The 72,089-nt window shown below is 33.9% G+C and overlaps 5 protein-coding genes across 5 annotated transcripts; 4 read left to right on the forward strand and 1 right to left on the reverse strand.

Moving 5' to 3' along the window:
- Nucleotides 1-5,141: 5,141 nt before the first annotated feature.
- Nucleotides 5,142-13,713, forward strand: LOC126883368 (pyrimidodiazepine synthase-like). Its single transcript, XM_050648850.1, has 4 exons — nucleotides 5,142-5,449; nucleotides 5,506-5,676; nucleotides 9,686-9,990; nucleotides 13,315-13,713. Exons 1-4 carry the CDS (start codon nucleotides 5,425-5,427, stop codon nucleotides 13,537-13,539), a joined length of 726 nt encoding a protein of 241 aa, XP_050504807.1. The 5' UTR covers nucleotides 5,142-5,424; the 3' UTR covers nucleotides 13,540-13,713.
- Nucleotides 13,714-24,469: 10,756 nt separating this feature from the next.
- LOC126883371 (pyrimidodiazepine synthase-like) lies at nucleotides 24,470-38,446 on the forward strand. The gene is made up of 4 exons (XM_050648855.1): nucleotides 24,470-24,752; nucleotides 24,812-24,982; nucleotides 37,547-37,851; nucleotides 37,940-38,446. The coding sequence occupies exons 1-4, from the start codon at nucleotides 24,728-24,730 to the stop codon at nucleotides 38,162-38,164; spliced, it is 726 nt and encodes a 241-aa protein (XP_050504812.1). The 5' UTR covers nucleotides 24,470-24,727; the 3' UTR covers nucleotides 38,165-38,446.
- Nucleotides 38,447-43,608: 5,162 nt separating this feature from the next.
- On the forward strand, nucleotides 43,609-53,605 carry LOC126883367 (pyrimidodiazepine synthase-like). The gene is made up of 4 exons (XM_050648844.1): nucleotides 43,609-43,820; nucleotides 43,882-44,052; nucleotides 52,918-53,222; nucleotides 53,298-53,605. The coding sequence occupies exons 1-4, from the start codon at nucleotides 43,796-43,798 to the stop codon at nucleotides 53,520-53,522; spliced, it is 726 nt and encodes a 241-aa protein (XP_050504801.1). The 5' UTR covers nucleotides 43,609-43,795; the 3' UTR covers nucleotides 53,523-53,605.
- Nucleotides 53,606-58,707: 5,102 nt separating this feature from the next.
- LOC126893322 (zinc finger MYM-type protein 5-like) lies at nucleotides 58,708-59,961 on the reverse strand. The gene is made up of 2 exons (XM_050663372.1): nucleotides 59,790-59,961; nucleotides 58,708-59,476 (listed from the first exon to the last, which is right to left on the reverse strand). The coding sequence occupies exons 1-2, from the start codon at nucleotides 59,959-59,961 to the stop codon at nucleotides 58,944-58,946; spliced, it is 705 nt and encodes a 234-aa protein (XP_050519329.1). The 3' UTR covers nucleotides 58,708-58,943.
- Nucleotides 59,962-64,328: 4,367 nt separating this feature from the next.
- LOC126883364 (glutathione S-transferase omega-1-like) lies at nucleotides 64,329-66,399 on the forward strand. The gene is made up of 4 exons (XM_050648838.1): nucleotides 64,329-64,581; nucleotides 64,643-64,813; nucleotides 65,616-65,920; nucleotides 65,996-66,399. The coding sequence occupies exons 1-4, from the start codon at nucleotides 64,557-64,559 to the stop codon at nucleotides 66,218-66,220; spliced, it is 726 nt and encodes a 241-aa protein (XP_050504795.1). The 5' UTR covers nucleotides 64,329-64,556; the 3' UTR covers nucleotides 66,221-66,399.
- The last annotated feature ends 5,690 nt before the right edge of the window (nucleotides 66,400-72,089 follow it).

The raw sequence follows: 72,089 nt of genomic DNA on the forward strand, positions 1-72,089 counted from the left end.
GTGAAAAGAATATATTAGTGTTTTTAGTAAATATATTTATTATAATTTTTGTGTCTTTGGATTTGTCTTCCTCAGGAGTAAGATGAGTATTATTAAAACATTTTATTGTATATTTATTCACATTGTCTGTTTGTTACCGTGAATTGTCATTAGGTACGTCCGAACCGATATAGACACAGTCCTCGTAGCGTATTTGGTATTGGGACCGTGCAAGTTCGGCAAAGCGACCCCTATTTCTACGCTCTATACTAAAATTCGCACTTTTAATTATATTGGCCAATTATATTAGTCCTGGTTACTGGATAATTGTCAAGGCCATAGTCCAAAAAAATAATAAGAAGAAAAAATAAGATTCAGGTTATGTTATGAAAACGTCAACAATTGTATGTAGTAAATAAAATTAGTTATTAAAATGCAGTACTGCAAGCAAAATAAAATTAATTAAATTTACCTTTATATAATAATTGCATATCATATCAATATTGTGGAGCAATATATAATTTTTCTGCTTCATTGACAGAAGGTGTGAAATATACGTCAATTTGACAATTTCAATTGACAATATGAATTATTTAAGATAGTTGTAATATTTCTCCGCGACTCGCGCAGGGTCGTTTCTCGTTTCCCCTTCCAAGTACTTGCACACCGCGAATAGCATGCGGCCAGAGATCGAGATGTCTTGAGTTCGAATCCAGTGCAATCCTATACTTTTTTTTTATTTTTTTGAAAGCGGTAAGCACAAAATTAGTTTGGTGTTTAAAAAAAATTAAAACAAACTGTTTAAAGTATATTTATTTTTAAGAAATCATATAATAAAAGTAAAACTTCTTACGTGCGTACAAAGTACACACACATTCTTTTTTTTTTTTCAAAACACTAAGAGTCAGTCTTTTCAGGTTCCGATCTCTTTGTTTATCCATCGCTTCCGCTTCTTTAAATTGTTTTGGTTTTACTTGACATTTAGTATTTTCATATGTCCATCCCGTTTTTCTTTCCCTTATTACGGGGGTCATGAAACAACTCATAAAGGGCGTTGGAAGTCCTGCTGAATCTCCTGCCACTATCTACACAGGATGAAGCCATATCAGAGAGGCACAGATTAGTATATAGTCCAGCTTTCTTTGGTGGAAATAAACCTGGAATGGTAAGTGTGGATAATTTAATCATAACTACTGATTTACTCTTTTTCCAAATTTAGCTGATTCATGTGCTTATAGATTTTTATAGATCTGATTACATGATTTGGCCATTTGCAGAAAGAGCAGGATCTATAAGAATTAAATTGCAACAGAAGCTACCTTTGAAAGACTCCAGACATTCCACTTTTAAGAAAATGGAGAAAAGATATGATGAATGAACCAGTTTGCAAGGAGTTATATTAGTGGTGAGAGGTTTTGGAAGATTACAAAAGCAAAATTGGCTGGAGAGGAACCAGCTAATGATGACATATGAAATGGATACTTGATACTTGAATCAATAGAAGTCATATTAACATGTAAAATTTGTCAGATACTATGATAGAACCTGTACTAAACATGAAGACAATAAATATAATAGGTATTACAGCTTTTTGACTTGTTTTGTGAATTTGTAATCATAATCATCGATTATTATCATAGTGTAACAAGAATTATACTTGGCAACCCTGCCGACCAAGTGACGTAGGTTCTCCCAACGGCTGAAAGCTGACATGGCGGAGACTGCTCCAGGAGTTCCTGTCTTGTCTTACGCTCCATGCAGTAGGAGCCATTGAACTATTACAGTTTTAATAATGTAGTTTGTTTCTATTTCTTTCGGTGGTTATACCGCTCACAGTAAAGTTTGTGCTTATTATTATTCAACCCCGATGTGTAAGGTGCTTCCCATTATTTGCAGCTGAAGTTCGAGTACGAGCAAAACCCCTATATATATCCTGACTCTCACACCCTAAACCCTCATCCCCTTATAATAGGAAGCGCCATAAATTTACAAATTAAATTATATTTTTTAATAATTTCCATTAGGTATGGTACCATGAGGTTTAGGTTCCTTCAATTCAGTGCCGGATTTACCATGAGACCGACTAGGCCGCGGTCTAGGGCCGCAAGCAAAAGGGGGCAAAAAAAAACGTTTTTGATAAAAAAAATTTGGTAAATTTTTTATTCTCCAACATTAATTAATAATTACCTCTACTTAAATCGAGTACATTACTTTTGTATATAAACAATACAATCTAATTAAAATAACCAACGTTCATATTAAAAATAAATATTAACGCTTGCCAGCGTATAGGAGGCTACAGATTGCAGTGGCTGTATTTTTAATAAGTTTGTATTAAAATTAATTTGATACGACCCTGTAGTAAAATTAAAATAAACCTTATGTATTAATATGAAATGTACTTTATGCTTTAATTACATAATCGTGAAGTTATCGGGGGCCGCTCGGGGTAATTTGGCCTAGGGCCGCAAGTACCCTAAATCCGGCACTGCTTCAATTAAAACGAATTATGGCGTATACACTATAATTTTGAGCTTTACCGCCTTTATAGTGCCTAGTATTGATAGATATATCAAAATAAACAGGCTGCGGTGGCTAGGCCACTTAGAGAGAATGAATGAGGTGGAGCCTTCGAAACACAGTTATAGCCAGAGACCGGATGAAGTGCGGAGAAGAGGCAGGCAGACCAGGTGGAAGACGACTTGCGAGTGTTAGGAGTGTGAAATTGTAAAACCAGGCAAAGGTTGGGAAGGAATGGAAGCTGATTCTGGAACAGGCCAAGACCCACCATGGGTTGTAGAGCCAATGATGATGATAAGTAGGTTTTAATGTGCCATTTCGCTAGTTTAAATGTTATGTTATTTGATTTAGCTTCCTTTGAATTTTATGCATTTGTTTAAGGAAATATTGAAACGAGAAGGACTGAAATATGTAACTGGGTATATATGTTGTCTACATTTGGCGCAACTCGAAGATATAAACTGTAATTAGCCAGAACATACTCTAGAATCTAGAATATATTAGGCTTCAAAACTATTTTCTTATCTTGTATTTTAAAGCAGTAAATGTATGAAGGCACGGGCGCCCATACCCATGGGCAGGGGGGCCGTGGCCCCCCTAAATTTTCGTACAAAGTATACAACAAAGTATATAACAAAGTATACAAAATATAATGTGCAAAATCTTCACGTCTGCCCCCCCCCCTGAAAATTTTTATATGGGCGCCCGTGTATGAAGGTACTTATATGCAACCAAAATTATTTAAAGTAATCATAACGCTGTGTCTAGGTACACGCTAACGTGTACGCAAATAAGAAAGTTAGGTGCACGCTTAAACGTCATCAAGTCAGTGACGTCATTATTTAACGTGTACTATGACTGGGTTTTTTGGTACACGCTAATTTGAGCCGCGCGTATGCTGTGGTATTATTAAGTATCTGTAAGTATCGCGAGTGTCAGAGTGTGGTTAGAATTTGTCTAATCGCGTTATGTTTACACTTTAATATTGATTTGTAAAGAGTTTCCTTATTTTTACTTGTTTAGTGTTTTTTTTTTAATTAACTATGGAGTGTGGACAATTATTTAGTTCTTTTAATGAGTTAAACAACATTCTAAAACAGTATGAAAAAGATAAGAGAAAAAAATTCGTGATTATAAGGGTAGCAGAAGTAATAAGATAAAATATACGGGGCGATTGATTAGTGTGATAAAAGCTTAGTAGATCCGCTATAGTAATAGATAGCAATAAAAGTTAGTAACAAAAAAGTTAGCAAATTTTGAACTTTATATTACAAAATTACTAAAATTAGTTAGAATGTTACAGGGCGTTCGATAATATAGTGGCAGACCAAACTTATGTTTTTTAAATGGAACACCCTATATTTTATTTTATGTTCGAAATCTTCTTAACTTCCATATCACAAAAATATAAAGGTTTATTATGTTATACAGGGTATTTATAAAGTTATAACCAATTTTCTATGAAAATCGTAACACGTTCAACTCCCTGTATAAATATATTGTTATATACATATTGTTTTATTACAATTAAGTTTGAAACGTATGAATAGTTTTGCTTCCCTTCCCCTTCCCTTAATAAAAATATTTTCTATCAAACAAACAACAAACCATAGAGGTATATATTAACATAGAGGGAGCCTACTTTTCACGCTTCCTGACGACAAGATCTCATGGACTGGTTTGCTGCATCTCTTTCTAACACATTGTACCGAAAATCTATGATGACATTCAGTGTGAATATAGGCACGGAAGAGGAGGAAAACTGTAGCAGCTTTACTATGCGTAAAAGTGAAACAGCACTAATCCAAATAATAAAGATGGTGTCGTCACTTCGCTCTGAATGACACTCTCTCTATGCTAATATATAACTCTATGCAACAAACACTAAATGTCAAAATAGCGTGTACCAAAATATAAAGTCACTGCCCACGCTAAATAATGACGTCACTGGCTTGATTAAGTTTAATTCGCGTGTACCTAACTTTTTTATTTGCGTACACGTTAGCGTGTACCTAGACACAGCGTAATCCCCTATGTTATTAAAAGAAAAATAAATCTTTTTTTATGTTTTGAAACTAGACTCTTTAACAATTCATCATTTTTTATTAAAACAATTCAAAATAACACAGTTTATTGTGTGCTTTATAGATTCTACTATTAGTGACGTAACGAATATTTGTATTCGCATTGGTTAATATTTGCATATATATTTGCACATTCGCATTCGCGTTTGCATTCGCGAAATTTGTGGGGATGTTTTGCGAATATGAATATCAAAATATATTCGCTTTCTCATCTTTTTTTATTAAGAAAAGGTAACTTAACCTCGTATAATCAGATTATCAGCCTTCACGTTGTTTTATTATTTGGTACAATGTAATAAAGCTTAGATTCAGATTGATTTACGCTAAATATCAATTAACTTCTCATTAAATTTAGAAAACATTACAAAAATAGAAAAAAATTTAAAAATAAACTGAATATTCGCATATTCGTATTCGCGCTATGAGATCAATGAGATACAGTTTCTTGAATTTTTTACTTAACGACCGTCTTAGCAGTATACACTACAACACACTACAAGTAAACACCTGTCATAAATCAGCTCTGTGATCTGCGAGTGACAAACGTCAAACGTGACAAAGTCAAGGACATACATTTTTTATAACATAACAAAAATAATCGAAAAAGGAAAGTGGAAACTACACATATTTATTGACTGAAGTGTATAAAAAATTAATAGCATATCTTATCCACAGTTATCATCTTAATGAATATTGCGCAAACGGAAAACGGACCACTCACAGACGTTGAAATATACTTACACTTAGTTTGTGGTTAAATTAATCTATAAAGATATCTGTCCACTTCCAATTTTACTTCAGAAATACAAAGATATTTCGATATATCTATAAATTATTTAATATGTCTACAAAACATTTAACAGTTGGTAAGTAATATCGAATTAAAGAAACTATAACTTTACAAAATATTTGACTTTTTTAGGTTCTGTAGAGCCTCCAAGAACAGAGGGCCTTCTCAGGTTCTATTCCATGAAATTCTGTCCTTTTGCCCAACGAGCTGCATTAGTCCTGAAAGCGAAAAACATTCCTCATGATGTTGTATATATTAATTTATTCAAAAAACCAGAGTGGTACAGCAAAATCAATGAAAAAAGTAAGTTTGGAAAGTATTAAATAATTTGTATGTAATATTATACAGAGTTTTTACCTATCCTAAGTGTAGTCTACCTCGTGTAAGACTGGTATGGGAGGAGGTCCCTACAGGCAAAAGATCACTCGGACGTCCCAGAATGCGATGGAGAGATGACATCCAAGTAGATCTCCGGAAAATGAACATACCACTTGACCCTAGGTTGATGTAATACCGAACAAAGTTGTACAGTCAGCTGAGACCCACAACCCAGCCAAGGGTTGTAGCGCTACGTGATGATGATGTAGTTTCTACCTATGATGTTTCTTGATGCATCACATTTACACGGTTGTTCCTGCTGTGCACCTTAGTTTTTTTCTGGAGGATTTCTGGCTCACATTGATTTATACACTAAGTTTCAAGTTATTCTAGATATTTTATCTTTTCTAGTTTCTAGATCTTAAGTGAGTAATAGCAATAGTATATTTTTTGACACCTCACTTATACTGTAGTATACTAAGGTTTTTACCTCCGAATTCCATCAACATGCATTGATTTTCTTGAAATTCTAAGAGTAATATCCAGCTCAACTGGGACTTTGAGATATTGATATTGAAAATAACCTCAAGAATCAATAAAAATATATATTCTAGGCAAAAAAATGGTCTTTGTCTATAGAGTTTCTTTGAAAAATCAATACTTATGGGCTTATCTGTGATTGAAAATTTCAATTTTTCTGATGTTTTCAATTGATTTTTTACTGATATTTCAAAACTGATCAAATGAAGCTTACAAAAACTCAAAGAGATTGCTTTTTTTATTTTTTGCTTTAAGCCTAATACCAACTGAGTTATAACTCATTAAAGGTGACAATTTTGAATTTAAAGAAAAGTTTTAATAATTCAACATACATAGCAACATTCAACATTCATAGCAAAACAAACATTTGTAGCGGAAAAATGTATGATATATTTTTTAAAACAAGCTTTAAAATAAGATATCGTAGAAATCGCTTGTATATCAACTATGATGTAATAAAATTGATTTCCATTTTTTTTGTGAGAAAAACAACCATACCAGCCTTGCTATTTCTACCCTAATCAAATGTCAAATGTTATCCATTTTAAAGTCACTTTATTTAAGCTTTATTTAGTACTTAATGGGATCAAAAAATTCGAACAATTTAAATCAAATCATTTTTAAAAATCCTATGGTTGCTTGAATTCTAAGAATATTTTGGCCCAACCAAATCACAAACTCAGACTTATGGAAAAAACGAAGCAAGAACCAGCTAGCAAGAAGAAGAAGCAAGAAACATAAAGAAATAAGAAAGAGAAGATGGAAATGGGTAAGCCATACTCTGCAGAAACCAGACACAGACATAACAAAACAAAACAAGCATTGGAATTCCAACCTCCAGGAAAACGGAAACAGAGGAGACAGATAAATACATGGCAGAAAACAATAATTATTATAGAAGCAGAAAATGTGGGCCTAACCTGGAAAGAAGTCAGAGAAAAAGCATAAGATCTGCAAAAATGGAGAGTAACAGTAGATGCCCTATGTTCCAGTGGGAACGAAGAGGATAAGTAAGTAATGGTTGCATGAAAAAAATATCTTTGACATTTTCAAAAATACCATTTTTTTTTTAGTAGGTACAAAACTATCGAAGATAAGTAAAATTTGTTTATAAGTATGCATTTTCTGAGAAAAACTGAACTTTTTGTTTTATAGCAAATTTTATTTATTGTTGATAGTTTTGTACTTATTTAAAAAAAATGGTACTTATATTTCAAAATGTCAAAATATTTTCGTAACAACCATAATTTTTTTCAAAATTAATCATTTTAAGATCGCATTACTGATGCCTAAATACAGTGCATTTTAAGTGGATAACATTTAATAATTGTAATTAGGGTAGAAATAGCAACAGAGGCCACTGGACCGCCACGGTCCGAGGGGCCTCGCGCCATGGCGATTTATGTATTACTTAAACCTAAGCCATGAACGCGCCGAAAAAAGTGCTCGCGAAAGAAGCAGAGGGCCTCGTAAAATGTATCTGGGCCACATAAAATTATAATCTTGCGCCGCCACTGAATAGCAAGGGTAGTATTGTTAACTATTCTAAATGGGAAATAAGCCACAATTTAACTTAAAAATGTATATTTATGATTAACAAAAAATGATTTATACGTTTATGATTAACATAAAATCAAATCAAATTGTGGCTTATTTGCCATTTAGAATAGTTGATTACAAAAATGCCACAAGGAAATAGCTTCAGAACAACATTAAGAAACGGGTAGTATTGTTGTTTTTTTCTCATGAAATCAATAGGAATCGATCTTATTTTAAATAACACCCTTAATTTAGATGCCAGAGTCGCTAGAGAGTTCTACAAAATCTCATTTTTTAAGGCCATCGGTACATAATTCGCAAATATTTTACGACTATCCCTACTTTGTCTGTCTTTACACGGCAAATTACGTGTAGTAAAATTTACACTGGTATGGATATGTAAACATTATTACTAGAATGTCATTCTACTTGAAAATGTCATCATTAACTTAAAGAGATGGCTTTTAAATGTTCTTGGATAACTGTTATTTGTATAATTGCCAATTATAAATTCAGTTAATAAATGTGATATTTTTTTCACTAACTATGTATTCAGTGATTGTAATAATTTATATGTACAACAAAAACTAATACTCAATCGAGAAAACAGGAAAAGTGTTCAAGTGATTTTTTAATAATATATTGTTACTATGGAACGCTTACAATTTTGAACTATCTTTAACAACAAAATACTTGGATCACAAATAATACACAATAAATAACTTTTTATTAAGTTCACGTCTTAAATCGATTATTTATCAAATACACTATAGGATCAATATTATTTAATCAACAACTCAAAATATTCCCGATGTCATGTCAAATATTTAAAATTGTCACTGATTGTCACTGTCTGACTGACAATATGCTGACAATATTCTATTAGACTGAGTGCGTTGTAAGACAAAGATAGATTTGGAAAATATTACCACGGACATTGTGTTCATTTTTTTCGCAGAATGAAATACTAAATTATTACAGAGGGCCGAAAGTCCCTTATAATAAATAAAAAGTTTATTTTGAATGAGATATTTGAAATTAAAAATCACAATAAATTTTCTCTTAATTTTTCACCCCTGTAACTGATTAAAATAAACATTATAGAAGTTCTCAGGGACTTTCGGCTCTCATAATAACGTAATCTTTCATTCTGCGTTAAAATTTTTCAAAAATACTTATTAGTTTTCTCAGGATTCGAAAAAATGAATCCCCATTTGAATAGCATTGCAGCCGAAAATACGTACCCATCCCCTTAAATACGAAATAGTTATAACCTTCAATGAGTTTTAACTCGAGTTTGTATTATGCTTACAACAAAAATACAAAAAAAATCCACTATAAATATTAAAGTTCCACTTTATCTCTCAACAGTTTTTCTGATAAAATGTAAAGTTTTTGAGTTATTGATGAAAAATCGATAGAAAACATAAGAAAAAGTGAAATTTTCAATCACAAATAAATCTACAAGTATTTATTTTTCAAAGAATCCTACAGAATATTTTTCTACCCATTCTTGAGAATATTTTCAAAATAAAACTTCCAACACGTCGCGTCGGTCGGGTAGATACCATCCCAAGGTAACAGAGTACATTTCGGCATATATGGTAGATTTTGAAGTTACAGGTAAATACCAAAATTTCATCAAAATCAAATGTCAATAGAAATTGAAGGTTATTCCTTATTTCTACTGTAGTACACTGATCTTTTATATTTGTTTTTTCACTTACTGTCTTTTTTTATAGTATGTTCTAAAAAGTACATTTCATATATGATTTTTTAAATAATCTAATGCTTCCAATTTTTACTTATTTTTTTTTTGTTAGAATCTTTTGAAGTATATTCAAGTTGTTAGAGGTTTTACTATGAATTTGTTTTGTTTTGGTATTTTTGACCAAAAAGTGATTTTTTTTTGTAGCATTAGTACCAGCCATTCTTGATGGTGATAAAATAGTTGTAGAAAGCCTGGATATTGCTGATTATCTAGATGAAAAGTACCCTGAAAACCCACTCTATCCTGAAGATCCTGCAGCCAAGCAGCAGGTTAAGGATATTATTAACAAGGCAGGTGGTCCACAAGGGGTTTTTATAAAAATCGTATTAGGAAAAGAAGAACATTCAGCAGAAGAATGGGCTAAATTGTTGCTTGAAGCTCTTCAGCCTTTGGAAGAAGAACTTTCGCAGAGGGGAACACCTTTCTTTGGTGGAGATAAACCTGGAATGGTAAGTTTGGATATTTTAATACTAGAGCAGTGGCGGCCGGTCAGGGTCGGCAGTGCCGACCCACACATTTATAGATATAGATTTTTTTTAATATTTAATTTAATCAGAGTTGATGTCATTTGTATCTGTGAAATAAAAAAAATCTGTCAGATAATACAGACCGAATTTTATTCATGGTTTTTAAAAGGATTCGGCCAATCCGAGCGTTAAGTGACCCCTGCGCATAAGGGACTTTTCAAAAAATGAATGATCCGAGCCATTCATCTGACTGTTTTCGGCAAGCCGGCCCCAGCCCATCTCGAGCATGACGATTTACACGTAAAACTCAACGAAATACGAGTCGAAGAGCAACCAAACGTATATTTCTCTCCTTAGGCAAAGCGGCAGGTACGGCACATTTAAATCTGCCGATGTATCATTTGGGAGCATCGGCAGAAATTATAAAAAATAATCACGCCGTTTTACGTCGTTTAATTGATATTGTAATTTATTTAAGTTGTCAGGAATTATCATTTACGGGATATGATGAATCAGAGCATTCGTTAAGTCAAAGTAATTATAGAGAACTAATAAAATTGTTTAAGAAATACGATTTGAAATTTTCCTAGCGGTGTGTCTAAAACAGTACAGAATGAACTAATATAATGAATTAGTTACATTTTGAATTACGTTATTGAATCTGAGATTCTGAAAACCATTTGCTTTTCTCTAAAAGTAGATGAAACTTCTGATTATCATGTCATTCACAACTATCAATTGTTGTTCGATAGGCGTTACGTGGTAATATTTATAGAGGTTTTTAGGTTTTACAGACGTCAATTAAAGCAATAAGGCAAAATATATTTTTGGTGTTTTAAAGGACACATTAAAATTTTTGGATATCAAAAATAAATTGGTAAGGCAAATTTACGACGGCGCTGCCGTGATGTCCGATGAATTGAATGGTCTCCAGGCAAAAGTTAAAACTATTGCACCACAAGCTTTATTTACTCACTGTCATGCGCTTAGAATGAATATAGTTTTGCAGGATACGTGTAAAAAAATTAAAGAATATCGTCGTTTCTTGCCATTTTAGCTCGCCTAAACAGACTACTGTTTTAGAACAATTTGTTTCGAAAAAAATGCAAACAGTTTGTCAGACGCGACGGAATTTTAAATCTCGGTTAGTTTTCACTGTAGCAGCTTTTTGGAAATTTTTTGAAAGGCGACGATTTTGAAAGCGGTGATATCTCGATCCGTGAAGCAATCGGTTTGAGAACTTTATTAAATGATTACTCTTTTAAATATTTTTAAGAAAGTGTTTGCCTAAACCCATTTGATATTCATTGTTGTTCAAAATCAGTCAATTGTCATTATTTATTCCAAAAATAAAATAAGAAAGCTGGTGCAAAATCTCAGAGATTTTCGTAATGATAGAAGTTTCCAATGTACAGGGTGTAACAAAAATACAGGTCATAAATTAAATCACATATTCTGGGTCCAAAAATAGTTCGATTAAACCCAATTTACCTTAGTACAAATATGCACACAAAAAAGTTACAGCCCTTTGAAATTACAAAATTAAAATCGATTTTTTCCGATATATCGAAAACTATTAGAGATTTTTTAATGAAAATAGACATGTGGCATTCTTATGACAGGAACATCTTAAAAACAAATTATAGTAAAATTTGTGCACCCCATAAAAATTTTATGGGGGTTTTGTTCCCTTAAACCCCCCCAAACTTTTATGTACGTCCCAGTTAAATTATTATTGTGGTACCGTTAGTTAAACACTATGTTTTTATAACTTTTTTGCCTCTTAGTATTTTTTCGATTAACCAATTTTAATCGAGATGCGGCTTCTTTTTTAATATGTTTACTTAAAATTTTTATGGGGGTTTTGTGCCTTTAAACCCCCCAAATGTTTGTGTACGTTCCAATTAAACTATTATTGCTGTACCATTAGTTAAACACAGTGTTTTTAAAACTTTTTTGCCTCTTAGTATTTTTCCGATCAGGCACCTTTTAGCGAGATGTGGCTTCTTTTTTAATATGGTTCAAAATATACATCAAACTGTAATTTATAAATCAATTTTCATTATTATTACTAACCGTACTTAACAGTATACAAATATGTGGTGGATTTGACAAATATTCAAAATATCTCGATAAAAACTAGCTTTTCGAAAAAGTACTAAGAGGCAAAAAAGTTTTAATAACATTGTGTTTAACTAATGGTGATACAATGATAATTTAATTGGAACGTACACAAAAGTTTGGGGGGTTTTAAGAATGCCACATGTCCATTTCCATTAAAATCGCTCTAATAGTTTTCGATATATCGGAAAAAAACGATTTTCATTGTGTAACTTCAAAGGGCTGTAACTGTTTTTGTGTGCATATTTGTACTAAGGTAAGTTAGGTTCAATCGAACTATTTTTGGTCCTAGAATTTGTGATTTAATTTATGACCTGTATTTTGATTACACCCTGTATATGCAGTGACGTTTTGGATTCGCTTGATATTTTTGAACCACCCGCACCCCAAAAAAGACAAAGGCATGATACATATCTCGAAAAACGAGTATATTTTGAAATTTTGGATACCTGCTATTATGCAAATAGATACTCGTTTTTCGAATTTTGAAGATTTGCAAATTTTTGGCCTCTTTGATAATTCAAAATTTAAAAGTTGCCTTTGCCAAAAAATTTCTAATATATTTTTTTACAAGTTACTTAAAAATTATGCTGATTCAAATATTTTCGGAAAGTGGGGTAAGTTACAAATATGTATAATTTTATATAGTAAGTACTGCAATTCACTACAACAAACTGTTCATAAATTCTCTTATTACCACTAATTTCTGCCTCAAATGAACGGCATTTCTCTTGTCTCAAAATAATCAAAACGTATTGTCGAAACACTGTGACAAGAGAGAATGTCAAGTAAACCAAACAAAAAAATCTCCTATGATGATTTAAGCCTTTTAATTAGATGGTATACCTATATGAGGAGACAAAAAAATCTTGCCGACCCTGTCTCTAAGGCCACGAGCCGCCACTGTACTAGAGTGTTTGAGTTGTCAGTACAGTTTGTATACGGAATTGCTTTTCAAATGAGAAGTAAATTTACCGTGTTGCCACATAATCGGTACGGGCACCAGAGGTGGCTTTTAAATACAAGATTTTAACTCGGTCCGCTTCGTTAGCGCTTACTGTAGCCGAGGCTGCGAACTGGCATCATTGCGCCCAGTAAGAACCTGTACTGACTTCTCGGAGTGACAAACACTATAACTACTGTTTTATTCTTTCTACAACTGTAGCTGATTCATGTGTTTTATAGGCTGATTACATGATTTGGCCATGGGCAGAGAGAGCAGGATGTATAGGAATTAAATTACAACAGAAACTTCCTTTGAAAGACTCAGACATCCCACTTTTAAGGAAATGGAGAAAAGATATGATGAATGAACCAGTTTGCAAAGAGTTATATATTAGTGGTGAGAGGTTTTGGAAGATCACAAAAGCAAAAGTGGCTGGAGAGGAACCAGCTTATGATGAAATATGAGATAGATACTTAAATCAATAGAAGTCATATTAATTCCATGCAAAATTTGTCAGATGAAATGATAAAATATACCGTTACTCTGATGTTTTATATCATAAGCTTCCGTAATTCACTTATTGTTGCCTACACCCTGTACTAAACCTGAAGACAATAAATATTACAGCTTTTTGATGAGTTTTGTGTATTTGTAATCATAATCATCGATTATTATCATAGGAAGCCTTCAGCCGTAAGTACGATATTGGGGGCCCCGGGGCAAACGTGTTCGGGGCCCCCTACCGGAGGTCGGGGCAATGTACGCACTGCGGAAGGGTGGGTCCGGAAAAATGTTTGATATTTAACCTCTTGAACACGCATTTTAATGCATTCCATGACTAAAGGAGCTTCTTGTACCTACATATTGCTATTTTAGTTGACCAATACAAAAAAAATTTGCACGGCATATCAAACGGGGCCACCCTTGACCGGAGGCTCCGGGGCATTGCCCCGGTTGTCCCAATGGTAGTTACGGCCCTGGAAGCCTTATAACTTTATAAATTATACTTTTTTAATATTTTGCATTAGGTATGGTACCATTAGGTTCCTTAAACTATGGAAGATAATTATTTTTATTGTCCAAGGTCTACTTTGAATAACGCTTCATATATTCGTATTTAATTAAGTAGTTTTTTTTTAATTGTATTTATAGAATTTTAATTTTAGTTGTATACCTAGTTCAGTGTGTCATTTTCGTTAGTTTAAAATTTATGTTATTTGATTTAGCTTACTAATTAATTTTATGTGTTAATTTAAGGAAATATTGAAACTCGAGAAATGAAATGTGTAACTATATATTGTTAAGATATGTAAAATTTGAATTAATATGGTTTCGATCTTAATATTTTAGAAAAGTTAAAACATATAATAAAAATATACCAAAATTCATTTCGAAGAAATGAAAGTCAATTATCTTTGGATGGCCGTAGGTAAACAAAATTTAAATAGGGATTAAGTATTTTCTTTGTACAGTTAGTATGATAAGAAAGTGGTTATGTGTTTGGACAATGAGACCGGGTTTCCCAAATGGACTTTTGCGGCGAGGGAACAATTGTATTTAGAAATTTAAATGAATGTAATCTTTGTTTAGATATTAAGAAAGGAAAAAAAAACCGATTGGCATGTAATTAGTTTTAGGAAATTTCTAATGGTAGGGAAAATTGGTGTTTGTTATCTGAAAGGTAGATGGGGATAAAATTGAGGAACTCGGATTGGTGAAGAAGGAAAAAGGAGGGGCTAGGTATGAAGAATGGGAGTTTAGCGAAATGTTAGAGGGTGGAAGAAGAGTCAGTTGTTAAATGATCGTTAAGTCGACTAGTGGTGATCTCTAAGAGTCTCCTGAAGTAGTAAGGCAGATAAGTGAATAGTTGTGAGTTTGTTGAAATAAGTGTCCTGACGGAAGCTCATCACGTAAAGCATTGTAAGTTATATTGTTCTACTTATATTCCAAGAGTCACCGTTGCATGCCGGAACGAGAAATAGATTCAGGTTATCGAGAGGAGAAAAGGCTAGCATTGTTTTTTGAAAGATACGTGCATCTGTAGGGGGTCATTAATGACAATAGGCTTGCAATAATTTGTTGCGAGATTGCTGACTACATAGGGGGCTGCTAAGAGTAAATTGTAGGCGACCAGAGACAAGAATTTGGACAACTCATCATCCGAGAGACAGTTTTATTTTTTTTGTAGAATTATTCATAACGCAAATTTCAATAAGTACTTTAGATAGTGGTAGGGTTATTTCAATAATCAGAATAGGAGATATTATTTTTAGAGGATATTTTGAGGGTGAATTTATTTCAATAGATGCTTTTGTACCATATATGTGTTTTATTCCGTTAATCTTTGACCTTATTTATCATATGTAAAGCAAAGGAGATATTGAAGCACGAGAATATAAAACCCTGAGATTAGAGCATTAAATAGTGTGATTAAATCATAAGTGCATCATTAAAATTAAATTTAATTAATTAGTTAATTATCTAATCAAGTGCTTTGAGCACACCGATCTTTGAATATCACATTAACTGGAGCCCAGAACGTGGTGGCTTAAAAATATCGCAGCTTTGCATTTGATGGTAGGGAAAGAGATAAGGAATAACTACAGGTGATCCAGAGATAATTTGACAATTTTTCCAGGTGTAAAAATAATTTTGATTTATGGATTGATCGTAGGTATTGGATATTTACTGCCATTGAATTATTTGATTTTTTTTTACCAATCGTACATTTGATATTTATTTTGAAATTTACTGATTGCATATTTGATATTTGTGGCGAAAATTTATTAAATTTGGGGAGAAATATTTGTCGTGTTCTGCAACTTATAGAGTGTTGTAAAATTTCACATTTGGCGGGGACAAAGAAAACAGTAACGAAAAGAAACAACATGTCGACCACAAGGAGGCAAAGCAAAATGCAAGAAAACAGAGAAGAGGAAAAAATTGTTGAAGAAGGATTGGATAATGAAGGAGATACAACGATTATGGAGAGAAAAGAACAGGAATTAACAGGAATAGAGAAACTATTGCAACTGATGCAACTCCAGTCACAACAAATGGATAGAAATCAACAGGAAACAAAAAGGACAATGCAAGAAAATCAACAGGAATCAAAACGAGCCATGGAAGAAACACAAAGAGAAATATCACAGAGAATAGAACAGAAATTGGAAGAGAATGATGGCAAATTGAAAAAGCGTTTGGAAAAATATGAAAATGAAATGAAAGCCTGTTTAGAAAAAGTTAGAGAAGAAACAGAAAGGAAACTGGAGATGCAACGAGAAGAAATAGAAACTAAAATGAAGGATATTAAGAATGTGCAGAAGATGGAATTAGAACAGTTAGAAAGCAAATTTGAAAATGCAATACAAGAAGACAGGCGAGAAATAGAAGAAAAATTTAAGCAAAACGAAAAACAAATTGCGGAACTCAAGAATCAACAGAATTGTGGAGAAAGAAGGGAAATGATTATCCATGGTACAAGCGACGCGAAAATACAATTTGGCGGGGATATTAGAAAAACACACCCAGTACCATTTGTTAAAAATTTGAGAACCAAATTGCAACATATTAGATATTTTGACGACTGCAAAGAAACAATTAGAAACCATCTGAAAGAAGGAGCAGCGTTATGGTATGAAAGTAAAGAAGATGAGTTTGAAAATTGGACAGATTTCGAAAATAAATTTCTCAACTATTTCTGGGGGAAAGTTAAACAGAGGGAAATCAACCAAGAGCTACAGAATGGAAGATATCACGAGAAAATGGGAATATCGGAGGAAAGATATGCTTTGCAGATATATAACAATTCCAAATATCTAGACTACAAATACTCTACCGAACAACTGGTAGAAATGATAAGCAGACATTTCGAAGAAACGCTGGAGGACCACGTGATTTTGAGAAACTATCAAGATATTGATAGTTTGTGCCAATTCCTTCAAGTAAGGGAAGCAAAACGAAGAGAAATGCGAAACAGAAGACAACATGAACAATATAATGGACCGGCAAGAAGGTATCAATCAAATTATGACCAGAGAAACCGACATGCCCAATCAACAAACGAAGATAGGCCGAGAGAATACCAAAATTACAATAGACAACAAAATTATGATAACAGGAATCACGCAAAAAATAGAACATATGAAAATCACAACAGAAACAGAGATGCACAAAATCCTCCGACTAGGAATACGAACGAACAAAGGGACGGTAGAAACAATCAGAATTTCCAACGACAAAATAGAAGGGAGATGAATCATGTAACAATAGAAAACGAGGAAGAAGATATATGCAATGAATCCAGACAGGATTTTCAATAAAGCATCCACTGAACAAACATAAACAACTCTCCGGTATATTTTGTCATCCGAGAGAGTTTATACAGTTGGCGGGAAATGAAAGACAAAGTTCTAATTCCAATTTAATATTCTTAGATGCATTTATAAAACATAAAGCGATTAAAATTTTGATTGATTCTGGATCGGAGATATCGTTAATCAATAAGAAACTAGTAAAAGAATTAAATTTGGACAGATTTGTGTACAAAATTCCTAGGGTTGTTTTAGTGGGTGCAAACAACAAAAAATTGACGACAGTAAATGAAGGTTTGGGAGTGCGGATCAGAGTGGGAGACAAATACTATATTATGCAATGTGTGGTGATCGAAGATTTAAACCATGATATGATAGCGGGAATTGATGAATTGAGTGAAAAACACATCACCATAAATTTTTCGGAGAATAAACTGGAAATCAGAGCAGAACCAGACAACATAGAAGAAGAAACGGAAATAGAGAGGAAAATAATTGTTGAAAAGATAAATGAACAGGAAAAACATAAAGAAATCAATATGACTGTAGAGGAAAAACCGAAAGTACAAGAAAAAAATCAACCAGAAAAAAAAAAGAAGGAAGAAAAAGAAGAAGAGTTCAAAAAGAAAGAAGGAAAACACGGTGGATACAAGAGAAAGACAGGAAATCGAAGATACGGAAGAATTGTCGGCAATCGACGATAAAACAGAAAGGAAGCAGGAAGAAAAGGAAGTTCTCATAAGAGAAATGAAAGCAGTAGAAACATGGTGCTCGGGATACCAAATGGAAATTGAAGATAAAAAAAAACAGAAGAAGAAATAAAGGATGAGGACAGAGAAGAAATGGCAATAATGGACGAGAATCCAGAATTTTATGAAGAAATATTATGGACAGTGAACACATGCGAACAAAATGAGGATGAAAGAAAATTAAAATGTGGAGAAAACATGGAAAAGGAAGTAGAGAAGATTCTAGAAAATTATGGAGATTTGATTAATGAAGAAAGCCGAGTGGCTAAAAATTATGAACATTCTTTTAAAGTTAAAAACTTAGAAAATTTTAAATCCAAGACATATCCAATCCCGTATAAATACAGGCAAAGCGTCGGACAGGAAATTGAAAAAATGATCGAAGACAAGGTGATAGAAAGATGTGACTCTCCATATATCAACCCGATAGTATGCGTTAAAAAATCGAGTGGTGATTTGCGATTATGTTTAGATGCAAGAAACATTAATTCACACACAATCGCGCAATACGAAGCGCCTTTGAACATCGAAGCCATATTTGGACGAATCACAGGGTCACACATTTTTTCCAAAATCGATTTGAAACATAGTTTTTGGTTAATACCTTTGGCAGAGAAATGTCGAAATTATACCGCTTTTTCGATCGACGGAGTGGTATACCGATTTAGGGTGGTACCATTTGGCCTACAGAGTGCATGCGCTGCTTTGGTTCGCGCATTGAACACAATCTTAAATAGGCATGAAGAATTTGTTGTACATTACATAGATGATTTATTAATTTTCTCACCGGATATAACAAGCCATCTACGACATATTCACACTGTGCTAGAAGAACTGGATCAAGCGGGATTGAAATTAAATATTCAAAAGTGTCAGTTTTTCCAAAAGGAAATACTGTATTTAGGATTCAAATTAGACACAAAAGGGATTAGTCTTGCAGAAGATAGAATCGAAATTATAAATAACTACGCTAGGCCAACCAATTTAAAAACATTGCGGGGATTTTTGGGAATGGTAAACTATTTCAAAAAACTAATACCAGACATCAGCACAAAAGAAATACCGTTGATAGCATTACTTAAGAAAAATGTTAGGTGGAAATGGGGAACGGAACAAGAAATGGCTTTCAAAAATTTAAAAGGAGCTTTCTCCACAGCTGTAAGAGTACACCACCCAAGATATGATCAACCTTTCATTCTCCGGACCGATGCTTCCATAACAAAATTCGCAGGGGTGTTATCACAGATCCAAGACGATGTAGAGGTGCCAATCTGTTTTGTCTCCCGTGTAACCAAAACATATGAGAGAAAGTACAGCGTCACTGAATTAGAGTTCGCCAGTGTGTTATTTTGTGTAAATAAATTACGGTTTTACCTACTAGGGGCAAAATTCACCGTTGAAACAGACCATGCAGCTTTGGTACATATAATGAAAAATAGGCTGGTAAATAATAGAATTCATAGGGGCATTCTTTTACTTCAAGAGTATGATTTTGAATTTAAATATATCAAAGGAACTGACAATATCTTGGCTGATGCGTTGACGAGAGATGAACAATTCCGCAAAGAGGACCACAAAACTCTCCACGTTGGCATGAACATAATGAGAGAAGAAGCAGGCTTATTTTCTTTGGCTCAGATCAGGGAAAATCAGGAACAACTGGATGAAAGAGAAAAGCAAAGGGCCGAACAAGAAGATAACTTATATTTTAAGAGGGTCGATGGTAAAGAACTATATGTAATCACGGAACAGATGGCAAAAGAAGTTTTAGCAAAATTACACTGTGACAACGGACACATTGGAAGCAGGAAGGTGTGGCTTATGTTCAGGGAGAACTACATTTGTCGACAGGACTATACAATAGCCAAAGAGATGACTCGAAATTGCGAGACATGCCAAAAGTGTAAAAGTAAGAATTTCAAAAACGAAAACATCACAAAAAACGTCATAGCTCGGAAGAAACTGGATATTGTCGCCATTGATATGTTGAGCGATTTAATAACGACAACACAGAGGAATAAACACATATTAGTTATGGTGGATGTTTTTCTCAAAGTATTTAAAACTGTACCCATGTAGAACCACGAAAGGAGCTGAAATACTTCGGAAGATAGACGATTTTATCGAAACAGTGGGAAGACCAGACAATATTTTGTTGGACAATGCGACATACTTTAGGAATGACCGTTTTAAAGGGGAATTAAGAGAGAGAGGCATAAATACAAAATTTGTAAGCATCCGACATCCACAGAGCAACCCATCAGAGCGTTTTATACAAGAAGTCACAAAATTTCTAAGAATTGCTGCGGAAGAACATCATCGACATTGGGACAGAAAAGTGTTTGAAATAGAGACGTATTTGAACTGTGCACCAAATACGGTTACCAAGGAGACGCCTTTATATGTAATGAAAGGAACAATGCCTACGAGACCGTGGGAAGACACCGCCCCCAGACAATACGAAGAAGTGATCGAGGTGGTTCAACGAAGATTGAGACGAAGTGGAGAGAAATATCTCCAAAGGCAAGAGAGGACCCGAAGAAGAAGGCCGGTTACATTCCAGAAAGGGGATAAAGTTTTAGTGAGGGCACTGAGGGTGTCCAATTTACAAAATGGTATTTGTGCTAAATTGATGCCGGTATTTGAAGGTCCATATAGGGTCAATACGGAAAATGGGGTAAATAGTTATGAATTAGCGCATATAGAGACAGGCAAGATACGGGGTATTTTTAACATTCACGACATTTATAAGTATCATGAGTAGAGTTTGGTAACATAATGGAATAATTTGATCCTAAAAAAAACTTGTGTCATTTAAATAAATAACAGAATTTTTTCGGCAAATCAAATGGCGGGGAGTTGTTAAGATATGTAAAATTTGAATTAATATGGTTTCGATCTTAATATTTTAGAAAAGTTAAAACATATAATAAAAATATACCAAAATTCATTTCGAAGAAATGAAAGTCAATTATCTTTGGATGGCCGTAGGTAAACAAAATTTAAATAGGGATTAAGTATTTTCTTTGTACAGTTAGTATGATAAGAAAGTGGTTATGTGTTTGGACAATGAGACCGGGTTTCCCAAATGGACTTTTGCGGCGAGGGAACAATTGTATTTAGAAATTTAAATGAATGTAATCTTTGTTTAGATATTAAGAAAGGAAAAAAAACCGATTGGCATGTAATTAGTTTTAGGAAATTTCTAATGGTAGGGAAAATTGGTGTTTGTTATCTGAAAGGTAGATGGGGATAAAATTGAGGAACTCGGATTGGTGAAGAAGGAAAAAGGAGGGGCTAGGTATGAAGAATGGGAGTTTAGCGAAATGTTAGAGGGTGGAAGAAGAGTCAGTTGTTAAATGATCGTTAAGTCGACTAGTGGTGATCTCTAAGAGTCTCCTGAAGTAGTAAGGCAGATAAGTGAATAGTTGTGAGTTTGTTGAAATAAGTGTCCTGACGGAAGCTCATCACGTAAAGCATTGTAAGTTATATTGTTCTACTTATATTCCAAGAGTCACCGTTGCATGCCGGAACGAGAAATAGATTCAGGTTATCGAGAGGAGAAAAGGCTAGCATTGTTTTTTGAAAGATACGTGCATCTGTAGGGGGTCATTAATGACAATAGGCTTGCAATAATTTGTTGCGAGATTGCTGACTACATAGGGGGCTGCTAAGAGTAAATTGTAGGCGACCAGAGACAAGAATTTGGACAACTCATCATCCGAGAGACAGTTTTATTTTTTTTGTAGAATTATTCATAACGCAAATTTCAATAAGTACTTTAGATAGTGGTAGGGTTATTTCAATAATCAGAATAGGAGATATTATTTTTAGAGGATATTTTGAGGGTGAATTTATTTCAATAGATGCTTTTGTACCATATATGTGTTTTATTCCGTTAATCTTTGACCTTATTTATCATATGTAAAGCAAAGGAGATATTGAAGCACGAGAATATAAAACCCTGAGATTAGAGCATTAAATAGTGTGATTAAATCATAAGTGCATCATTAAAATTAAATTTAATTAATTAGTTAATTATCTAATCAAGTGCTTTGAGCACACCGATCTTTGAATATCACATTAATATGTATTGCCTACATTTGGCACAACTCGAAGATATAAATTGTAATTAAAAATGAAAAGTCTCAGGTGCAGAATCCACCATTATAATAAAAATTAAAATGGTAAATAATTATTTAAATCTGAAAACTTTTCTTGTTGGAAATGCTTTCTGGTGCATCCTTAATCTGTGACTTTTATAATTTATAAGACAACAGACGACGAATATAGAAAACGAAAAGGACTCCACTATATGCAATCACATTCCGTTTTCATTCGTCTAGAAAAAGGTCAGAAAGAAAGTTCCTAGTACTCAAATTTGAGTAAAGATAGAAAAGATAAAGACAGTTTATGCTTCATTTCGATTCAGAGGGATGCACTACATATGTATATAAATTGTAATTAGCCAGAAGATACTCTGAAAGAGATTAGGTTCCGAAATTATTTTCTTATCGTGTGATTTAAAGCAGAAAATTTCTGAATATGCAACCAAAATTATTTAGTATGTAGTATGTATAATTGTAAAGGTTATTAAAAGAAAAATAAATATTCTTTTTATATATATGATCGGTTTAGAACGTCTTGCGGCGTTGTCCGATTCCCAATTTCCATTCCTTCCTATTTTGCCACGGTCATCCCTGAGGTCTCGCGCGCTCATCGCTTTCCGGATGCCGGTGGTCCAATTAACTTCCGTTAATAAATAAATATTCTTTTTACCTTTTGAAAATGGACCCACATTTGCAAACAATTCATCGTTTTTTATTAAACGCTTTTATATTTAGTTCAATAGTTTGCGTCAAATCTTTAGACGTTAATTTGACTGCCTTTTCTTCAATGCAAATGAATGAAAATTTGCAGACATATGCATTCGCGGGAACAATACACGAATAGTCAATAAAAAAAATTTTTCATGTTTATTAATTGTTTAAATAAAAAAAACTATTTTAATGGAAAACGCTTAAATTCTCTTGTTTTTTACAATGTAAAAATTTTCAGAACGAGTAAAAGAGAACGCAGCAATGCAAAAAGCAGTAAACATTCTAAGCTCTCTACTGTGGTCTAAAGATATAAGACAAAAAACGAAATTGACAATATCGTACCTTGGTAGAGCCTATTATGACTTATGGGGCAGAAGTTTGGCAGATGACAAAACAAGATAGAAAAAGAATAGAAGTAGTAGAAATGGATTATCTAAGGAGAGCGTGTGGTATATCTAAAAAAGATCACATCAGGAATGAAGATATTAGAAGGAGGACACATACTGTATATTCCAGTGTAGGTAGAATTGAAACTAGACAACTAGTGTGGTATGGTCACGTGAAACGAATGAATGAAGATAGATGGCCAAAGAAAGCTTTGAATTACATACCACACCAAAGAAGAAGGGGAAGACCTTCAGTTGCATGGGAAGAAAATGTACGGCACATCATGAAAGATAGAGCCATCAAAGAAGACGAATGGATGGACAGAAAACGATGGCGGTCGAAATGTGAGAAGCGGCAGAGGCTGTAGGAACCTCGCTTATAGATAGATAGAAAACTTGAAACTTTTACGGATTGTATAGCTAATGATATGAACAATACATAATTTCACTTTTTACGTTAATTGTTTACGTTATGCTTCATTAATAAACAATAAAGTTTCAAATTTTTTTCCGATTCCGACTACGTTTCATGTTAGTACATCATATGTTTTATACATATTTTAATAAACATGACGATAATATTTTAATGTTTGAAAAGTGTAAGACTAAAAAGTAAAAAATAAAAAAATATGAAAAAAAATTTTTAAAAACGCTTTTCTTTAGTTACGAGTGACTAAAATTAAAAATATTATAAAAAAATCAACTAAAAAGCAAAAAATAAAAAAAAATTGAAAAAAATCTAACACATTCGTTAAAGAAAAGCGTGGGGCGAAAACAAAACCGTTTATTCGATGAACACGCGCCACGCTTTTCTTTGACGGATGTGTGAGATTCTTTCAGTTTTTTTTATTTTTTGCTTTTTAGTTAATTTTTTTTATAATATTTTTAATTTTAGTCACTCGTAACTAAAGAAAAGCGTTTCTTAAAATTTTTTTTCATATTTTTTTATTATTAAAATAATTCTAAATAACAGAAGGAGTGTGCTTTGCCGTTTCTACTATGAGATACCCTCTCTTTAACGTTTTTACTTAACGGCAGTCTTAGCAGTATACACTACAAATAGACAGGTAAATAATTGTAAACCTGTTCTTCGAGTTATTAACAAAGTCAAGGACATACCTACATTTTTTATAACAAACATAATTGAAAAGTGAAGAACAGATTGGCTGAAGGCAATGAAGCCCATATGAAATTAGCATATTATCTCATCCACAGTTGATATTATATCTTACATATTAAAGAATATTGCGCATAACTGACCAGTCACTGACGTTGAAATATATTTAGTTTGCCCTTAAATTAATTTATAAAGATATCTGTCCACTTCCAATTTTACTTCAGAAATACAAAAATCTTTGGTTGGATATATCTATAACTTTTGAAAATGTCTACAAAACATTTAACAGTTGGTAAGTATATAATATCGAATTAAAGCAACTATATCTTTACGAGATATTTGATATTTTAGGTTCTGTAGAGCCTCCAAGAACTGAGGGCCTTCTCAGGCTCTATTCCATGAAATTCTGTCCTTATGTCCAGCGAGTTAAATTAGTCCTGAAAGCGAAAAACATTCCACATGATGTTGTAAATATTAATTTGTTCAAAAAACCAGAGTGGTACAGCAAAATCAATGAGAAAAGTAAGTTTGGAAAATATTAAATAATTGGCATGTACAGTCGCGGTCACTGAATAGTTCACACCTTCATTTTTAAATTGTAATACTGTAAAATCACAGTGTCGTACGGATTTACTAAATGTCAAATTGCTTGTCAAATATTTTGCGCGTATTGAAAAATAAAATAAAAAGCTATTAAATGCGTCCAAAATGCCTATAGACATTTGAATGACAGGCAAAACCAAGAGCAATTATTGCCAAACTCAATAATTTTATTCAAAGAAACTTCTTTCTGTAATTTCCATTGTGTTACATTTTGTAAAATAGATTTATTTACTTAAAAGATATACCTTAGTTTTTTTAGAAGATTTCTGACTCGTTTTAATTTATAAATTACCTAAGTACAGTTGAGTTCCTGAATCTTTACCCGTGCGTCATCATTTAAAGCATACGAAATAAGTCGATGATAAGTCGGAAATTGAAATTTACTAAACGCAACAGCAAGTGACAGTAGGTGACTTGCTGTTGCGTTTAGTAAATTTCAATTTCCGACTTATCATCGACTTATTTCGTATGCTTTAAAATGATGATCCACGGGTAAAGATTCAGAGACACAACTGTATTTAAGTACATTAGATTAAAGTTTCAAGTTTTTCTAAATCGTAAGAGTAATATTATATTTTTAAGATTGCATTTAATATGTAGGTGTAAGTTTAGGTTAGGATGGATGGATTGGCAACGTAGCGCTAAGTGTGTGAATATTAATTGTATTTTGCTCCTGCATTAAACCCGTTTTTCGCGAAATGCAGAGTAAATCAATTATAGCAAACATATAAAGTGTGAAGTTAAGTGAGTAATCTTTGCGCAGAACGAAAAATAATAAACTAAATATTGAAATTGTGCTCCAAATCGGCAAAAATAAAATGTAAGCGTAACACATAAACAAATACAACGTCATCGATATTACGATATTCGAAGTGGAATCTCGTTCGATTGGAACGCGGTGTTGCCAAGTCGACAGGGAAGTCCTGTAACTAGGGAGGATCGAAATAGTATATATACTGCTCAATATAATTTTATCAAAAAAAAAGAAAAAAGTAAGACGTTACACTGAGAAAAGTTAAGTTTCTGAGGAGATAGTCCGAACGAGACCTTTATCGCAGTGAAACGAACCAGTTGTAATGAGCAGAGAAGATAAAAAATACGAAGAGCTATTTCGAATTGAAAGTGACGGTACCACGACGGACGAAAACGACAAGAAGAGAAAAGAGGAAGAATTGGAACGGGCTTTTAACAAAGGTCGAAAAATAAGCAGATCTCCCTCCTACAGAAAGAAGAAAATGGAGGATAATGTACAAAAAATTATGGAAATGATGGCAGCAGTAAGTTTAAAAATCGAGGAACAATCAAGAGAACTTAGCTACATGCGTAGAGAGCAGAAAGAATATAGAGATGAAATAAGAGAGCTACGACAGGAGAATATAACATTAAGGGAAGAAAACACGAAACTAAAACAGGCAGTTTATCAAATAGAAGAACGGCTTGAAAGTTTAAAAAATCAAAAAAGGCGGAAAAATATAATTATACAGTATGCTTGGAACCTTCATAGTGTAAACAGACACATTGAAGACGAGTTCATTCATTACAAAGCAATTAGTGAGCAGGTTGTTAACTAGTTGATTTATACAAAAAAATAGTTAAGAATCATGTCTTCCGAGAGCAGCGAAACAGAAGAAGAGGAAGAAATGGAAATGGATGATACCGGACAGTGGACAAAAGTGAAAAGGAAAAGGAAAAAACATTTGGATAATCCAGCAAAAAAAAAGAATCACACAACCACAACTATCTCAACAGCAAGTGCAAGATATAATAATTGGACCACAATCTTCTGAAAACATAACACAACAAACTCAGCAAAACTCACAAAAAGATATCAACACTCCAAGTCATCAAAAAAAGGTAACTTACAACAACACACAAAACTATTCACTTCAAATGAAAACCATCAGTAATAAAAACTATAAACAATTTTTTTTTTAACAACTCATCAATAATTATCAAGGTTACAGTTGGCTAATTATTGGAGTGTTGGAGATCCAAACTCTTCCGATGTTATAATAAAAACTAGAAGTGGTTTTATTTTAAAAAGTAATCAGGATAATAAACACATTAAAACAAAGCTGAAATCATTAGTCCAGTCAGGTGTGGTCAAAGAATACAAAGAAACAAATTCTAACCAAAATCCATCAACACCACATAAATCACAAAACACAACTTTCGCCTGTGTTATATCATCAGTAGAATTGGATATTGAGGATACACATATAAAAGACCACCTTACCAATATCGGAATAACACACAGATACTGCAAAAGAATTACATCAAGAAAAACCGGAAAACTGACACCTCTGATTAGAATAATTACGGGAGATTACTCATCATTTCAAAAACTATTAAGCGAGGGAGTGTTCTTTAAGAACTACCACTATCCTGTTTATCCCAGTCAACCACCCGAACCTTCTCCTATCCCATGTTCTAAATGCTTGCTATATACCCACACTACAGAGAACTGCACCACATCAATAAGCTGTAGGAAATGCCAAGGAAAACATTCAACACAAATGTGCACCTCTCCTCTTCCAGAAAAGTGTTTGTCATGCAACGCCGAAGACCACCAAGCATGGTCACCTAAATGTCCTAACAGACAAACTAAACCTATCGAAGGAATTCCTAATGCGCGAATTAAGTCTATGAACAAAAAATCCTCCGAAATGCCATCAGAAATTACTGGTACGAGCAGAATACATTCACCAATGACATATCATGATCATATTATTGAAACATATACTAACAAACTAAATAATCCTAAAAATAAAGATCGTCAAGAAATCATAATTAAGCTAAAAAAGAGATTTGTACATCTATATAACATTGATACTACCCCAGTATTTAGCGGAAATCGACTATTTATACTCATGTTCGATCTGGAAAAACCAACCAATGACTCACCAACTATGCCACAGGAAGGCCTTGCAATATTTCAGGATAATGGCTCATAAGGTGAGGTTTCTTTATTCAAATATCAATAGTTTTCAACCAAAGAAATATTTAATATACAACTATTTACAAGCTAACAATATCGATAGTTTTATGTGTGTGGAAAGCAAAAATAAAGATTTTATTAACCCATATTGTGACTGGTCTATAATCCAACAAAAAGGAAATATATTAAACCAAAACTTCAGAGGAGGCAGTCTTATACAATCCAGAAAAACATGGAAGATGGGGAAAGAAAATCCTCCACGAATAAACAACCCTCTTAATAACTGCATTCATGTCTCATTTCCTTTTAAAGACTCCAAATTTCATATTTTCGTAGTCTATATTCACAATTCCTCACTAATTGAAGAAACTATCTTCATTAAGGCATCCCTTTATGATTATTCAATAATAATTGGCGATTTTAACCCAAAATCAAGCCCCTCACGTATGAAGCAAATCAGAGGTTTTCTTCAAAGTTCTAATTTTTGTCAAATACCTACTCCTCCTACGTTTATAATGGCAGGTAACCCAAGCACAACTCCAGATATATTATTTTGTTCTAAAAATATTATAAATAATATCACAAATATACTTGTAACTCCAGATCTGGGAAGTGATCACTTGGCATTGCAATTTGATTTTAATCTACATCATGATCCTGACCACATTAATGAAATTAATCTTCCGAATATAGCAAAATGTAATGTACAAAATGTAAATAGTAGAATGAAAGCATTTTTGAATATAAGGCATGACATTTGCCCAAATTACATTAAAAATTTCAACACTATGTTGTCTAAATTAATAATAGAAAATTCGCCCAAACAGAAGAAATCACCCTTTAATTACAATCTTCCACCCTTCATTTTGTCTCTGATTAAATTGAAGAGACAGTTACTCAGGCAGATCCAAAAAAATGAGACACATGCATTAAAATCACAATTGAATGAACTAAACCAAGATATTCACAAACTTATATCACAATTTAAACAACATAAATGGATCCTAGCATGTAAAAGTATAAACTCCATGAAAGGAAAAACATACTGGAATGAAATAAAAAAACTGTCTAAATATAAATCGTTTAGACAACAGATTTCAGAACTGATATATGATGGCCAGACATATAGTACAGATGAAGAAAAATGTAGTGCTTTTGCTAGATACTTTGAAGAAACCTACAAATTTGATGAGGATGACAATTTTGATAGAGATACCTTAGAGGAGGTGGATAGTTGGTTTGGAAGTTTTTATGAAGATAGTCGTAATCTGAATGCTCTTCAGGACATCACAGAAGATGAATACGACGAGGCTTTATATAAAGGAAAAAATACAGCTCCAGGCAAAGATTCCATCAATCGTAAAATCCTTAGACAACTAGATCCAGATATTCATAAGGAGATAATGAGCATATATAACTATTGTATCATGAATCATTTCATCCCTAAACCTTATACTAACCATCAACTACCCCAAAATTACCGTCCAATCACCCTTCTCCCAGTAATTGGAAAAAATTTTGAGAAAATTATCCAAGGAAGATTATATAATGAATTAAACCAACATATTCCAGCACACCAGTTTGGATTTAGAGAAAAATCATCTACAATCCTTCCTCTTTCAATAGTAACATCCAATATACAGGCAGCAAGATTGCAAGGACTAAAGGCCGCTGGTTTTTTCTTGGACATCAAGAAGGCTTTTGACTCCGTTTGGCATAGAGGATTGTTATATAAACTTCACAGAATGAAATGCTCCCCTTCTCTAATATGGATTATTGACGAATTTCTTAGAAGACGCAGGTGTATAGTTAAGATCAATGAAACATATTCCCATTCATTTTCAGTGCAACAAGGAGTTCCACAAGGTTCACCACTCTCCCCTCTATTGTATAATCTCTATTGCAGTGACATATGCGACAATAGACTAACCAACACTAATTTGCTACAATTTGCTGATGACACTGCAGTGATATCATATGGAAAAAATTTAATAAAGACAATGGACTTATTGCAGAGGCAGGTGGATGACACAATATCTTGGATGAATAAATGGAGATTAACAATAAATCCTTCTAAAACAAAACTAATAATATTTAACCATAGAATCCAAGATCACTCACCAACTATAAACATATGCGACAATATTATTAAACCCTCCCAAACTGTTAAGTATTTGGGAATATAAATAGATAACAAATTGACGTTCAACCACCACACAGCAGTTATAAAAAGGAAAATTATAACTAGAGCAAAACACTTCAGAAGTTTAACATACAAGAATGAGGGAATTACGATTGAAACAGCAGCCAATATTTATAAAATGATTTGCAGGCCCATGCTGGAGTATGGTTCTGCAATTTTCTATAATTCTAAAGGCCCTGCCAAAAATAATATAAAAGTGGCTGAAACAACTAGCCTTCGACAAATTACTAGAATGCGTCATCCTGATAATCCACTTCACAATCCATCCAACAGAATGCTGTACGAGGAAACTGGAATTGAACCTATTAATGAGAGACTCAATAAGCTGTTTAAATATCTCTTTATTAATGACAATAACAAAAATTTGATTGAGCCCCACATTGTGAAGATACCAGAGGACAGTGCCCGTAGATATCCAGGAAGAACTCTTTTTGAAGAAATCTGCTACACATCAAGACAATAAACAACTCTATTCAAATCATCATCTGTATTGTAACTAATTGTCAGTGATATTGTGATTACCGCCACATACAAAAAAAATTTTTTTTTAATTATTGTATTGTATTAATATTAACAAAAAAACATATATTGTAATAATGTATATTAATTGTGTAAATTGGCTGAAAGACTTCGGTCGATGGCCTTTTGGTACATTGTATCAATAAAGTATGTCTCTCTCTCTATAATTATACATGGTTTGAACATAGATACAAATCGCCCAGATATCCTAAAACATGCAATGAAAAATTTTCTGCAGACAGAATTAGAAGTAGATGTACAAATAGAGAAGGCTTTGAAGTTAGGATAAAAAGTTTGTTGGGTTGAGCTTGAAAAGGAAGAAGATAAAAGAAATCATGCGAAACAAATCCAAATTGAGAAATCGCGAAAAAGGTCTAGTTTATATCAACGATGACCTATCAAAGAACGACAGAATTGTACAAAAACGTGTCAGACAAAAAGCGCAAGAACTAAGAAAGGAAGGGAGAAAAGTGAAAGTAGGGTATAAGAAAATATATGCCGATCATGAAATATGGCGCTGGGATGGAATGAACCAAACGTTGGTGGTAGAAACCAAAGCAAAAAACTAAACAATAGCAATGAAAGGAAACAAATGACGACGAAAAATGCAAAGAAGAGGATTACGAACTATGGAAATAAGACAAATCAAGACAGCAATAAAAAAGAAAAGCCGAAAAATGACAAGATACAGTTTGCAACAGAGATAAAGAAGACGGAAACGACGCAGGCAATGGACAAGGCAATAAGCAAAAATAACAAAGAGAAAACTAAAGTTAACTTGGGTACATGGAATGTAAGAGGCACATACGAAACAGGAAAACTCAAAGAATTAATTAGAGAAATTAAAAGATATAATGTAGAAATAATAGCTTTACAAGAGACAAAACAATTGGAGACAGAAATAGTAGAAATAGAAGACGTGGTATTTTTTAAAAGCGGGGGAGAAACCAGAAGGTTAGGAACAGGTTTTATAATACAGCGAAAATGGAAGGAAAGAGTAATGGCATTCCAACCAATATCAGATAGATTATGCACAACAAGATTAAAAGGGGACAAACGAAACGTAAGTATAATAAATGTACACGCACCGATTGAAGATGCCACAGAAGAAGAAAAAGATGAATTCTACGAGCAGTTGGAAAGAGAATATGATAAATTACCAGGGTTTGACATCAAAATAATAATGGGAGACTGCAACGCCAAAGTCGGAAGAGAGAATATATACGAACACATAATAGGGAAATATAGTAAGCATGAGGTGTCGAACGATAATGGCCAAAGAATAATAGGCTTTGCAACAGGAAGACAAATGGTGATAAGAAGCACACAATTACGCCGAAAAGATATATATAAAGGAACGTGGATTTCCCCTGATAAAAAGACAGTAAATCAAACAGACAATATTTTAATAGAGAAGAAACATGCAAACAATGTAATAAATGTAAAGAGCATGAGAGGGGCGTACTGTAACTCTGACAACTACTTGGTGAGAGCAGAATACAAAATCGAGCATAACATAAAGAAAAATTGGAAAACAATTCAACATAGGACTACTAAAAGATAACAACACGCAGAAGAAGTATGAACAGGGAATAACCAGCAGACTAATCAGGGAACAAGAAACGTCAACCCAGACAAGCAATGGGAAAATATCAAAGAAACAATATTGAACACAAGTAAAGCAATCCTAGCGAAAACCAAAAGAAGACACAAAACAAAAGATTGGTATGATGAAGAATGTCAAGAAGTAGCAGAAGCAATAAGAAAGGTAAGACTCAAAAATCTCACAAATGACGAAGAAAGCACTAGAGAAGAATACAGACAATTGAGAAAAATCATGAAAAGAAAATGTAGAAGCAAAAAGAGAAAATACAACGAGAACAAACTGAAAGAAATAGAAGAAAAATTTCAAAAAAAAGAAATAAGATCATTCTACCAGGAAGCAAAAAAAATGGAAAGAGGATATCAAAAAAACAACCCATATATGAGAGATGATAAAGGGCTGTTGCTAAATGAGCCGGAAAAAATAATGGAAAACTGGCAAAACTATTTCACAGAACTGCTAAATAAGAGCGAAGTACAAAAGGAAACAAACCATGAAATTGAAGATGATCAGATAGCAATAGAAATACCCACAGAACAAGAAATAAAGAACGAAATAAAGAGCTTGAAAAATAACAAAAGCCCAGGAATAACAGAAATATCGGCCGAAATGATAAAATCAGGAGGGAAAAGATTACAGAGAGAGAAATATGACCGATAAAAAGAATATGGGAAGTAGAAAAAATGCCAGAAGAGTGGACCATAAGCAAGGATATGCCCTATACATAAAAAAGGTGATAAATGCTATGCAAAAACTACAGAGGCATCGCACTATTAGAAATAGTTTACAAAATCTTGGCACAAAGTATAAGAAAAAGGCTAAGTCAATATTCGGAAAAAATACTGGGAGAATACCAGGCAGGTTTTAGAAACAACAGATCAACGACTGACCAAATATTTGCCTTAAAAGAAATACAGACTACCTGTTACGAACATAAAACAGTACTATATGCTTTGTTCATAGACTTTAAGCAGGCCTACGACACAGTAAATAGACAGCAGATGTACGAACTGATGAAAGAATTGGGGATACCAAGTAAAATTGTCAGGATGATAAAGATGACGATGGAAAACACAACAAACGAAATAGCTTGGAAAGGGTATACATCCAAAAATTTTGAAACCAAGGAAGGATTACGACAAGGAGACCCACTATCAACAACGGCATTCAATCTAACATTGGAAGGAATAATCAGGAAAAGCAGAATAAACATCGAAGAAACGATATTTAAAAAAGGCCACCAATGCATAGCATTTGAAGATGATCTGACGCTATTAGCAACAAGCAAAAAAGAACTACAAAAGTTAATGAAAAACATAATAACAGAAGCCAAAAAATTCGGACTTAAAATAAATGAAGAGAAGAGAAAGTATATGGTAATGGGAGAGATCCAAAAAGAAAAAGAGAATAACATCATAGTACAAATAGATGGAGAAAAAACATACTCGTTCAAAAGAGCCAAAGTATTTACCTGGGAGCCAAAATAGATGAAAATGGTCATGAAGAAGGGGAGATAATGGCAAGAATAGCTAAAGGAAATAAAAAATATGGAGCATTACGCACATTATTGAAATCCAAATACGTATCAAGAAAAACAAAAATAAGAATTTATAAGACTGTTATCAGACCTACAGTAACATACGCATGCGAAACATGGGTGCTCAAAAAGTCAGAAACAGACCTTTTAGAAAGATGGGAGAGAAAAATGCAAAGAGCAATATATGGAGGTGTGAAAATAGAAGGTCAGTGGAGAAGAAGAAATAATAAAGAATTGGAAGAACTATATCAAGAGCCAACGATCAAGACGACGATCAAAGCACAGAGAATACGATACTTGGGGCACATCGAGAGAATGGGAAGTAAACGAATGCCAAAAATGGTACTCTCACGAAGACCAATACAAAAGAGGAGGAAAGGCAGGCCAAGGAAAAGATGGAAGGACAGTGTGTATGAAGACTTGAAGAAAAGTAACTTTGAGAGATGGAAAGAACTAGCATTGGACAGGAGGAGATGGAGAGAGGTGGTGAAGGAGTGTAGAAAAAGACTGAAGTGTAATTATATAAAATGTATAAGTTACGTAAGTTATATTAAGTTATTTATTATATTATTTATGTAATCAGAAATGTAAACATTTTAGTCCTAGGCCTACAAGGCCTTTTGCGCTTAATAAAGTTTAAGCATAATCTCTTTTGCATTTGTTTTTTCAATTACTGTCTTTTTTATATTATTTTCTAAAAAGTATGTTTCCTATAGACTTTCTTCTACTGCCTCCAATTTTTTCCTATTTTTTTTTTTTGTAATCTTTGAAGTGTACATCATGCACCAAACCGCTGGTTTTCTTTCATTACGCCCATTTACGCCTAAACTATGGGGTATACGTATAGTGCGACTCCAATTTAGTCGAATTCGGGAGAAGGCTGAAAAAACTGAAATCCGGGACTTTTCAATGAAAATCAGACCATTTTTTAAATTATAGAACTTATTTATCATTTTTATGTTGACAATGACATTTTTGGTGGGATTAAGCCACAATGGGTTGTAATGATAATTACATTTTTGTCAGTTTTGGAAGTTTCGACTTCTAATCCGAAAATCGTTCTCAAAATAGAAAAAAATTTAGAAAATCTACTGATGTTAATATAACTTTAGGTTATACTATGTAAATATAACTTTAGGTTAATATAAAAAAGTAGTTATCATTACAACCGTGGCTTAATCCCATCAAAAATATAATTTTTTTCGTCCTACCAATTCAATTCGATGTAAATTCTTAGAAGAATGACTTATTCGAAGTTTCAAAATATGTATAATTTTATCAAAACGTTGAAAATTCGGATGACCCTTTTCCGGGACGCCAGGGCACGACTTCGTAATTCGAGCCATGTCCCGGATTTTTCGGACTAGTTGGTTACACTAGGTATACCTACGACAAAATGTTAATAAAGTCAATTCGCTAGTCCGAGTTAGGTTGCTAGACGTGGTTGGAAATTACTACACAACCAAACATATCTGCTCATAGCCAATATTATTAATAGTAAAGAGACATGAATAACATAAACCTTATGCCAATAAATAATTATTTATTTACATTATTATAATGTATTGATAACAAATGAGAAAATTATTTATTGTACAAAATAAAAATATTTTGTAGAAATAAATTCCACAAAATGTTATGGGTTTAGTATACACTCCCACTATTTCCAATAATTCTTCTTTTTTTAATGAAAGGTTAAGTTGATTTGAGCAGCTAATAGTGTGAGGTAGTAATTTTTGTGTTGTATGTTTCCTATTCCGAATGTGTCAAAATGAATCTCGGCTGAGCGAATTCAGTATATATAAGGTTTTATAGGTCTAAAGTTGATAATTTACAACATATTTACACTTTTATTGAAAAAAATTGTAATATTTAAAGCATAGGCGTAACCAGGAGGAAAAAATCTATCAGTTTATACATAGACAACTAGATGTCGCCCCGAAAAATCAGTAGAATTCAATAGAATTCGGGGGGAAGGCAAACCAGATGCCTCAAAAAATCGGTGGATTCAATCGATTTTTCGTTAAATTTACCAAATCCCTCTATTAAAATACTTACGTAAAATACTATATTTTGAGTATTTTAGTAATTTTTAGTATTTCAGTAGGTTTAAGCGTGCCTTCAGTAGATCAATAGACGAGGATCGAGATCAGTAGGTCTACTGATTTTTCAGTAGGTCTGGGAACACTGATTACATACCCCCAGAGACGATCCAATGGTTGTAACCCCCCCCCTTAGGATCATCCTGGTTACACCTCTGATTTAAAGGTAGTGGATTAGGGTTACAAGGTAATAAGAATTGAAATGGCATGTCAATATTTTTCTAGTTGGTCTAGTGTTATTTTTAAATAATCCAATATATTTGACATCTGGCCATACAATATACAGTATCGTTACTATTTTCAAATACTATTTAAAAAAACACAAAGTTGATCATTACAATCCAACTGACCCTGTATAATCGAAAATAATTTTAAATTATAGACGTGGGGGGAGGGGTACAACGGCCTCCTTAATTCAGATGGACTTACCCAAGTTTTTTTATGTATTTTGACCCGTAGAACACGAATTTTTTGGGTAACAGTTGATCTGGATGTCGATAAGATTGTTATAAACAAAGAACTTGAGGAATTACATAACAGCGATTTTTCGCAAAACAAAACATTTTTTTTGTATTTTTTGGGTGATTCTCAGCAAAAAATGGTCTTACAAGTTTTTTCGTAGGATGCATAGTTTTCGAGATAAATGCGGTTTAACTTTCAAAAAATCGAAAAAGTGTAATTTTTTAACCCGAATAACTTTTGATTAAAAAATAAATTAGCAATTCTGCTTACTACATTTGAAAGTTCAAGTCAAATTCTATCGGTTTTGATTATGTGCATTGCTAAAAATTAAGTTTTTATTTGTTAAACAAAGCAATAAACACATAGTATTTCCCGTGCCCAATGCATGTGTTTTAATGTACGTAATCTACGTAGAAATTGTCTGTATGCACGCCTGCTCGTTCGATTTCAAATGAAAAATGCATTGAAAACGTCATTCAATCACTGTGTGTTTATAGCTTTGTTTAACAATAAAAATTAGTTTTTAGCAATGAAAGTAATCAAAATTGATAGAATTTGACTTGAACTTTCAAATGCGGTAAGCAGAATTGCTATTTTATTTTTCAATCAAAAGTTATTCGGGTTCAAAAATTGCAATTTTTCTTTTTTTTTAAGTTCAACCGCGTTTTTGTCGAAAACTATGCATCCTACGAAAAAACTTGTAAAAACATTTTTTGCTTAGAATGACCCAAAAAATACAACAAAAAGTTTTGTTTTGCAAAAAATCGCTGTTATGTGATTCCTCAAGTTCTTTGTTTATAACAATCTTATCGACATCCGGATCGACTGTTACCCAAAAAATTCGTGTTCTACGGGTCAAAATACATAAAAAAAACTTAGGTAAGTCCATCTGAATTAAGGAAGCCGTTGTACCCCCACTGGTGATAGGACTAACGTATTTGATACACATCAATTTTGTTCTAAACATTTTTTTATATACTTCATATTAATCATAGTTTAGCAGTAACAAAAGAAAGCAAGAGGTTTGGTGCACCCTGTAAGTTGTGATGGGTTTTAGTATAATATTTTTATTGATATTTTTTAACCAAAAAGTGAATTTCTGAGTGTTTTTTTCCGTAGAATTAGTACCAGCCATTCTTGATGGTGATAAAATTGTGGTAGAAAGCCTGGATATTGCTGATTACCTAGATAAAAAGTACCCTGAAAACCCACTCTATCCTGCAGATCCTGCAGCCAAGCAGCAGATTAAGGATATTATAAACAAGGCAGGTGTTGCAATGGGGTTATTTACAAATCTCTTATTGGGAAAAGAAGAACATCCAGCAGAAGAATGGGCTAAATTGTTGCTTGAAGCTCTTCAACCTTTGGAAGAAGCACTTTCACAGAGGGGAACACCGTTCTTTGGTGGAGATAAACCTGGAATGGTAAGTTTGGATAATTTAATCTGTATTATAATTTAATGATACTGCTTTTACTCTTTCTATAATTTTATCTGATTCATGCGTTTTATAGGCTGATTACATGATTTGGCCCTGGGCAGAGAAAGCAGGCTGTATAGGAATTAAATTACAACAGAAACTTCCTTTGATAGACTCAGACATCCCAGTTTTAAGGAAATGGAGAAAAGATATGAAGAATGATCCAATTTGCAAGGCGTTATATATTAGTAGTGAGAAGTTTTGGAAGATTGCCAAATCAAAAATTGATGGAGAGGAACCAGCTTATGATGAAGTATAACATGGATACTTAAATCGATAGAAATCACATTAAACACATGTAACATTTTCAGATTAAATGATAGAATATATTGTTGCCTATATGTTGGCGTATTTTGTGTATATGTAATCATAATCATTGATTATTATCATAGGAAGCGTTATAATTTTATAAATTATATTTTTTAATAATTTTCCATTAGGTATTATACCATAAGTTTTAGGTTCCTTGAACTATGAAAATAATCTTTTTTATTGTCTAAGATAATATCATTTTAATAAAGCTTCATATATTTGATTTTAATTACTCTTTTTTATTGTATTTGTAGAATTATAATTTTAGGTATATAGTTGTGTTTAGTGTGTCATTACGCTAGTTTAAAATTTATCTTATTTGGTTTGGCTTCCTTTGAATTTTATGCTTTAATACTGAAACTGAAGGAATGAAATATGTAATTAAATGTTGCCTACATTTGGACAACTCGATGATATAAACTGTGATTAGCCAGAAGATACTCTGGGCAGAGAACAATAACCACAGAGAAACGACACGCCTTTGATCTTTGGTGGCTAAGCCGCCAACGACACTTAAAGCAACCAGACCGACCATCGAAGTAATAGTCAGTGGGCATATCACACAATATAAATTCGTAAATAAAATTAAGCACTTATGTTGACTTTCAATAAATTAATATAGAATATTGCACCGAGAAAAAAGTTGCGTACAGGGCCGGCTTTTGTTGGCATTCTTTATAATAATGTAATTATTTTTGATTTACAAAAGGTTGCAAATATATCGCACAATGCAAAGTAATGATGAAAATCATATTGATTGGAACCATAAATAAAAATACCTTTTTGTTTATCCTGATTTTGGCATTGAAAGACCAATAATAAAATATACCTATTTATTACGGTAGGTGTGGCTTTCACTGATTGTTTTTGGCTTGGGCTGATACAAGATATAATTTGTTCGTCGAGGTATTTCCTAATAAATTATATTTTTTAATATAGGTTATCGAAAGATAACACAGCCATTGTAACGGCTACAGAAATGTCACAAACTCTGAAAGTTCCAATTCTCTTTGGGTGACAAATGTTCGTTATCGATAACAAGAAACTTTATGTTGAAATCGAATGTCAATATTGTTCTTGTCTTGGAAACCTATCAAAAGTACAGTTTTCCTTTAAAGTCGAATATCGGAGCAAACGAATAAATACCCAAGAAGTACTGTAAGAGTATATTTCTATAAATATAAATATGTAACAATCTAAAAAATAATCAAAAAAGTATTATATGAATCGTTACAATTACACCGATTTGTAACATTACATACACTATACATTCAGTATCATAGTAAATCCAGGATGTCCACCGGTATAAAATGGCGGATTACATATTTTTTCACAACTACTTCAACATGGGTATCAAATGAAAGGGTTTGACTATTAATAAAGAGTTCATTATAGAAAATCCAAAATGGCCGCCAAAAAATGGTGGGTTACATATTATTTAATTTCACAACTACTTCAATATGGGTATCAAATGAAAGGGCTTGACTACTAATAAAGAGTTCATTATAGAAAATCCAAAATGGCCGTCAAAAAATGGTGGGTTAGATATTTAATTTCACAACTACCTCAATATGGATATCAAATGAAGGGGCTTGATTAGTAGAAAAGAGTTCATTATAGAAAATCCAAAATAGCTGCCAACAGAATAGTGGATTACATATTTTCGTTGGCATACTGTTATACCCCCATCTACTGTTTTTTTATTTTTATTGACTTCTAAAAGGCATTTGATCGTAGTAAATATTTTATATTGATCGAGGTTTTAAGAATCATTGGCAAGATTTTCCCAATTATCGCCCCAATTATGTCTCCAACAATTTTTAGTTTGAATAGTATTTTGATTTTGTTTGCGTCGTGTAAATCAGAAATTGTCGTGTATAGAACTCTTTATATATTTTTATTTCGTAAAAATAGGATATCTTGGAATGCGATGACACCCGGACAACATCTGTTTTGACCTGGTTGGCCCTTCGGAGACTTGCGTCTGTTATGAAAAATACATGCACTGACACCAAATTTATTATTTTTATTTTGAAATAGGTATCCTTTGGTTGGCAGAGCGAAGTTTAGTTTTTTTATGCATTACGTAAGGGTAATGTATACAAGGAAATGAATCACTTTCTTCATGATTTATTATCAATAATATTTAATCAAGTCAAATTAAGACTATTAGATACCTAATAACTAATATGTAAAAATTACAAAGCAATAACAATTACCTGTTATTATTCTTAGGAAATCTAAATAAACTTATTTCTCTTCCTGTCGTAGAGGAACATCCGTGAACCACACACGAGTAACCAGACATTTAACTATTATAATTTTTATATAAATGCTCAAACTTGTTAAGTCAAGTATTTACCATACACGCCTACGGACTATCGTAAAACAACCAGAGTGGCAGAATTAGCTGGAATTAGCATGTGTTGGGAACACTTAAAGCAACCAGGTTCGCGCATGCGTCTTCAAAAACGGTACACGTTTTGAGTACGGTCGTGTCATTTCTCTGTGGTTATTGTTCTCTGCTCTGGGAGAGATTAGGCTTCGAAACTATTTTCTTATCTTGTATTTTAAGGTATTAAATTTTCCAGAGGCGTGCGGTCCATGGAAGCGGGGGAAGCACCACCGCTTCCCTATACTTCCATATAAGAAAATACATATACAGTAGAACCCCGCAAATCCGAACCCCGCAAATCCGAACTTTCGGCAAATCCGAACCAACGGAAAGTGAAATTTTTTTTTTAAAATTCAAAAAAAAAATTTAAAAACATGTTTTATATGTGAGAAAATAATTACGTAACAGTATTAAACACTGCAACACTAATGGGTGAATAAAAGCGTCGAGTTAGACTAAACACAATCAATAAAGGAATGTGCATAATACACATTTCCCATGGTATACTATGAACGAAAACATTGAAAAAGATAAGAAACATGAGAAACATAGTGTAATCAATATCCAGATTACAAATTAAATGAATCATTTACATGGCCGAATTCCCATGTCCCGTGACGAAACAAAACTACTGGCGTTAGCGATTTAATATTTCAGTGATCTAAATATTTTTCAGCTTTAGAATATTGGAGGCATAAACGTACGGATAAAGTTTCATAAAGGGATCGGTGGCAGTCCAAATCTTTTAAAAATCATCTTCGTTAGCTTCTTAGGCTAACTTTCGGATAATCCGAACTTTTCGGAATCCGAACAGGCTGTCCCCCCAATTAGTTCGGATTTGCGGGGTTCTACTGTATATTATTAATTAGTATTTAATTATGAACAATGTTACCCTAATCTAAGTAATCTACATATTATGTAGGCAATAGGCATTGAAATATTATTAAAAATTGATCGCATACTCAAACGGACTCAAATATTCACAATTCAACGACTCAGTCCGCTCCTGACGGAAGCGCATCTCAAAATCGCTGCTTGTCATGCATTTGTCCCGTTCAAAAATTGGTCAGGGTTTAATACCCTCACCTGCTAGTCATGTTCCTTTCACGCGAATTTTGAAACCCTGTGGAAGCGATCGTCCGACCGCCTTCCGAGTCCGAAAACGAGATGCGGAGACTGTTACTGCTGCTATAAGGGGTAGGTATTTAGGTACAATGGCTTAAAGAAAATTTCGATTTCAATTTTTTGCTTAATATTTTTACTAATATTTATTTGACATTTTTCCTTTTACTGATATTTTATAATACCTACGAAATTTTACAGACGAAGTCAAGTGACATTGCATTTTGTATAAGACAATTTGATGACTTATGATGATTAAAAAATGAGCTGTTTAAAAATAATTCGGATCAAGCTGAAAATATGGGCTTCGAACCTAAAAGAAAAATAATGATGATTGATAATGTCGGCGAAAGAGAGACCTATCGACGATTATACATCGAAATTTTTGATAACATTGTACAACAAATGAATTATCGCTTTGAAAATTTTAAAGAAATAAAATATGTAGAATTATGTAATTTTAATATGTCTAATTATAATTCATCAAAATCTCCCACAGAGGTATTTAATTCAGTACGATTAAATTTTTTTTGATATCCTAGGTTTGCATTCTCAGTTAAATGTCATTTATAAAACACCTGGAATTAGTGATAAAGAAATACTTAGGAATCGGTTGAATTTTTTGAATACTACTGGTTTAAATAAGTCTCTGTGTGAAGTGGTCAAGTTGTGTGAATTAGTAGGTACTAACTATCCCAGCTACAAGTGCATCAGTTGAACGAAGTTTTTCAGTATTAAAACGCATTAAAAGTTTTACAATAAATTTCACAAGCGAAGACGGACTTTCCAAGTTAGCCCTATTATCCATTGAAAAAAAGTGCATTAAACAATTATCAGAAAATCCAAAATTTTACGACGATGTTATCGACAAAGAATTTGCATTGGTTGGTAGGAGGATAGGACTCAAGTATAAGTAAATACGTGTCATATTGTTGAAAGTTGTGTGTTGTGGAAGGTGATTCGAAATCGGAATATAAAAACAATTGTGAATAGAATTCTTCTTTTTAAGTTTAAAGAAACCAAGCCTGGAGCAGGGACTCGAGCCTGAGCAAGCAGTACAGATCGATGATAAGTACCCAGATATACGATATACTGTCACTAGAGTCACTAACCTGCATTGATTGGAGTAGGATTTCGTTTGTGAGTCCTTGTATCCAGGACTCCCACATAATAAGCACTTTGCTGATAGAGAGCCCCTATAGCGCATCGGAGGGGAAGTGGATAGTATGGAGCATTGGGGCGGGATGGAGTGACGCCCGCTTATGAGAGTAAATCCTCCTTGCCTCAATGAATTTGTATCACCCGAATTTGATTCTCAAGGCGTGTGCATGTCTCTCAGACTGGGTTAAACACTATACCTAATTTTTTGTAGTTTTTGTGTTTAGTCGATAAAAGTTAACAGGTAATACATTAGGTATATACCTATTAAGTAGGTATATATTTTGATCTCGACCCTCGTAAGAAAATACTTGTTAGACCCTTATTGAATTGCTTCCTCTTCCGAAAATGTCACCGCACGCCACTGAAATTTTCGTATATGCAACCAAAATTATTTAATATAATTGTAAAGGTTATTAAAAGAGAAATACATTTTCTTTTTACCTTTTGAAAATAAACCCACATTTGCAAACAATTCATCGTTTTTTATTAAAACAATTCTAAATAACACAACGGACATACTTTTATAATAATTTCTACTATGAGATAGATTTTATTTAATGGTTTACCACTTAACGGCAGTCTTAGCAGTATACACTACAATTGAAAATCTGTATGTAGTTATTAACAAAGTCAATGACATACATTTTGTGTAACAAAAATAATCGAAAAGTAAAGAACAGATATTGACTGAAGCGCATGTAAAATTAGCATATCTTATCCACAGTTATCAGATCTTTGCCTATTAATGAATATTTTGCTTTCGCTGAACGGACCACTTACAGACGTTGAAATACATTTTAACTTAGTTTGGGATTAAATTAATCTATAAAAATATCTGCCGACTTTTAATTTTACTTCAGAAATACAAAAATCTTTCAATAACTATAAATTATATTCAAGATGTCTACAAAACATTTATCAGTTGGTAAGTAATATCAAATTAGAGCAACTATAACTTTACTAAATTATATTATATGATTTCTTAGGTTCTGTAGAGCCTCCAAGAACTGAGGGCCTTCTCAGGGTCTATTCTATGAAATTCTGCCCTTTTGCCCAACGAGCTTTATTAGTCTTGAAAGCGAAAAACATTCCACATGATGTTGTAAATCTTAATTTGATCAGAAAACCAGAGTGGTACAGCAAAATTAATCCAAAAAGTAAGTTTAGAAAGTACATTCATTTTAAAATTATACTCCAAGAGCTGGGAGCGGATTTTGCTCGTGATAAGTAATATGGTTAAACTATACGGGGATATGTTGAATTAGATGTGCACATGACTTTCCCAGAGTGGGAGACGAGGATAAGGGGTCAAAGTCGCGGTTTTTATTTTTTTTTGTGACGTGAAGTTTAGAAAGTACATATTAAAATTATAGTCCAAGAGCTGGGAGCGGATTTTGCTCGTGATAAGTAATATGGAAAAACTATACGGGGATATGTTGAATTAGTTGTGTACATGACTTTACCCAACGGGCGGAACCCAGAGTGGGGGACGAGGGTAGTTATAAGGGGTCAAAGTCGCGGTTTTTATTATTTTTTTTTCGTGAAGTTTAGAAAGTACTTATTAAAATTATAGTCCAAGAGCTGGGAGCGGATTTTGCTCGTGATAAATATGAAAAAACCATACGGGGCTATGTTGAATTAGTTGTGCACATGACTTTCCCCAACGGGCGGAACCCAGAGTGGGGGACGAGGGTAGTTATAAGGGGTCAAAGTCGTGGTTTTCATTTTTTTTTGTGACGTGAAGTTTAGAAAGTATGTATGTACATATTAAAATTATAGTCCAAGAGCTGGGAGCGGATTTTGCTCGTGATAAATATGGAAAGACTATACGGGGCTATGCTGAATTAGTTGTGTACATGACTTTCCCCTGCTGGCGGAAACCAGAGTGGGGGACGAGCGTAGTTATAAAGGGTCAAAGTCGTGGTTTTTATTTTTTTTTGTGACTTGAAGTTTAGAAAGTACATATTAAAATTATAGTCCAAGAGCTGGGAGCGGATTTTTCTCGTGATAAATATGGAAAAACTATACGGGGATATGTTGAATTAGTTGTATACATGACTTTCCCAGAGTGGGGGACGAGGATAGTTATAAGGGGTTAAAGTCGCGGTTTTTATTTTTTTTGTGACGTGAAGTTTAGAAAGTACATATTAAAATTATAGTCCAAGAGCTGGGAGCGGATTTTAATCGTGATAAGTAATATGGAATAACTATACGGGGATATGTTGAATTAGTTGCGCACGTGACTTTCCAGAGTAGGGGACGACGATAGTTATAAGGGATCAAAGTCGCGGTTTTTTTTTTGACGCCCATGATCGAGATATCGCACCAAAATTTGGGAATAAGTAGGTCATGATGTAACTAAGTAAAATCTCCAGGGGTGGAAAGCTGCGTGGGGGACAAAGGGATAGGGGAGGGGTGAATATAAAAATTATAAGGGGTTTTTTGTGACGTTCGTGATCGAGTGCACCAAAATTTGGGAATAAGTAGTACTTATTCGCAAATTTGGGTGCACTATGTTGATCATGAGCGTCACAAAAAAAATAATAAAAAACCGCGACTTTGGCCCCTTATAACTACCTTCGTCCCCCCCTCTGGTTTCCTCCTCGAGAGATTTTAGTTAGTTATGTTATGGTCTACTTATTCCCAAATTTTGTTGCACTATCTAGATCACGAACGTCACATACAACCCCTTATAATTTTTATATTCACCTCTGCCCCCACCCCTTTGTCGGCTACGTAGCGTTCCGCCCCTGGAGATTTTAATTAGTTACGTCTCTACTTATTCCCAAATTTTGGTGAACTCTCGATAATAAGCGTCACAAAAAAATAAAAACCGCGACTTTGACCCCTTATAACTACCCTCGTCCCCCACTCTGGTTTCCGCCCGTTGGGGAAAAACATGTACACAACTAATTCAACATATCTCCGTATAGTTTGTCCATATTACTTATCACGAGCAAAATCCGCTTCTATCTCTCCGCCTATTGTTGATATGTAATATTATATAAGTGGGGTTTTTACCTATCATGTTTCTTAGTATAGTTCTTCCATTGTATCTTTGACATTCATTATTCACGAATTACTTTTTATATTAGATTTCTTTTTACTCACAGAAACTAGTATTACAAAATTAAGCCGCTTGTCCATAAAAGTCACAATATGTTAAACAAGGATAAACAATACAGTCTTTGATACCTTGTTTACTATAAATTTTGACGTTTATCATTTTCAGAGACAGTGACATTAGCGCATTTGTTGTATAGTATTTTTACTACAAAAGCGATATTACGTAGGTCAAAATTTTTGACGTAAGAGAACTGTCAAAACATTAGAATGTGACTTTTCATTATAAACATGGCAATAAAGAAAAGTCACATTCTAATGTTTTGACATTTCTATTACGTCAAAAATTTTGACCTACGTAATGTAATATCGCTTTTGTAGTAAAAATACTATATTTTTATTGGTTTATTTTCATTTTATTTTCTAATCTACCAATTGTCATTACATATATCAATATTAGATAATGTATTGATGTACGTTTCGCTTAATGTTTTGATTTGACTTGTTTGCAAATTAATCATGACGTTTGTGCAAATAATGGAAGCAGTTTATCACATATATTCATCATTTCTCCTGTCACAAGTTTTTTCTTCTAGAGGATTTGTGGCACATTTATAAATTAAGTACATAGTTACATTGATATTGGATTAAAGTTTAAGATTTTGAGAGATAGATCTTAAGAAAGTAATACTATATTTTTTGAGACCTCAGTCAATCTGAGTCAGTCATTGTTATGACTAGCCCTGTATAATCGAAAATAATTTTAAATTATAGACGTCTTTGATACTGTGACGTTGTTTATAATGTGGGCACATATTATAAATGACCTCACAACCTGGCCTATTTCTGAGAGAAGGATCTAGCTAGAGAATACGAGCCTCGACCATGGAATTCGAGACGACCGCTGTCAAAGTATATAAGAACAGAAATTCGTCCGCAGGCCAGTCATTCATTGATCGAAGCGCGTCGCGTAATTTAATGTATTCGAATCGAATGTATTGAAATGTATTTATTAGTTATCGGAATTATTATGTTTAGTTAATTAAATCATAAATTTGAGTTTGTAAATAAATTAGATGTGTTAGTTGGTGTTATTTGTAATTATTAAATAAATAAGCGATGTAAATAAAATAATATAAGTAAGTCTTCCTTTATTTAAATTAAAATTAGTGCCTAAAAATATAAATAAATAAAATAGTAGAGTCAACCGCGTAAAAAGACAATTACACCACATTGGGTCAGAAGTGGATAAAAAAAATAATAAATAATATAAAGCTCGGTTTAAAACAGTGTGGAATCTTTAAAAATAAATAAAATATAAATCGTAATAAATAAAGTGTGTGACAATGTTTTCACAACATAAGAAAATCACTGATTTGATCGTTAAGGAGCTCCGCAACCAGTTAGAGGAGAGAGACATGGACACTACTGGGAAAAAGGCTGATCTAGTCGAACGTCTAAAGAACGCTCTTCAAGAAGAGGGTCAAGATCCAGAAACCTATTTGTTTGAAGACAAGCATGCTGCTGTGATCTCGTCAATTTCGAAAGTATCGACAGACATTACATCGTTAGAGAACAAAGTTTCGACAGACATTACATCGTTAGAGAACAAAGTTTCTAGTGAAATCTCCCAAGTTTCCTCGGATGTTTTGAAAGTTTCGACAGACATTACATCGTTAGAGAACAAAGTATCGACAGACATTACATCGCTAGAGAACAAAGTCTCGACAGACATTACATCGTTAGAACATAGAGTTTCTAGTGATATTTTGAAAGTTTCGGGTGATATTTCATCCCTTGAAAGCAAGATGACTGACAAGATCTCTAAAGTCACTTCGGATTTTGACGACAAGATATCGTCCATAAAATCTACTTTTGAAGAAAAGATCAAGGAAATAGAAAAGAAAATGGAGGAAACGGAAAAAGTAGACAAAGGGATGGAACCCATCTTAATAGATATTAAAGATGATGAAACCAAATACAAATTGGAGCCACGGTCGATAGTTGAAGGGAGTGTAGGTCATGCTCGTGTTAAGGTGCCAAATTTCGACAGAAAGTCATCATGGAACAACTACATGAAACAGTTTGAAACAGTTTCAAGAGCGAACGGATGGTCTGAAAAAGACAAAGCTGTAAATCTGGTTATTGCTCTTCGAGGAGAGGCTTTGGATGTACTCCAGACCATAGCTGTAGAGGAGACGAATGATTTTGAACAACTCATGAAGAGACTAAATATGCGTTATGGGCACGAACATTTGGAGTATGTCTATCAGGCGCGGCTTAAAAATCGACGGCAAAAGAAAGATGAAGCTCTTCAAGAATATGAGCTAGATATTGCCAGGCTAGTACGATTTGCTTATCCAACAGCTCCCGAAGACATGATGGAAATGTTGGCTGTTCAAACATTTATCGATGGTCTTCGCGATTTTGAAATGCAGAGAACACTGCGATTAGCTCGTCACAAGACGCTGGTCGATGTCTTGTCTGCCGCCCTCGAATACGAATCAGCTACCCAGGCCTCTGGTGGGTACAGTAAAGTGAGGACTGTGAAAGAGGAACAGGATGAGGACAAACTTGACCAGCTTGTTAATATGATGAAAGACATTGCATCCAAGAAAACGAAGACCATGAATTGCTGCAATTGTGGTGAAAAGGGGCACGCACGGAGTTTAAGGAAGAACGCAAATCAAGAAACTCGCCAGCAGGAAATAAGAGAACGTACAGACCCTAGGCGGGCAGCCTCGACTCAGAACTACTCTAAAGACCATCTAATACTAATAGCTTCTTTGAAATGTCGTGAAGATAGTGTATATGTGGATGGAGAAATAAATGGTAAAAAGTATACATTGTTGGTGGATACCGGAGCGACCAGGACCATTATACGACCGTCAGTTTTAAACAGCCGTAAGAAACTCTTACCAACGAGGTTGCGACTGCGGACTGCCACAGGTGAAAACGCCAACACCCATGGAGAAATCCAGATACAATTAGGGATTGGAGCAGAAAATTTCGTCCATACTGTCATAGTTGCAGACATCGAAGAAGATGTTATATTAGGAATGGACGTAATGAATTTGCATGGATTTCAATTGGATTTTAAGAATAGGGTAATCAAAGTTGGCAACGAGGAGGTATTTCTTTATCCACATGATGACAGAACTGTGCTAGCAGCCATTAAAGAAGATACAGTTGTGCCTGCGAGGTGTGAAACGATCATCGTAGCGCGGCTACAGGGAACTGTAGAAGAAGGAACGCCTGTTATGATGGAGCCATGGAACCACGACGAGGAGGTTGGCCGAGGAATCATAATTGGAAAGGAATTGGTTACTTCTGCTAAAAAAATTCCCGTGAGATTGATTAATGTCAATGACTACCCAGTGACCATCAAGAAGGAGACAAAAGTAGGAACTTGTGTACCCGTGACGTCCATAATCCGTCAGACGACAACATCAGATAATTCCAACGATAAGTTCGACCAAATGGTTGCAGTTGCAGGCCAATCTCTAAATCAAATGGAAAAAAGGAAATTAAGGGAATTTCTTAGGCAATATCGTGACATATTCGTACCGGAAGGAGGAAAGACAGGAAGAACGACAGTTGTCAAACATAAAATTGACACTGGTACCGCTAGGCCAATTCGTCAATCAGCTCGACGATTACCACAGGCGAAGAGAGAGTAAGCTGAAAGGATTGTTCAAGAAATGAAGAAAGAAATGATAGAAACTTCTACGAGCCCATGGGTCTCTCCGATGGTCCTGGTCAAGAAGAAAGATGGAACTACGAGGTTCTGTGTGGACTACCGTTTGTTGAACAATGTTACCAAGAAAGATAGTTATCCTCTGCCTCGGATCGACGACACATTGGACACATTGGCTGGAAGTAAATTGTTTTCTACGTTGGACTTGAAGTCTGGATATTGGCAGGTAGAAATGGATCCAGTGGACAAAGAGAAGACGGCCTTTACGACAGGATCTGGATTATGGGAATTCAACGTTATGCCGTTTGGACTCTGTAACGCTCCTGCGACATTTGAGAGGCTTATGGAAAATGTGTTGAGAGGGTTATCTTGGAAAACGTGCCTGGTGTATTTAGACGACATAATCGTTTTGGGAGAGACGTTTGAAGACCACCTGAAGAATTTAGAAGACGTTTTTAATCGACTTAAAGCTGCCCAGTTAATGTTAAATCCCAAGAAATGCCAGTTATTTCAAAGTAAAGTCAATTATTTAGGTCATATAGTCAGCAAAGAAGGAATGGCCGTGGATAAAGGAAAAATCGATTCTATTAAGGAATGGCCTGAACCAACTGATAAACATCAAGTGAGAAGTTTTCTGGGACTATGTACATACTACCGGAGATTCATTAAGAAGTTTGCAGATATTGCTAAGCCATTAACGCGACTTACAGAGGAAGCAAGGGATTATTGCTGGGATGGAGACTGCCAAACGGCCTTTGAAACTTTGAAGAGGCATTTAATTACAGCGCCAATATTAGGGTATCCACTGCCAGAAGGAGAGTTCATCTTAGATACGGATGCAAGCAATGTGGGAATTGGAGGAGTGCTGTCGCAGATCCAAGGAGGACAGGAACGAGTCCTTGGATATTTTAGTAAAGTGCTTTCAAAACCTGAACGAAATTATTGCGTCACGAGAAGAGAACTTCTAGCATTAGTAAAATCAGTGGAACACTTCTATCAATACCTCTACGGAAGGAAGTTTTTAATCCGAACCGACCATGCCGCCCTTAAATGGTTAATGCTGTTTAAGAATCCAGAGGGTCAGATAGCCAGATGGATTGAACGACTTCAAGAATATGATTTCAAGATCGAGCATCGGGCCGGAGTTAGCCACAGGAACTCTGATTCTCTATCTAGAAGACCGTGTCCAGCAGAATGTTCCCATTGCAACAAAACAGAGTCAAAGGAAGCAGCAGTACTAAGAACAACAGTGGTCAACGACGAGTGGACGCCTACCAAGATCAAGGAAGAACAAGAAAAAGATCCAGTTTTACAGAAGATTCGAAAATGGAAAGAAGAAAATCGTCGACCATCTTGGCAAGAAATATCAAGCCTAGGCTCAGTAGTTAAGACGTATTGGGCCCGGTGGGACTCATTTATCTTGGAAGACAGCTTGCTTAAACGAGTAATAGAAAATGATGATGGTTCAGTGAGGAGAACACAGTTGGTGATTCCAAAGAGCAGAGTAGCCGAAGTACTTCGTCAGTTACACGACAGTCCATCAGGAGGGCATTTTGGTGTAAAGAAGACCCTTCAGAGAATTCGGGAACGATTTTATTGGATGAATAGTTCCGACGATGTGAAGGACTGGTGTAAGAAATGTACTACCTGTGCTACAAGTAACGGACCCTACCGGAAAAGAAAGGCTCCTATGAGACAGTACAATGTTGGAAGTCCGTTTGAAAGAATAGCTTTGGATATTGCCGGGCCATTTCCAGAAAGTGACAATGGATTCAAATACATGTTGGTGGTAATGGATTACTTCACGAAGTGGGTTGAGATCCACGCAATTCCAGACCAGAAGGCCGCCACTATTGCAGATGTGTTAATCAAAGACTGCATCAGCCGATTTGGAGTGCCTCTGGAGATCCATAGTGACCAAGGGAGGAACTTTGAGAGCGATCTATTTCAGGGAATCTGTGATAAACTAGGCATGAAGAAGACAAGAACCACGTCCTATCACCCGCAATCGGATGGAATGGTGGAGCGTATGAATAAGACAGTCGGCAAGTATTTGACAAAGATGGTGTCCAATCATCAACGAGACTGGGACCAGTACCTTCCGTTCTTCGCAATGGCCTATAGATCTGCTGTTAATGAATCAACTGGCCAAACACCAGCAAAAGTCCTATTTGGACGTGAGATGCGTCTACCCTGTGATCTAGAGTTTGGATGTCGACCTGGAGAAGATGTTGCTGGTGAGGATTACGTGAATGAATTACGAAGAAGAATGGACGATATACATGAGTTGGTCCGTTCTAATCTTCAGATCGCTAGCGACCGAATGATTAGCATTAATTCAATTGAGAGAGCACGTGTTGGAGTCCGACGTGCAAAAGTTAGCCATGCCAAAGTTATAATGCAGCCAATTAGACTGGAGAGTTATCTGAAATATGGTAGAAGAAATTTTCCAAGACAACGAAGTCCAGGTGTTAGTCTGTTGCAATCCGCATAGTTACTGGTGCGGAGAGAAGACCGTCCCCTGTCACTTTTATACAACTGGGAGTTGTAAAAGAGGGTCCAGTTGCAGATACCAGCATCCAGTTCCAGTCCCGACAAGGTTCCAGGAGGAACCATCTTTTAAGGAGGGGGCAATGTGACGTTGTTTATAATGTGGGCACATATTATAAATGGCCTCACAACCTGGCCTATTTCTGAGAGAAGGATCTAGAGAATACGAGCCTCGACCATGGAATTCGAGACGACCGCTGTCAAAGTATATAAGAACAGGAATTCGTCCGCAGGCCAGTCATTCATTGATCGAAGCGCGTCGCGTAATTTAATGTATTCGAATGGAATGTATTGAAATGTATTTATTAGTTATCGGAATTATTATGTTTAGTTAATTAAATCATAAATTTGAGTTTGTAAATAAATTAGATGTGTTAGTTGGTGTTATTTGTAATTATTAAATAAATAAGCGATGTAAATAAAATAATATAAGTAAGTCTTCCTTTATTTAAATTAAAATTAGTGCCTAAAAATATAAATAAATAAAATAGTAGAGTCAACCGCGTAAAAAGACAATTACACCACAATACACATCAATTTTGTTACTTCTTACTTATAAACATTTTTTTATATATTCCATCGTTTAACAGTAACAAAAGAAAACCAGAGGTTTGGTGCACCCTATATATAAGTTGTCATGGGTTTTAGTATAATATTTATTTTGATATTTTTTAACCAAAAAGTAAATTTCTGAGTGTTTATTTTTCTGTAGCATTAGTACCAGCCATTCTTGATGGTGATAAAATTGTGATAGAAAGCCTGGATATTGCTGATTATCTAGATGAAAAGTACCCTGAAAATCCACTATATCCTGCAGATCCTGCAGCCAAGCAGCAGATTAAGGATATTATAAACAAGGCAGGTGTTGCACAAGGAGTGCAACAAAAACTCTTAGCGTCAAAAGAAGAACATACGGCAGAAGAATGGGCTAAATTGTTGCTTGAAGCTCTTCAACCTTTGGAAAAAGCACTTTCACAGAGGAGAACGCCTTTCTTTGGTGGAGATAAACCTGGCATGGTAAGTTTCTACAATTTAACCATAGCTACTGCTTTTACTCTTTCTATAACTTTAGCTGATTCTTATGTTTTATAGGCTGATTACATGATTTGGCCATGGGCAGAGAGAGCAGGATGTATAGGAATTAAATTACAACAGAAACTTCCTTTGAAAGACTCAGACATCCCACTTTTAAGGAAATGGAGAAAAGATATGATGAATGAACCAGTATGCAAGGAGTTATATATTAGTGGTGACAGGTTTTGGAAGATTGCAAAAGCAAAAATTGATGGTGTAGAACCAGCTTATGATGAAGTATAAAATGGATTCTTAAATCGACGGAAGTCATATAAATTACATGCAAAATTTTTCAAATGAACTGATAGAATATACTGTTACTCTGATGTTTTATAACATACGCTTACCAAATTCCTGAGATATCACTGATTGGCTTTACTCTATATTTAGATAATACCCTACCAATTGTTATGGAAGGTTCACAGTGGGTTTTATTACGGAATTGTTTTGAGTTGAATTGTATTGTGTCATGTATTTTTATAATATCAGAAAGTATATGATTTTACGAACGAAGGTTTTACTTTCAATATTAACAATATTGAAAATAAAACTTTATTAGAACTAAACTTCTGGTTACACCATTCGTGGCTTCTAAAATTTACAAGCCAACGAAATGCCGGAGCTAAGAAGACCGAGGTAGATCTATCAGGCTGCATCTAACTACCCGCCTGTCCAGCACTGTAAAATTCCAACAAAGATTAGTTCCCAATACTCAGAATAGGAGTAGTTCTACTCATATTCTGAGTATTGGGAACTACTCCTATAGGAGACTCCTTGAGAATAGGAGTAGTTCTACTCATATTCTGAGTATTGGGAACTACTCCTATTCTGAGTATTGGGAACTAATCTTTGTTGGAATTTTACCGTGCTGGACAGGCGGGCAATGAGATGTAACCTGGTAGATCTCCCTCGGTCTTCTCGGCAATTCGTTGGCTTGCAAATTTTAGAAGCCACAAATGGTGTAACCAGAAGATTAGTTCTAATAAAGTTTTATTTTTAATATATTGTTAATATTGAAAGTAAAACTTTCGTTCTTATTTAGCAGACGCCGCCACGGCATCCATGTCTTCATGATCTTTCGTTTGTGGACAGAGGCTGTCGACCCGAATTTTAGTGGTTCAGAGAGAATCAAATATGCGCTCTCTGAAGAAACTCTAACAAGAGTTGAAACTAGTTACAGTGCTTTTGGCGCTCTATGAACTAACTAAATTAAGACGGCTCTTGTTTCGCTTCACAACGAAATGATCATTTATGATTTTTATGTGATTTTAATTTTAATCTAAAACATGATAAAATTTTTCATCTGACCTCTTATGTACAGAAAAAAAGATAAGAAACCTTGTATTTATATTTCATTATCATTAATATTTAATTACCTTGAATAGTGATAATGACTTAACGCTTTTTATTGCTTCGTCTCCAATTCAATCTTTACATATTTTTATGGTACGGAGTAATTAATAAAGAATGATTATTACTTTATCTGGAGCAGATCAAATCCCTGCTGAGCTACTTAAACTTTTGTACGAGGAAAACATTACCTACTTAACCACTTTCTTTAACATAATTTACAACGAAGAAAAAATACCAGATGATTGGTTGGAGCCACTGTTTATAACATTACCAAAGAAAAGCAGGCCCACCAAATGCAGGGATTTTAGATGAATCAGTTTGATGAGTCTTAAGATACTTCTACGAATTATACAAAACCAAGTAGGTAGGTATTCATTCCGTGGGAAATAAGCAATTTAGATTTAGAGATGGTCGAGGGACCAGAGAGGCATTATTTTGTATGCGCGTTCTCTTAGAAAAAGTTGTAAGTTCCGAAAGAACATTTATGCTTGTTTCATCGACTTCGAGAAGGCATGCAACTGAGTACAACACGATACATTTTTCGATTGCCTGCGGGAATCAGGACTTGACCACTATGATATAAGACTGCTAAAGTACTTATTACAATCAAGTAGCCTCTATTCAAGTTGGAGATAGTCCTACTGAAAAACTACCCATCAAACGTGGAGTACGACAGGGTTGTGTTTTGTCACCCAGTCTTTTTAATCTGTACTCTGAAGAAATCTTTAGGGAGGCTTTGGATGACAGGCAAGAGGTAGGCGGAGAAGTAATCAACAATATCGGATACGCTGACGATACAGCCATTCCTGTAGAAAATTTACAAGATCGCCAGACATTTGGTTAGGTCTGGAGACATTAGTAAATCTAGTTAGTGAAGCAAGTTATCGGACAGGCCTTAAAATCAATATTTCAAAGGCAAAGTGGATGGCAGTTGGAAAAATTGATATAGATCAAGGTCTGCTTTCTGTTAATGGAGAGGAGATAGAACGAGCAAACCATTTTAAATACCTTGGCAGCTGGTTAAATGTAGGTAAATTCTGACTCTAATGAAGAGATATTAACCAGGATCGAAATATCATGCAAGGCTTTTATGACCTGGAAACCAGTTCTATAGTGTCTAACAGAATCCTGTAGATGAATGTTCGCAGGTAGGTCTAGAAATGTTACATGTGGTCTATATTATTGTATGGTCTTGAGATATAGACGTTACAAACCACAATACTAAACAAATTAGAATTATTTTATTCTAAGAGATAACTGAGATGAAGCAATGGCAATATGAATTTTCCTACCGGTTTTCTGAGAAAACTAATTTTGAAGTATTTTTGAAAAATTTAATCGCAGAATGAAAGATTACATTATTACCGAGGGTCGAAAGTATCTTTAGAATAAACAAAAATTTTCTTTTGAATGCGATAGGTATGTATGTACAGTGGAACCCCGATAAGTCGGCCCCCGACAACCCGGAAATCCGGCTAACCCGGACCGATTTTCATCAGACAAAACAAACATGTTTTCACTTTGACTGAGTTTTTTACCAAGAAATAAACAATAGTGTATACCACTGTACGTAATTTCGATGTACTGTGCATGTATTTCATGTTTTTGCAATTATAATGTGTATTTTCCTATTAAAAATATTTATTTTACTAATTTTTACCATATTCTCCGGCTAACCCGGATTTTCGATAACCCGGATCGGCCGCGGTCCCGATTAATCCGACTTATTGAGGTTTCACTGTATATAAATTGAAAAATCACACTCTACTGTATCTTTTTTTTTTCACCCCATTAAAATAAACATTGTAGAAGTTTTCAGAGACTTTCGACCCTCGTTAATAATGTAATCTTTCATTCGTGAATGCATGCGTTTTAAAAAAGCAGTGGCCCGAAATTTTGCGCCTACGCTCTTAATTATCTCGTGTAACGGTGATGACTTGATCCTTTTTAATATATATAATCTAATTTTTGTGTACTTATTTGTACAATGTAATTACTAAATAATGTGTATTATTTTATCTGTAAAACGAAATCTAAATTTTCGTCGAATCATTGTTGAGATAATATCAATACATCTGAGTTATACAGGGTGTAACAAAAATACAGGCCATAAATTAAATCACATGTTCTGGGACCAAAAATAGTTCGATTGAACCTAACTTACCTTAGTATTAGTACAAATGTGTACATAAAAAAAGTTATAGCCCCTTGAAGTTACAAAATTAAAATCGATTTTTTTTTCAATATATTGGAAACTATTAGAGATTTTCTATTAAAAACGGACATGTGGAATTCTTATGGCAGGAACATCTTTAAAAAAGAATATAAGTGAATTTGTTAACCCCATAAAAAATTTATGGGGGGTTTATTTCCTTAAACCCTCCCAAATATTTTGTGTACGTTCCAATTAAATTATTATTGTGGTACCATTAGTTGAACAAAATGTTTCTAAAACTTTTTTGTCTCTTTGTAATTTTTCAATAAGTCAGTTTTTATCGAGATATTTTGAACATTTGTAAAATCCAACACAAATTTTTACATGGTAAGTAAGATTATAGAGACCTGGTAATAATATGAAAATTTATTGTGAATTAATATTTTTTAAGTCTATTTTGAAACATATTAATATCTCGATAAAAAATCGTTTATCGATAAAATACTAAGAGGCAAAAAGTTTTAGAAACATTGTGTTTAACTAATGGTAACACAATAATAATTTAATTGGAACGTACACAAACATCTGGGGCGTTTAAGGGAACAAAACACCCATAAAATTTTTATGTAAACACATTAAAAAAGAAGCCGCATCTCGATAAAAACTGGCTTATCGAAAAAATACTAAGAGGCAAAAATTTTTAAAAACATTGTGTTTAACTAATGGTACCTCAGTAATAATTTAATTGGAACGCTCACAAATGTTTGGGGGCGTTTAAGGGAACCAAACCCCCATAAAATTTTTATGGGGTGTGCAAATTTCACTGTTATTATTTTTTTGAGATGTCACTACCATAAGAATACCACATATTTTTCGATATATTGGAAAAAATCGATTTTCGTTTTGTAACTTCAAAGAGTTTTAACTTTTTTTATGTACACATTTGTACTAATAATGTATAAGGTAAGTTAGGTTCAATCGAACTATTTTTGGTACCAGTATATGTAATTTAATTTATGACCTGCATTTTTGTTACACCCTGTATATTATTATACTATACACAGATCCAGAGTGTTACATTTACAAAAATAATTAAGTTACCGTTTAGGATGGAAATGCAAAAATAAACGTATCTCAAAAGACGCATGTTCTTTAAATCCTCATCCCTCTTTAACTCAAAGTGCTGTAGTATGATTATTTTGAAATCTGTACCTACCTAAATTATGTACCTATTCTTGTTCCATTTTTTTTCTTTGCTTCAGGCGAGATACTACTTGTCTCTGGTGCTTTGTCATGGGACATGGGACCTTTGTATACCTCTTTTGGATTATCATAATATTGCTTCTAGGACGTTTCTTCCATCTATATGGTTTCCTTCTCTGCAAAAACCGTCTGTCTTGCACAGAGACATGTTAAGGATAGACCGGGCTAGTCATATGCCACTCAATGCATCGAGGTGTAACGCCGACATAGGATTGAGTGGTCTAGCCATCTTTGTCTGTCACATGCGCGGGATCGTTTGGTTAAAAGAGATAGATAGACCACCGATCGACTGTTTCCATGATGTTTCCGCGTTACGCTTTTTTGGTGAGTATGCCTTGTCTAATATGTCATGCGCTTAATATGTCAATGGTTTTACATCAGTACAACCAATTTGTACATAAAATTCAGCCCTCTTTTAATGCCATGCTGCTCCTTTTATTGCCTTGAGCAATACGAGCCTCGTCGATATTTTTCCGACCAACTCATTGCGATTTCTCCAATTTTTATTTCCATTTTATTGTGAGGTTGATTTTAGCTCCTTCATTAATGGCACATGCTATCCAGGAGCAGTGGCATAGCGATAAATCCGGGGGCCCTGGGGCAAGTCCACTCACGGGGCCCCTACTACAAAAAAAAATTCAGCTTGCTTTTGGGTGAATACAAATTTTTTAATTGATTTTATTTTTTTTTTTTTTATTTTAAAATATCTAACTATTTTGCAGTTCTAGCTCTTTAATCTACTTTTAAATAAGCTAATCATGCTTAGCCTCAAAATGATTTTTTTATATAAACTTAACTTCTTCTAACTAAAATCTTCTTTCATCTTCACTTTGTTTGTTAATAGTATCTACAACAGTTCTATTTCTTGACCACTGTTCATACACCATGCAGGCTTAAGAATGCACTTTTGGCCCTTCATGACTAGCTATGCGTTCCGAAATGTGTTTCCAGTCTCTCACGCCGTTTTTTGAAAACAGGTTACTCAAATTTATTCCAGTTACAAGGACGTCCTGAGGAAACAACCAACATGGAAGGCAATAGACACAATCGTTACTTTTTGAATAGCACAACCAATTTCTCTTGAGTTTTATACCAGCGTTGGTTGTAAATGAATAATAATGACTCGAAAAACATCGCCCTTGCCTATCTCTTGGAAAAGGTCCTTCAGGTTGATAAGGACCATCCCTGACCAGTTTACGTTTAAGCTCACTTTCATTAACAGTTTTTGGTAAAACATCACACAAACTCACATTAAGCGCATCTTCAAGTTCGTGTGTAACACGTACTTCAATTTGACCTTGCTCATTTATGAGTTTAGTAGAATTTTCTGTAGAGTGAAGTTCTTCATGACTTTCGTTATGACAGGTTTCCAGCTCACGACCCGTTATTTTAATTTCATCTTCAACTTGACATGGCTTTTTTAATTCTGAAATTAAAAATCGTGTGATAGATAAATCAATAGCAAACCTCAAAATCTACAAATAGCTTTGAAAATAACCGTCATTTTTAAACGGTTTAAGATCCTTTCATTAAATAATTTTATAAAATGGATCTTGAAAATAAAAATACCTAAGTGTGCAAAAGTAATTAGTCGAGCCTAGTTTTTCTTTTTATTTAGTTTTGTTGTTATAAAAGTAAATTTTAATTGTTGTAACTAAATCTTTTTTACGAATTTGAAAAGTGTGATAGTTTGGAAAATAAACTAATCGTTTAAAAAATGGATACATTGCTATTCTTACCTGATTCGGATTGAGTAGGTTGATTAACTGTTTCACAAAGATCTTGGTCCTTGGTTTGAGAAGTGGAAGCAGTTAACCAAGCGTTTAAATTTTTTGAACTTCGTGCAGCTTCATCGTCTTTTCGTTTTTTCTCTTTGCGTTTCTGAGACCCACTTTCATAAGTTCGCTTCATACTCAGTTTATTAAAACTATTTACAAACTATACACAGATCAGATTAAATAGGCCGCACGTACACGCACCATACTTTTGTAACCAAATAAACGCTAAAACGCACACACAGACTACAGCAGAGACAGGAGTGTTGACGAACTGATTACTGACTACGTACTGAGAACAATAGACACAAGGTCATTCGCTCTTCGCCGCTACGGCTGCGATCCCCTCCCCACCCACTACCTGCCAGGCAGCCACTCACCACAAATTAAAAATTCTGCAAGTTCTTATAAACAAAAAATAGTTTACAATTTCGCCGGTAAAGCTTTTTTACGACACAATCGACGATTAAAAATAAGATTTTTACCGTTTTGTGCCATGTTTTTACGTTCTGAGCAGGCAAACAGTCACACTAATTGCGTACTTAATTACGTATTTGCGACGAAGTTGATGGGATCCTTGAAGGGCAATGGAAAAATCCCAGAAAATTTAGTAAGTAATACCGGGAAAATAGTAATAGATATTTTGTTTAAAAGAACATTCTGAACACGTACGTATATTTAGTTTTTCAAAATTCGAGAAGTACATAAACTAGACAATGACCCTCCTTTTTTCCCAGGAGTCTCGCGGGGGCCCTTACCTCGGGGGCCCCGGGGCACTGCCCCGGTGGATTCCTACGCCACTATCCAGGAGGCTATCTCCACCACATATGCTACAAAATTTATTTTTTGTAGCAATTTGTCAAATTAAATACTTCGACTTCCTTTTAAAAGACCACCAGATCCAGGCGTTTTTCCGATTTTTAAAACAATTTTTGATAAATTCCAATAATATACAGTGATGAGCACACTAATATCCGGCAAAATAACGCAAAAGATGGAAAACATCAAGTTTTGAGATAAAAAAAATGAACCTAATAGAGGTGTTAAATTTGGCGATAGTAACTTATAAATTGACATTATATTGATTGTTTCCTACCTTTAGACGTATCGGACGAGTTTGAGAAATGCCACTGTCACAGTGACAATTTTAGTTGACATATACTCCTCTGATACGTCTAAAGGTGGGAAACAATCAATATAATGTCAATTTATATGCTACTATCGCTAAATTTAACATCTCTACTAGTTTTATGTCTTTTTATCTCACAATTTAATATGTTTTCCATCTTTTGCGGGTTATTAGCGCGCTCATCACTTACACTAAGCATCAAAATTAACGCACCACTTTAAAAATGGGACATTTTTGATGTCTCGTATTTCCTAAACCTGTTGTCCGATTTGAGTGATTTTAATATGTTATAGCTTTATTATTCAAGAATATCAATGTAATAATATTGTTGCTAAACAGATAATTGTCATTGTATACCGGGTGTAACAATGATAGTGTGTTTTTTGCTCAAAGTTCGGAACACCCTGTGGAATATTTCAGCGTGTATCAAAATATTGAAATTAAAACTCAACTGTAGCTGTAGGCTTTCTTAACATTTGGCTTTTTGATTCATTCGCTTATGTTGGATAATAAAAAAGTTAGGTACTTTAGGGGTAAGGGGTAATTCTGCATGAAAAAATAATGACCGTTTGCTTTATAAACATATGTCCGCAAATGCTTCGTTTCTGAGATACATGATGTTGAATTTATTCTTACCAACTGACGATTTATGTATTGGTCTAAAACCGGTTGAGATATGCAAATGAAATTTGGTAGGTTTTAAGAGGTAGTTATTGCGCATTTTTTGACATAAACTAAGAATTTTATATTGACCATTGGCGTGCATACGTTTAATATGACCCGTATGCACGCCAATGGCGAATATAAAATTCTTAATTGCATGTCAAAAAACGCGCAATCTCTTAAAATCTATTAAATTTCATTTGCTATCTCAACCGGTTTTAGAGCAATAAATAAATAATCAGTTTGTAAGAAAAAATTCAACATAACATATCTCGGATACGAAGTATTTGCGGACATATGTTTATAAATTAAACGGTCATTATTTTTTCATGCAGAATTACCCCTTAAAGTTTGTCACACTTATTTAGAAACACCCTGTATTTTGTTAAAGTGCCTAACTTTTTTATTATCCAACATAAGCGAATGAATCAAAAAGCAAAATGTTAAGAAAGCCTGAGGCTACAGTTGAGTTTTAATTTCAATATTTTATATACGCTGAAATATTCCACAGGGTGTTCCGAACTTTGAGGAAAAATCACACTATCATTGTTACACCCGCTATACAATGGCACTTACATGTTTAGCAACAGTATTATTACATCGATATTCTTCAATAATAAAGCTATAGCATATTAAAAAAATCACTCAAATCGGACAACAGGTTTAGGAAATACGAGACATCAAAAATGTCCCATTTTTAAGGGGTGCGTTAATTTTGATGCCTATTGTGTATTATTGGAGTTTATCAGAAATTGTTTTGAAAATCTGAAAATACCTGGATCCTGGTACTTATAGTTATTTAAAGGGAAAACTATATCAAGTTCCAGATGCACAGGTGAGGCGTAGCGTGCCGTGTTGTATACCCGATGTTAAGTCACACTGACGACCTCTCGTGGATTTCAGCTGAACTAGCTTCGAGGGGGTTGTTAATGTCAAACGCTGAGCGCATATGCATTTGAAACAAGTACATGTCGCCAAAAAACAGTTTCAGATTTAATTTACTTTTTAATAAATCTCTTACTGATTCTAAAAATGTATACCTATTAATACTTGCAAAATATTTTTTTATGTAGTATAATATTTTTCAACATCAAACATAATGGCGAATGTTACGCATTCAATTAGTAAATAAATTCGCGATGGTCACAATGACGACCCCGCGTGGATTTCGGCTGAACTATCTTCGAGGGGGTTGTTAATGTCAAACGCTGAGCGCACATGCATTTGAAACAAATAGATAATATTCATTATTTATTTTTACATGTTTTGTCTACAAATTTTATGTATAACATCGACTCCAAACTTTATTGGAGCGTAAAGATTCCATGTTAAATCATTTTATATTACCAAATAATTAACTGATGAAAATTATTTGTCTACTTTTTCCGTTTCCTCCATTTTCTTTTCCATTTCTTTGATCTTTTCTTCAAAAGTAGATTTTAGGGACGATATCTTGTCGTCAAAATCAGAAGTGACTTTAGAGATGCTAGCAGAGATCTCGTTAGTCATCTTGCTTTTAAGGGATGAAATATCACCCGAAACTTTCGAAATCTTATTCTCTGACGATGTAATGTCTGTCGAAACTTTCATAACATCAACATCCGAGGAAACTTAGGAGATTTCACCAGAAACTTTGTTCTCTAACGATGTAATGTCTATCGAAACTTGGGAGATTTCACCAGAAACTTTGTTCTCTAACGATATAATGTCTGTCGAAACTTTCGAAATCAAAGCAGCATGCTTGTTTTCAAACAAATAGGTTTCTGGATCTTGACCCTCTTCTTGCAGAGCGATCTTTAGACGTTCGACGAGATCAACTTTTTGTTCCCGGTAGTGTCCATGTCTCTCTCTTCTAATTCATTTCGTAGCTCCTTAACGAGCAGGTCAGTAATTTTATGCTTATGCTGTGAAGACATGGTGACACACTTTATTTATTACGATTTATATTTATTTATTATTAAAGATTCCACACTGTATTTAATGCGAGTTTATTTTCTTTATTATTATCCACTTCTGCACCAATGTTACAAAACTTTACTTTTCTATGATCTTTTAGGCACTAATGTTTAATTTTAGTTGACTTTATTTATTTTTAATAACTTACAACTAAACAAATGAAAAACACTGAATTTATATCCTTTATTTTACAAACTACGATATCTAATTTATTTATTACACCAAATCTAATAATCTAATTACAAATTCAAAAATATACGATACGGCGCCCGACGTTTTCAAATTCACAACTGAACTAATAATTCCAAAAACCTACTATTTATACAACATTCAATGTTCTAGAAATAAATAACATCTCGAATACTGTTTACAAGAAACAAGAAAGAATTTACTCCAAAAGTCGAGAAGGAATAGAACATCATAAATCGTAAAAAGGTTACTTGGTAAACAACTTAGGCCGGGATCTGAAAACAGTCTGTGACATAATTATGTCACATTATTAAAAAAGAAATAAATTTTCTTTTTACCTTTTGAAAATGGACCCACATTTGCAAACAATTCATCGTTTTTTATTAAAACAATGCTAAATAATACAACGGGCATACTTTTATAATAATTTCTACTATGAGATAGATTTTCTTTAATGGTTTACTACTTAACGGCAGTCTTAGCAGTGTTCACTATAATTGAAAATCTGTAGTTATTAACCAAGTCAATGACATACATTTTGTATAACAAAAATAATCGAAAAGTAAAGAACAGATATTGGCTGAAGGTTGAAGCGCATGTTAAATTAGCATATCTTATCCACAGTTATCATATCTTTACATATTAATGAATATTTCGCTGAATTAACCACTTACAGACGTTGAAATACACTTTAACTTAGTTTGGGGTTAAATTAATCTATAAAAATATCTGCCGACTTTTAATTTTACTTCAGAAATACAAAAATCTTTCAATACATCTATAAATTATTCAAGATGTCTACAAAACATTTATCAGCCGGTAAGTAATATCAAATTAGAGCAACTATAACTTTACTAAATTATAATATGTGATTTCTTAGGTTCCTTAGAGCCTCCAAGAACTGAGGGCCTTCTCAGGGTCTATTCTATGAAATTCTGTCCTTTTGCCCAACGAGCTTTATTAGTCTTGAAAGCGAAAAACATTCCACATGATGTTGTAAATCTTAATTTGGTCAGAAGACCAGAGTGGTACAGCAAAATTAATCCAAAAAGTAAGTTTATAAAGTACATATTAAAATTATAGTCTAAGAGCTGGGAGCGGATTTTGCTCGTGATAAGTAATATGGAAAAACTATACGGGGATATGTTGAATTAGTTGTGTACATGACTTTCCCCTACTGGCGGAAGCCAGAGTAGGGGACGAGGGTAGTTATAAGGGGTCAAAGTTTAAATAACACCCTTAATTTAGATGCTAAAGTCGCTAGAGAGTTCTACAAAATCTCATTTTAATATTTTTTAAGTGTTTTAATGTTAATTTTTCCAGTAAAATTGACCATTTTCCTGTTATTCTATGTTGAGTTTTTAAAATTTTTCATTATTTTTAAAATTTTCAATCACAAATAAAACTACAACAAGTATTTATTTTTCAAAAAACCCTACAGAATATTTTTTCTACCCATTCTTGAGAATATTTTCAAAATAAATCTTCCAACCCGTCGGTTGGGTAGATACCACCCCAAGATAACAGAGTACATTTCGGCATATATGGTAGATTTTGAAGTTACAGGTAAATACCAAAATTTCATCAAAATCAAATGTCAATAGAAATTGAAGGTTATACCTTATTTCTACTGTAGTACACTGATCTTTTTTATTTGTTTTTTCACTTACTGTCTTTTTTTATAGTATGTTCTAAAAAGTACATTTCATATATGATTTTTTAAATAATCTAATGCCTTCAATTTTTACTTATTTTTCTTGTTAGAATCTTTTGAAGTATATTCAAGTTGTTAGAGGTTTTACTATGAATTTGTTTTGTTTTGGTATTTTTGAACAAAAAGTGATTTTTTTTAGCATTAGTACCAGCTATTCTTGATGGTGATAAAATTGTGGTAGAAAGCCTGGATATTGCTGACTATCTAGATGAAAAGTACCCTGAAAACCCACTCTATCCTGCAGATCCTGCAGCCAAGCAGCAGGTTAAGGATATTATTAACAAGGCAGGTGGTCCACAAGCGGTTTTTATAAAAATATTATTAGGAAAGGAAGAACATTCAGCAGAAGAATGGGCTAAATTGATGCTTGAAGCTCTTCAACCTTTGGAAGAAGTACTTTCACAGAGGAGAACACCTTTCTTTGGTGGAGATAAACCTGGCATGGTAAGTTTCTACAATTTAACCATAGCTACTGCTTTTACTCTTTCTATAACTTTAGCTGATTCTTATGTTTTATAGGCTGATTACATGATTTGGCCATGGGCAGAGAGAGCAGGGTGTATAGGAATTAAATTACAACAGAAACTTCCTTTGAAAGACTCAGACATTCCACTTTTAAGGAAATGGAGAAAAGATATGATGAATGAACCAGTTTGCAAGGAGTTATATATTAGTGGTGAGAGGTTTTGGATAATTGCAAAAGCAAAAATTGATGGTGTAGAACCAGCTTATGATGAAGTATAAAATGGATTCTTAAATCGACGGAAGTCATATAAATTACATGCAAAAATTTTCAAATGAACTGATAGAATATACTGTTACTCTGATGTTTTATACCGTACGCTTACCAAATTCACTTAATGTTGCCTGCACCCTGTACCTAGTAAAGCTGAAGACAATAAATATTACAGCTTTTTGATGTGTTTCGTGTATTTAATATAATCATCACTTGTTATTTTTATTCTCTTCTTCATTGTTATTGTTATTTTGTTCCTAAGATAGATTAGTTTTACTCTATGTTTAGATAATACCCTACCAATTGTTATGGAAGGTTCACAGTGGGTTTTAAAGAACTTATTATGCAAAGTCAAATCAATCACTATTTTATTACGGAATTGTTTTAAGTTGAATTGTATTGTGTCATGTATTTTTATAATATCAGAAAGTATGTGATTTTATGAACGAAGGTTTTCTGAAAAGAACTAAACTTCTGGTTACACCATTCGTGGCTTCTAAAATTTGTAAGCCAACGAATTACCGGAGCTAAGAAGGTCGAGGTATGGTTCTTTTCATGAGCATTTTTCAGTGCGTCTCAGTTTTTCGATTTCTCTCTAACGCATTAAATTTTATGCTACAGAAAAAACGCATGTCTCTGATTACATTTCGTCGGTGACATTTATAACATTTAATCTAGTTGTCAATAGATGGTGCTAATAATATAATATTAAATAATATTATATTATTCTATATAAAGAAAATTTAATCTATACCAGCGGTTCTCAATCTGTGGTACATGTACCACTGGTGGTACATATCATTATTTGCGGTGGTACACAAAACGCAAAACTGTCAAAATCACCACTATTACAATTAATTAGATTACCTATCTAGATAGGTAGTTATTTCAGTTAGGTGGTACCAAAAATAATAAAAAGTATTTTGTGGTACATGACTCAAAAAGATTAAGAACCACTGATCTATACAATTTATAAGACTATACAAATCAAAGAAAATACCATTTTATAAATGCAATAAACAAAATTGATTTGTTTTTATACCAAATTGCAAATAAAATGTGACAACTGTCAGATTTAACTAAAATGTCATGTTAGAATAAATGTCATAAATGTGTATTTATCACGGACTAACCTTTTTTTCTATCATTTGTGACTCACTGAAAAATGCTCATGAAAAGAATCATAGATCTATCGGGTTGCATTTCACTACCAAAATTTAGCACGGTAAAATTCCAACAAAGATTAGTTCCCAATACTCAGAATAGGAGTAGTTCTACTCCTATTCTGAGTACTGGGTACTACTCCTTTGGGAGTGAGACTACTCCTATTCTGAGTATTGGGAACTAATCTTTGTTGGAATTTTTTCTCATTAATTCATCAATTTCTCTTTGTCAGAATAGGAGTAGTCTCACTCCCAAAGGAGTAGTACCCAGTACTCAGAATAGGAGTAGAACTACTCCTATTCTGAGTATTGGGAACTAATCTTTGTTGGAATTTTACCGTGCTGATAGAGTTGCACAAGTTTAACTTGAATGTTTGAACTTGACTTGAGTTTGACATAATTTGAAGTCAAACTCAAGTCAATCCTTCCGACAAATAATTCAAGTCGAGTCAAACTGGTCAATCGTACAGGTTTGAAAATTCAAACTGTCAAACTAGTTTGAAAGAGTTTGAAAAATGATTTTTTTCATAGATATACTTTTTTGTTGAGATAGACATGTTAGTTGCCAATTAAGATAAGAAATTGAATAATACAATGAGTGCCATATAAAAGTAGCTTGATACAGGGGCGATTATAGTCAAAATAGGGTAATAAATTTCTTGAAAATGATTCCTGTACGCTTAGAATTGCTTGTTGGCAAGTTTCGTTTGAAACTTGCTTGTTTGAAACACTCTATCCAATCGACAAAAAGTCTAAACCACATTGAGATAGAAATTAAGAGTTTATATTATGATATATTACTTCCTCGGGCAGTTCAATTATTATTTGTTGGGTTAGAGGACATTCTGGAATATTTGGAAATGAAGAAGTCGACAAATTAGCTAAATCTGCAGCTTTAACCAAACGAAACATAAACAACATACTTCTACATGATATAGATAATATCAGTAAAAACCATTGCAAACAAAATTGGCAACGTGTATATAACCAAAGTACAACGGGAATAAATTTTAGAAATTGCCAACCACTAATTCCCAATGAGAGATGGTTTAAACAAGAATCAAATAGGCTATTTATAAAAACAATAAACAGAATGAGGTCAAATCACGCACTAACCCCAGCATACAAACACAGCATAGGTATCAGTGATAACCCATATTGCGCCTGTGGTGGAATAGGAGATCTACAGCACCTCATATTGGAGTGTGGACAGTACAGACAAAATATTAAAGTAATGTATGAAAAGTTAATTGATCTAAATTGTCCTTTGCCTGTCAATTTAAACGAAATTCTTTTTCCAAAAAATAAGCAGACGTTACAATGTCTTTACGAATATGTAACGTCCTGTAAATTTAAATTTTAAATAGGCTTAGATAATAAAATTAAAAATATCACACAAAATAATTGAAAAATGTATCCATTAATATATTATAACACCCTGTAAATTTAGATAATAAGTAGGCTTAGATATTAACTTAAAATTGTTATTGTAATACCATAAAAAAAACAAATAGTCTGGCTAATTGGCTATGTCAAAGCCATTAATAAAAAAAAAAAGTTTCGTTTTATCGATATTTCTTTTGAGTGTTATTACTAGATTAAAACAAAGAATTCGTTGGATGGTTTTTTTATCATAACAAGTGTAATTTAATCTACTTTAACAAAAATTTATGTAGGAACAAAAAAATATTATATTTTTGACAGAGTTTTAATGGATTTTTTGCGACTTTGCAATTTCGTTTTAAAGAATTAGTTCATTATTTGTTATTTTATAAAGCTGTTCTTTATTTTCACATAATACAAGTACTTATGCACTTTGCAATTTTCATTGATTCACGCGGCATCATTTGCCGCAACATCAAATAAATCAGTACCTATATTTATTTTTCTTAATTAATACTGCTTCGACTACAGATTGTTTCTCTTCATTTTTGCAGTGGGAATTCCTTCAAAATCAGACTCGATTTGTTCTGGTTGTATACTTATAGATTCTATTTAGGTAATTAGAAATAAGACACTTAATTAAACAGGTGCTGGTTTATATGATAGTTTGAAAAAGGGGTTAAATCAAAATTATTCAATTCAATTGTGTGGTATGCATATAATGTACGGTACCTTTATGATGTCTTCTTCTTCTTAATCGACTAAGGCTGGGGGGCGGTTTGGCACTTGTTTGATTTAAAACTAGATAAACTGTGGTTTCGCACTGAACGTCTATACCAATCTGAGGGATACGTGTATATGCATCGCAAGTCAAGCTATTTCTTAAGTGGCTATTAGCTTGGGGGTAGTGCAGGACCGTATTAGTACGTAGCATACACACACATGATTAAACAATCAAAAAATGAACAATAATAAAACTTAGAATATTAATTACTAATTATATATATAAAAGGAAAATATGTGGAGGGACGGAACATTCCCATCCACCAAAATGCATATTTGCATTTTAATCAATATATGGTAGAGGGCATAGCTTCACTAAAGGTCGCCTAAGTTCACCTTTCGCGGTTTGTACAATAGCGACGCGAGCAACACTATCTTTGCCGAAAATTAAAGTTTTAATTCGACCAATTTGCCATTGTAAGGGAGGCTTGGTCTCATTACGAATTAATACGAGTGTACCTAGATTAGGATTACCCTCATTTTTATGCCACTGTGTGCGTTGATGAAGACTATGTAAATATTCTCTACTCCATCTTCGCCAAAAGTCTGCATGTAATCGTTGCAGTAATTGCCAACGATTTAATCGATTTAAATTAACATCACTGTAATCGTGATCGGGAATGATCTTTAAAGTTTCCAATGTCAGGAAATGCCCAGGTGTTAATACTGAAAAATCATTTGGATCATTACTGACAGGACATAAAGGACGACTATTTAAGACAGCCTCTATTTAATGAGTAACGTATTAAATTCTTCATACGTTAAAACTTGCTCGCCTATGACCCTATACAAATGATGTTTTACGCTTTTTATACCTGCTTCAAACAATCCACCAAAATGGGAAGCTGCAGGGGGATTTAAATGCCTGTAATGTCGTTGTCTTTATCAAACCGTGACTTAATGTCCTCTAGATATGATTTTGCGCCTACAAAATTTATTCCGCAATCGGAATATACAACAGAGCAACGTCCTCGACGTGCTATAAAACGTCTGAATGCGGCTAAAAATGCCTCTGTACTAAGCTCAGATACCAATTCCAAGTGCAAGGCCTTAGTGGCAAAGCATACAAAGAGACAAATATAGGCTTTGGTGCGTTTAGTATTTTTGAGTTTATTGGCCCGTATCAGAAAAGGGCCGCCAAAATCGACGCCAACGCAAGAAAATGGTTTCACTTTGGATATCCGTAGGTCGGGAAGAATCCCCATGGGTGGCTGATAATTCGAAGGTTTTAGTCTCCAACAGGAAATACATTTTGAAAGGACACTACGAATAACACGTTTGGACGAAATTACCCAAAAGTTTTGTGACAAGGCGGAGTGCGTACCTTGAATGCCTGCATGAAGATATATAACATGAATTTCTGAGATGAGGAGTTTGTCAAAGTTACCTTTGGAAGGCAAAAGAAGAGGAAAGCGCTTGTCATATGCTAATTCTGATTGGCTAAGTCTTCCACCCACTCTTAGAAGATCATGTGAGTCAAAGAAAGGATTCAATTTTTTCAAATATTTGAATTTGGCAGCATTACCTTTAACCTGTTCTATTTCCTCCTTCAGATATCTCTGTTGCACTAATCTAATTAATTTATTAGTGGCATTACTTTGCTCTTGAATAGTAAGCATTCCAACGGTTCGTTGATTGGCTGATTTTAGATTACCAATGAATCAGAGAACATACGAGAAGACGCGTTTTAATTTTGAAAAGAAGAAAATCGATTACACAGATTATCGACGAATTCATCTGTTGGAAAAGATAAAAGACAACTTTTCTGTTTTAATTCCACATCATGTTCGATAGAATCGGGCAAAGAGAATGACCAATTATCTTCAGTAGTGCGAAGGAACTCCGGACCCACCCACCAAACAGGAGTATTTAAGAAATCCTCAGGGAAAAGTCCACGGGATCCGTGATCAGCACTATTTAATGACGAAGGAATATATCGCCAGTATTTCGAAGCAACCCTATCCTGAATATAAGAAATTCTGTTACTTACGAAAGTTTTCCATTTATACGGTTGTGAATTAATCCAATGAAGGACGACAGTCGAATCTGACCATGCATAAATTCTACTAAACGAGATAGTAAGAGTTTGCAGTAAATAAGACATTAATTTACTAAGAATCACGGCTGCATTGAGCTCGAGACGAGGAATAGTTTGAACTCTGGTAGGAGACACCTTTGTTCGAGCTAAGAGAAAATAGGTTTTGATGACTTCTGTATCATAACAAACACGAAGGTATGTAACAGCAGAAGATCCACGTAAAGAAGCGTCGCAGAATCCATGAAGCTCACAGAAAACTATTCCATTTAACGGAATATAGCTAGGTATAGAAAACTTTGATAGTAAAGGCAATTGAATTTTAAATTGCTCCCACTTTGAAGTAATTTCCAAAGGTGGAGTTGCGTCCCAATCTAAATTAAGTAACCAAAGACGCTGAATAATAGTTTTTACTATCAAAGTGACAGGATTAAGAATCCCATAAGGATCTAATATGCGAGCTATTTGGCTTAAGAGGTTTCGTTTTGTACAGGAAGCTTGGAGAGGTAGAAT

The sequence above is a fragment of the Diabrotica virgifera genome, chromosome 1, assembly GCF_917563875.1.
Source record: "Diabrotica virgifera virgifera chromosome 1, PGI_DIABVI_V3a".
In the NCBI taxonomy this organism is placed as follows: domain Eukaryota; kingdom Metazoa; phylum Arthropoda; class Insecta; order Coleoptera; family Chrysomelidae; genus Diabrotica; species Diabrotica virgifera.

Coding starts and splice junctions, on each gene's coding strand:
- LOC126883368 (XM_050648850.1), top strand. CDS start 5,425: ATGTCTACAAAACATTTAACAGTTG. Junction 5,677..9,685: donor CAGCAAAATCAATGAAAAAA/GTAAGTTTGGAA, acceptor TTTTTTTTGTAG/CATTAGTACCAGCCATTCTT. Junction 9,991..13,314: donor GTGGAGATAAACCTGGAATG/GTAAGTTTGGAT, acceptor TGTGTTTTATAG/GCTGATTACATGATTTGGCC.
- LOC126883371 (XM_050648855.1), top strand. CDS start 24,728: ATGTCTACAAAACATTTAACAGTTG. Junction 24,753..24,811: donor TACAAAACATTTAACAGTTG/GTAAGTATATAA, acceptor TTGATATTTTAG/GTTCTGTAGAGCCTCCAAGA. Junction 37,852..37,939: donor GTGGAGATAAACCTGGAATG/GTAAGTTTGGAT, acceptor TGCGTTTTATAG/GCTGATTACATGATTTGGCC.
- LOC126883367 (XM_050648844.1), top strand. CDS start 43,796: ATGTCTACAAAACATTTATCAGTTG. Junction 43,821..43,881: donor TACAAAACATTTATCAGTTG/GTAAGTAATATC, acceptor ATGATTTCTTAG/GTTCTGTAGAGCCTCCAAGA. Junction 53,223..53,297: donor GTGGAGATAAACCTGGCATG/GTAAGTTTCTAC, acceptor TATGTTTTATAG/GCTGATTACATGATTTGGCC.
- LOC126893322 (XM_050663372.1), bottom strand. CDS start 59,961: ATGAAGCGAACTTATGAAAGTGGGTCTCAGAAACGCAAAGAGAAAAAA. Junction 59,477..59,789: donor ACCTACTCAATCCGAATCAG/GTAAGAATAGCA, acceptor TTTTAATTTCAG/AATTAAAAAAGCCATGTCAA.
- LOC126883364 (XM_050648838.1), top strand. CDS start 64,557: ATGTCTACAAAACATTTATCAGCCG. Junction 64,582..64,642: donor TACAAAACATTTATCAGCCG/GTAAGTAATATC, acceptor GTGATTTCTTAG/GTTCCTTAGAGCCTCCAAGA. Junction 65,921..65,995: donor GTGGAGATAAACCTGGCATG/GTAAGTTTCTAC, acceptor TATGTTTTATAG/GCTGATTACATGATTTGGCC.